Consider the following 72089-nt stretch of genomic DNA (forward strand, 5'->3'; position numbering starts at 1 on the left):
AGTAAAGGGAACAGAGGACAAGTCACTCTCTAATGTTCATAATGGGAGGATTTTCTTTTCTACTTCTAGCCAAGTGCATGTTACAGCTGAGATTCTCCAAAGTGCCCTTGGCTGACTGAAAAATCACAGAAGGGTTGAAGTTGGAAGGCAGGTGATCTGGCCCAACTCCCCTGCTGAAGGAGGAGACACCTAAAGCCTCTTGCCCAGGACCATGTCCACATGGTTTTTGATTATCTTCAAGCACAGAGACCTCACAATCTCTGGGACAATCTGTGCTAGTGTTTAGTCACCCTTACAGTAAAAAAAGGTGTTTCCTGATGTTGAGGGACGCTTATACATTTCCATTTGTGCCCAATGTCTCTGGTCCTGTCTCTGGGCACCGCTGTGAAGGGCCTGAACCAATCTTCTGCACTCTCCCTTCAGACACTTGGTCCATGATGATCCATGATCTCAATGGTCCATGCTGATAACATGGCGCTGGCTGCTCTTTATAGCTGGGTACAATAATGCTTTGAAGGGCAGATAAAACACATTATTAAATGTCAATATGTGCTTCTCCATGAAGGCTATTGCTTAGAACTGGCACAATAAAATAATTCAGAAGGAAATGGGATGTTTGACCATGAGCAGGAATGGAGGTGGTAACCACTGTGAGCCTTGTAATAAGAAAATAGGAGCAAGACTTTTTTCAGAAAATGGAGATGCATATCCTAGGGTGTTTCAGAATGGGAAACATTTCAGGGAAATAAAATTAATGATGTGCTAACCAAATAAATACATAAAATAGCTCCTTTGGCTGTGCTAAATGAGAATTCACAAATTATTTGTACAATTCAGCTGCAGGAATCCCTCAGTATGAACTCTACTCTGCTTGAATGTGGGGGTGGACAAGACAGGAAAAAAATGGTTCCATATCAGACACCATCTTGGTATCTTCTGAAACATTATTAAAAACAGTGACAATGCCAATTGTAACAAAACTTCCACTTCGTGGCTCCTGACAAAACTAGGTTATAATTTCCTTAATTAGTTTTAACAAGCAAAGTGAAGATCTGTGTGGAAGAAAAAAGAAAAAAAAAGGGAAGCTGTTTTACAAAGGAAGCTGAAGGAGGGGAGCTTTTCAAGGTGGTCTGCTGACAGTACAGGAATGTCTAAGGACCAAAACACTTGAGGTCTGTCTCTCATGAAAGTTAGTAGGGGTTTTAGTACGGTAATTTTAGAGCCTTATAGGCTCTAAACTACTATTAAATCACACACCAACCATGCAAACCCTTAGGCAACACAGGAACAAGTTTGAGCAGGGGGGTCACAGACTTCAAACCTGGCGTAACTACATCAGAGGGTCTTCCACTGAGACAGAGAGTACCTGCTCAAGCAAAGGAAGCATTTCTTTTATGACCCCCCTCCCACAGCAGCAGCCCCAGGTATATCTCCTGCTGCCACCCAGCAGTGCTGCACTCGGCCAGTCCAGCACCAGCTCTCGTGCCAGCCTGAGACAGGGGCCAAGAGCACGTACATTTGTTTAAAGAAGGGGGAATATTCAGCATCACTACAGCTCCAACTGCCTCTGCAAACATACCCTAAACAACATCAGGACATCTTCATTTTAAATACTGTTCATTACACATAAACTGCAGCAACAGTCTACATGATCAATCTTCTAACTACCATTTTCTTCCAGAACAAAGCTGCATTGAAATTTTTAAGTATTTGTCCCACATATTCACAGGTAAAGAACTTATATAGCAAATAATTTTTTTTTCTATGTATTTGCAAAAAGGTTTCAGAATGCCAGACTTGATCTGTGTGTGGCCAGACACAAAGATTTTGCTTCAACCCAGGAATTTAGTAAGACTTACATGAAAATATTCCATCTTAACATAATACACATCGGTAGCATTTGAACATATTTACAGATTTATTTGAACTTTTTTTAACTGCAATTCTACAACTGAGCAACATATCCATAAGTGTTTCATAAACTTTCAAACACTTACATATTTATACATATAGTTTTTGCATATATATATATATATAAAAAAATATTTTTGAGACTCAAGGACTGAGAATAGTCAAAAGGACATTATTGCTACATTTCCATATTTACAAAAACAATGCATAAACCCATTCAAAACACCAAGCCATTGCAAAAGAAGTTTCAAACCCCCCCAAATTATAAAAATATAAATTTCAAGAACAAAAAAACCCAAACCTCTTTCAGCTAAGTGTCTGTATAGTACCGAGACATCTATAACAACTAGTTTGTCTACAGTTGCTCCAAAAGCCAACACGTTACAAAAGAGCTCTTATAGCATTAAACTGAAAATGCTCAACAACTAGTATGCATAAGAGTGCATCCAAACAAATGGCTAACTTTGGAAAGGTGCAACAGCCTAAGTAAGTTCAGTGCAAATGGCTAATTTTATATTTAACTCTGAAAGATTCCTGTAACAATAAACCAAATGCACAGTCATAGAAGGAGCGCGGTATTCAATGTAACCCAAAATATATTACCAGCGTGTGTACTTACAATTACCTTGTATTTGGGCAGTTAGTTACACATTTCAATTGCATGTAAACTCAAGCAAAATCCTGGTAAAGTAAAAGTTACAGAGTGCTTAAGTGCATTGTAAATAAAGAGGTACTCAAGTAGGACTCTGCCTCTGAGAAATGCTTCTCTCAATGCCTTTACTTATTTTTAGGGGTCAGAAACAAAGGAAGAAAAGAACCAGTGCTCCTGGTGGGAAGAAAAGGGGTTAGAAAACACTTTTAAGCACCACCTTAGGCTCAACAAATGCTGACCCCAAAGCTTCACGTCTGTCAAAGAAGAATGAAAGGATTCTTTCTTTTATGCCATTTATAAATTTGGCACTTCCCAGTTAGATTCTTCCTCATTATCATCTCTGGACTACCACAGAAACAACTTGGGGTGGAGAAAAATAGCCCTTTCCAGTTAGCACTATCCAAGACTGCCTGTGGGAAAGATTCACCTGGGTAGGACAAGATAAAGAAAGGGCCCCCAGGAGAGCATTATTTTTCTCTGCTCTCCCTTAGATAAGATGACTCGTTAAACAGCCCCTTCTCCAGACACACAGTTTACTGGAATCAGCCTTCCTCCTCTTTTTTGACCAGTCTGGCAGGGCCCACCTATCTTTGGTGAACACCTTTAGATGCAACTATTAGCAAAACAAAGGTCAAAGTCTTTGGGCACCCCAGGCAGAGGGCCACAGGAGCAGTTCAGGATCCATGGTGGCATGAGACCCAGCAATGGGCAGTTTCATCCTGGCAGGGAATGCACCAGTGGGAAGCAGTGCATATATCCATGGAAACCGTGCAACTGCTCTGTAAGGGTGACAGCGCAGGTGGGAAATCAAAATGAAAATCCATGCTCTTCCTCCCATCACCTCTGCTTTAAGCCCCAGAGCTTTTTACCAGGTAAATACAGCACCCTCACTGGCCTCCAACCTATGATACCTGCCTGGGAAAGCCTCTCAGGCTTGGCTGGATGTGGAAAGGGGTTTACAAAACCATTAACTTAGTACTTGTTTATTTTGTAAATTCAGAAAAAGAAGATTAACTAGAAAATGACTGAATTCCAGGCACAGATCCAGAGAAGAATCACTGCAGATTTGGTTTGATCTACAGTCATCTAATTCCACACTCTGGCTTAGGATTTCTTTTGTTAGTTGTTTTTTTTTTTTCCTTCACGTCTGGCTCTCTACTGCAAATACACACAATACAGCGAAATATATACAGCTTCAATTAACACTGAAATGATGCCTGTAACCGTGCTCAGCGGATTAAGTTTATGTATAACAGTGCATGGTAAAGGACAGTATTACAACAACGTTTCAGTTACACAGTAGTAGTAGTGAGTAAAAGAAAGAGAAATTATTGAAGTCATCCCTCTCTCAGCCCCTGCACAATACAAACAGCTAACACATCTGATCTCCTCCTCTTCACATGCCACTCAAGCATCTTCGCGTACCAGGAGAGGCTGAGTCGATGAAGCACTGCTGCCCACCGAGTTAATCCTCACCGAGTGATCTGGAGCATTTCCTTGACTGGAAGGTGGGGTTGAGAAGTTGGCATAAACCTGCAGGAGCCAAAGATTGGTGTCAACACTCTGCAGACTGCTCCCTTCACACATTCTTGGAGAGCATTCCTTTCTTAGCCTTTTCCCACTGTGTACTACACACTGCTGTGGAAAGGTTCCAGCTCAGGAGCTTCTTTGCAAATCAAAACAGTTTCAAAAGGTCTTTGTCTTAGCTGCTATTTTAAAGAATCATGAAGCTCAATCTCAGTTACTAAAAACACTGTAGCTTCCAACTGCATGCCAAATTTCAGCTGAGCACAAAAAAAATTAAAGTCGCTCAGGTTATTATTAAGCTCTCCAATAAACCTCACTAATAATTCCTTCTGATTCTTGCTTTTGTTTTAGTAATGCCTGCACCTGCCAAAAATATGTTACAGGATGCAATCGAACACCAGCAGCTTTCAGTTTCCTCTTTTCTCAAATTGTCAGGAAGCCATGTACTCTCTGCCCAAACGAGGCATCCAGAAGGTAAAAGGAAGCTTTATTTTTAAATAAGGTTTAAACGCAGTTTTGTAAACCCTAGTAACACACAAAGTAATGGAAAGAGAAAAATCCAAGTTTAGGATGTGCCTCCAGTTTTCCTTTGGACTGTTTTGTCCAGTTGCCTGCTCAGAATAAGCTTTCACTGTGGAATGGTTGAAAAAGCAGCACATACCATTTGTCACAACATACCTCCAAGGTTATGTAAATGGTATTAGGGGAGGCAAGTGAGAAGATACACAAGAGCACCAAAGCCTCCACCCCTTCATCCAGCAGCTTTCCTAATAAAAACTAATTATACTTTCTTTTTGAGTTATTTCCCAGATTAACAGAATTTTTCATAGTTTAGGATAAAATGAATTTATGCAGTACCATTGCACTTTGTAACATCAAACTTGTGGCAGGTCTTACTGTGAGTGAGAAACATCCGTAATGCAAACCATGTTCTGTAGATAGTAAATTTTGGGTATGGGCTTAGATTGCTACGGTCTAATGGAAAAGCCCAAACATGATTCCTACTACCCAGACTGATGCTGCAAAGCTACAGAAGTAAAAGCAGAAATGCAGTGCCTGGGCTCTTTGCTTCTCACAGCTCTAGTATAACGTGCTTGAAACTGCTCAATCCGTAACTTACCCGGGGGGCATTATCTGAAAGCTGCTGCTCTATCATTTGTACAATTTGTTTAAATGTGGGTCTCTGTAAAGGATCAGCATCCCAGCAACTCTTCATTATGTCATACCTGTAAAGATACCAAAATTAAGTGCTGCTCATGAAGAAATCCTTAGAGTTCTTATCTATCCTGCATCATTATTTGAAACAAAGTTGTCGCATCTTCTTTAAGTGACTTTACGAACAGGAATTGTGCTGCCAACACCTGTGTTTGTGACAACAGAGCACTCACTACTAATGGAAGGCTCTGGACACAGTGTTCTTTGACAGCTTGTTAAATACCAGTCCATTTACAAAACAGTGAATTAGGAATGTCTCATAAAGAAGATCAGTAGCCAGTCCTCTTGTTGTCAGGAAGTACAGCACAAATGCAGATGCTGTGCAGTCTGGTGATACATCTCACTGGCTTCTTTATCTGAAGTAAAAATGTTTAATTATGTTCTGTGATCTGTCAATAATTTATTGACAAGAGAGCAGGTGCCATGACAAGGTGATCAGATGGCAAGAAGGCATAAGCGCATTTCATTGCGTGTAACAACACAGGCATGTATTCTGCTAGTTAGAGTATGTGAATTATTTAAAACATGACAAGAACTTTAAAAAAATTATAATGGGGCAGTGCAATGAGCCTTAGTGCAAGAAGCTTCTGCTTCCCTTCTTTTACATCTTGACTGATGTTCGGATGATTGGAGGTGCTGGTTGCTCACTTACATTTCAGGCGGTGCACACTCAGGACTGAACATCCTATATCCCTCTTTGATCATTTTATAGAACTTGGAGTCCACAGGTATCCCTGGGTAGGGGCTGCTTCCTGTTGAGAGAGCAGGTGAGCAACATGATTTCTGCATCTACAGTAAACCCCAAAACTCAACAGATATGAAGTACAGTCCTCGAAGGAGCTTACCTAAAGAAAAGAGCTCCCAAAGCAATATCCCATAAGACCAGACATCACTCTCAAATGTGTAGACACAATTGAAAATACTTTCAGGTGCCATCCACTTCACAGGAAGACGAGCCTTTCCAGGGAAGAGGGAATAAATTAAGACAATGCACATAAGGCATACAGAAACGACAAGGTAAAATAACTTGTTCTGCTTTTTATGTGTATTAAATACTTCTAAAATCAAGAAGTATCTAACCAAAAATTAAACTTTTAGCATTACAGAGTCTCCAAGTGCTGCACTGCTAGTGATCCATCTTTCTGTGGGTCTACCAAGCTTACACAGTTCCTTGCACTCTGATTTTCTGAATACTGTTTGACTCCTGTCTAGTTAATAAAGGATATCAGAAAGTCAGTGGACAATAATAAAAGTGATCATGGCACGGTTCCTTAAGCATGTAAGCAAGTCTGCTTTGGTGGACTGGCTGACACAGGCACATAGTCAAGATGTCTCAAGGCTTTAATCAATAAGCATTAGCTTCTCAGTCTATCAGCAGAAAAATTTAAACCCAAATAAAAGTAATATACACTAATATATATACTCTGGGCAGAAGTGTTGATCTGCTGGAGGGCAGGAAGGCTCTGCAGAGGTATCTGGACAAACTGGATTGATGAGCCAAGCCAGTTGTATGAGGTTCAATAAGGCCAAGTATTGGAACCTGCCCTTAGGTCCCAACAATCCCCTGCAGTGCTACAGCCTGGGGTAAGAGTGGCTGGAAAGCTGCCCAGCAGAGAAGGACCTGGGGGTGCTGGTGACAGCAGCTGAACATGAGCCAGCAGTGCCCAGGTGGCCAAGAAGGCCAATGGCATCCTGGCCTGTGTCAGCAATAGTGTGGCCAGCAGGAGCAGGGCAGGGATTGTCCCCCTGTACTCGGAACTGGGGAGGCTGCACCTCAAATCCTGTGTCCAGTTCTGGGCCCCTCACTACAACACTGACATTCAGGTGGTGCTGGAGTGTTTCCAAGAAGGGCAAGGAAGGAAATGAAGAATCTGGAACATAAGTTGCTACAGGGAGCAACTGAGGGAGCTGAGGTTGTTTATCCCAAAGAAAAGGAGGCTGGGAGGGACCTTGGTGCTCTCTGCAACTACCCAAAAGGAGGCTGTAGCAAGGTGGGCATCTGTCTCTTCTACACAAGTGACAGGACCACAGAAAACGGCCTTGAATTGTGTCAGAGAAGGTTTGGATTGGATATTAGGAAAAATTCTTCACCAAAAGGGCTGTCAAACATTGGAACAGGCTGCCTGGGGAAGCGATGGAGTCACCATCCATCTACATATTTAAAAGACATAGATGTGGGGCTTAGATAAATGGTTTAGGGAACTTGGTAGTGCTGGGTTAGCAATTGGAGTGAATGATCGCAAAGGTCTTTTACCACCTGAACAATTCTATGATTCTGTGATTTTTCATAAGTTTGTGTGGGAATAGAAACATCCCTTATGAATGCAACCTGCATCAGAAGAAAGTACACAGGAAGCCTTTGCATTTGCTTCCACCTTCCTGTCCCTGGTTTGTTCCTTCCTTGTCTGATTGTAGAAGCCAAACAGGCCTCTGTCCTAAACATTTGTCCTGCTTTGGAAGAAACCAGACCTCCTTCTTCCAATGATCAGAGGGCTTGAACACATCTCATGTGAAGAAAGTTTGAGAGAGCTGGGGTTATTCAATCTGAAGAAGAGAAGGGAGACCTCACTGCAGCCTTTTAATATATATAGAGATGGAGAGAGGCCTTTTACTGGGGCCTGTGATGACTGAACAAGGAGCAGTGGTTTTAAACTGAAAGGGCGCAGATTTAGATTGGAAACAAGGAAAAAAAATATGATGAGGATGGTGAGACATTGGAACAGGTAGTCCGGAGAGGTTGTGGATACTTCATCTGGGCAACATTTCCAATGCTGGAGACTTTCAAGGTCAGGTTGGATGGTGCTCTAAGCAACCTGATCTAGTGAAAGATGTCCTTGCCCACGGCAGGGGGGTTGGACTAGATGATCTTTTAAGACCCCTTCCAACCCAAACCATTCTATGATTCTGTGATTCTATGAACTCAAGAAATTTAAAGGATAACGTAGACAAATAAAACTCAACTACACACTTCCCTCCTAAGCTGCTGGTCTAAACCTCCTACTCCCAGGACCCTTTATGATCAGGCAGCTCTTGACCTGACCCTGAAAGGTGACACTACACACTACTCAGTATTTTGTCACAGCAGCTAGTCATTAATTATTTCAGCTCCTATTGCTCCCTAACCTCAAATTCTAGGCAGCCAGTGGCTGGTAGTGACATCGTTTTGAAGAAAACCAACAAACCTGTCCTTCCCACAGCCTAAAATAAGGATGCTGTAGGTACCTGAGACATCAAGGTCTGCTGGGAGACAGCACAGCAGCAGTTATGTCAGATACCTGAGGTACCATGGATAGACTGAAGTTAACTGAGTGGCTGTGGAAGTTCAGCATTTAGGACAAAAACCACCACAGTAGCAAACCCCTTTGGTGAGAGATAATCAGGTTTTCTCTATCAGCCTGCAAAGCCAGGACAGGTAAACTTCAGTTCATGTGCTGTCAAGCCCCTAACTAGTGACCTCATCATTAAGATCATGGAGCCATCAGCTGAACTGGGAAGAAGGGCTACCTTACTGAACAGGGATCCTTTCCTTTGAAAAACAGTGCAAGTGAAAGCAAATGTACTCTGAAGGCAGCAGCTGGCTGCACCCGACACAGACTTGAAACACTAAGCCAGGCAGCATAAACCAGTTTGAGATGCAAAATACCTATACTTCATAAACACTTCTCCAGCTTAACCACAGAGAGCTCAATTTTCTTTTGTAGTAGGGCTCTTTTTACTGCACTGGCACTTTAAAGGGGACTTCAAGTGCTGCCAAGGTAATCTGCATCACTTCAAAGCACCTTTGTACCCCTCCAGAGGTTTAATAGGTACTCGTGAGATTGGTACTCTTCTATATGGGAGATTTTAAACTTTCCTCATCAAAACATAGTGTCTTGCTCCAACCCTGCTACAGGGTTTGAACTACAGCTGCAAGCTAAGGCTGTGTTTGTTTACGTTTGTTACACATAAGAGGTTAGGATGTTTGCAAGGAATCAGAGAAAACCAGGATGTTTTTGCCTCCCATGGATGCTCTAATCAGTAAATTCACACTTCAGTTTCATTGTCTAAGTGACCCCTTACAGAAAAAGATAAGCTGCAAACCCCTGATTATTTAGATATTTTTAAAATAAGCTATTTCAGTAATGGACAAATAGTGCAATGCCCAGGGACAAAGTTTCCAAATTCCAAAATTTAGGACTGGGATACCAGAGTATTCCCACGAATAACCTAGTAATTACTTACAGAGAAGTAACTTTGAGTACATTCATGTAAAATAAGAAGACTGGACATTATATAGGTGCAGTAAAAACACCTCTTCCACTAAAACATGCATATGAGCACATATTTTCCAGTATATCAAGTACAAAACAAGGATTTTGTCAGCACACATGTTTATGTCAGAAATTTCCCCTCCTAGCCAACATGGATATACATATATCAGAACTGGAAAATCCAGATTTCCATCTAACTAAGAAAGACTTTTCTTTGCATGTCAAGACAATAGGAACTTGCTTAACTTAAAACAAGTGTATAGAGTATCATGTATACTTACATTTCCTTTGACCACATAATTTGAGTCATTCCTTATATCTCTTGCCAGGCCAAAGTCACAGATTTTTGTAATTCGACCATGAGTTAGAAGAATATTTCTTGCAGCCAGATCCCTATGAATGCACTAAATAATAGACAAACAAACAAAATTAGTTGATAATATCCCTAACAAGCTATTGCTTGGTTATGTGTTTACTTAGCTGTGTAACTTACTATATCATGCATTTTAAGGCAAGCTGTAAATCACAATGAAGCCATGTGCTAACAAGCTTACTCAGATGAGTAAACATTCTGATGTTTTATCTTTACAATAATTATATTAATAAGGTTGCCCATGCATTTATTTTAGAAAAAAACAGTTGCAGTCATTGAATTTTGCAGTGTTTCAAATTCTCAGCTAAAATTTGATATACTTTTTTCTGATTTATCAAAATCATCACCGGCTTGTTTCCTAATAGAAGACAAATAGAGGGAAATGTTGTTTGTATGCAAAATATTCCAAATATTCTATTAACTAACTATTGTCATTCATAAAAAACCACTGAAAATAGGGGAAATTATGGTAACAACTGCAAAGCACATGAACACAGAAACTGAACCCTATAACAGAAATGCTCCTCTGGAAAAGCTGAACTATTAAGTACCTACAAGAGCTTAAGCAGACTTAAATATTTTTAAATAGTGGAAATTCTCACATGCCAGTATCTTTCAGTGGATGGTCATGCATTCAGTGACTTAACCACCTTATATTCCAGTTTTTATTTTAGAAGTGGGCATGTGTTGGTAACTGCAGTTCCAGAAGTATGCCTGAGTTTTCCAGCAGTTGTGTTTCTTTGTATAAAACTGCGGAGCCCATGTGTGTTTGTTAGAGAATGGAGGTGATTCTCTACCAAAATTATTTCTGTTTTCATCTGAAGAGTATTAAGCTTCAGCTTTGCTGATGGGATTTAGCACACAGCTGTCTGAAAAATAACTGAAGACAGTTCAGTTTTTCTTTTTTCCTTGAAATACAGAACAAAAAATGACCTAAAATATCAGAAGTTATGAAAATCAAGCTAAGAAAGTAACTGCAGATTGCAAAAGTAACTTAATCTCTGTCCCTTTAGCATGCTTACACGAGGAACAATTTTTAATAGTTCCACTGTTTTGGTAGACTCTCATTCACCTCTGAATACAATGCGTTCTGCACTTTGCATATGTAAAGCTGTCATACAGCACTGAAGCAGCAGGGCAAAGGAATGGCCAAAAGCCAGCATGACTCTGCCTTGTTCCTCTAGAATCAGTGCAGTTTGCATTGAATAGAGACTTTGTCCAAGGGAGGAACCTCTGCCTTGTGACTCTGTGTGCTGTCTTCAAGGACCAGCCTCAAGGATGTGAGGAAATCTGAGGCACCTTATCCATCAGCCCACAACACCCTGCCTTAACTAATTTAACTGCTGAAGCCAAAAAAGTGTAAGTATACAACAGCTGAAGAGGACCAGTAACATAATAGTGCACTGCAATTGAATTCTGTGATACAGGTGTTAACATGGCACTGCCAGAACTATACTGAACATTACTTCCCATCCTCAAGGTGAGCTGATATTACATTCTTTACTGCCTTTGCTATTTAATGCCACTCTGTCTGTAAAAATGGAAAGACTATAAAGAAAAAGTCACCAGGAATAATACATAATGGATCTGGGGCTTCTGTAGGAAAACAGAAGAAATACAGAATGTGTGTGCTAAGCACTGGATGTCCTCAACAGTGAAGGATGCAGGAGTGTGGTGAATCTGTGTATCATCTGTAATATGATATGTCTGCGTGTCAGGCCTGTTTTGAATGTGTTGCTAGATGAAAAATAAACTAAAGGGAAGCTTATGGTTTGGTTTGGAAGAAGGAACTGTGGGAGAAAAAAAAAAAAACAAGCGCAAAAGCAAGTTCTAATGTGCACTTTCCTCAGAGCAGAGTTTGAGACACATTTCCCAATAGTAACACAGGACTCCAGGATTTGGTTTTGCACTTTATTTAAGGTGCACCTGTAGAAGCTACATTAGATATAATGTTTGCATGTTAAATGGCATTTTTGCAATAAAAGGTAAGAATAACCATAGGAAGATACTAATTATGCTGTGCATAAGACATCTTTATAAATCCCCTCCTTCTATGCAGTATCCCTCCTATGAAACCCAGAGGAATGTCTATTATGTTCAGTGTAGTCGATGTAGACTTTTTGTGGGTCTCTCAGCTGATTTTATCTTTTGAGAAAATTAAAAATCAGTACATCCCCTGTGAATTAAGCCATGCTTCCAAAAAAGAACACAATGTGATATCTCCCCCATTTAAGGCAGTAGTCAGCATGAGAGAAGTAGCAAGTGGAGTGTTGTTTAGAACTCATGCAAATAGGTACCTTCACACCGATTATACTATCCTCAACAGTGGATATACAATAGCACTGCTTCGCACTGACTTCTGTTTTAGGGGACATAAAACATCACTTTTGTGATAAGCACAGTACACAACTCCAAAATCAGATAAAGCTTCAGGTACGAGAGGGAGCCTATCAGTTTGCAATGCTTGTTGAAAAGAACATAGAAATAGTCAGCATTTAAACACATGGATCACATTAAAACATTGAAAGTGACAAAAATCTACTGATTCTGTCCATCTCTGAAAAAACTTACGTTTTTGGAGGCAAGGAAGCTCATGCCCTTTGCCACCTGGTAAGAAAAGCTTAGCAGATCTTCTACATCTAAAGCAAGTTCATCATCTTCCGGCATTGAAAGGGTAACATCCTGATCAGCGTAGGATCCTACACAATATAAACAACAACAGCTTTCGAGTTAAGCAAATGTAATCATGTAGAAATCATGTAGAGTTGTTTTGACATTAAACAAAACAGTAATTTTAGTAAGTACCAGTCTAGAATCACATAAATAGCCCATCACCAAAAAGTAAAAAATAATCCTGATACTCCATTTAAGTGTGAAGAAATATAAGACAATGTAATTTAGCATATTTTTCTTTTTCAAAACCTTCTCACATCAATTACTGAGTTTTTAAGTGTCCCCATTCACAAAGACAAATATGCTAAAACTGAACAAATCCATGAAGCCTGTCTTCCTGCACTCCCATCAGCCAACAGAATTTCTTGTCACTGAACTCACCAGACTTCACAGGTCGTTTTTTGTCAGCCTTTGGTGGGACTGCATATGACACTCCGGGTTTCATGTCCATGTACTCATTGGCAACATCACTGTAGAGGCAGCAGAACAAAAGAAACATAGTTTAGTGAAAAAGGTCTCAAAGGCTATCCAAACAAAGAGCCAACATCAGGCCAACGTTCTGAATAATTGCTTTACAAATGATCTGGAAATTCATGTGTGTGTGAAAAAAATGAGGAAATGACATACAGAAAGAGAGGTTTGTTGGTACAGTTAATGGTACACCTCAAAGTTTGGAGTTTGGCTCAGGTGAGCAAACAAAACCATTCACATGAATACTGTTTATAGACTTCAGTCTCTATAAATTAACATCCAGATGTTTCACAGGATCTGCTAGTGCCTCCTTTTTCTGCTTAGGCCAACTTCTACCAGAATATTTCAGCAGCTCAACTGGCAATTGAAATGCAGAAGAGAAATGGTAAAAAATGTTAAATTCAGAAATTCCCAAGTTCCACAAGGGATTCATATGTATTTCAAAAAATCAGCCGAGGCTTGGGACAGCCATCTGCTACATTCTTTTAAGTTTAAATTTTCTTATTGCTATATATAATTTAAATGTACAGATTTTCATACTATATGGTTTATAAATACCCAGTTAGGCACCTTTAGAAATGATGGATGTACTTTGGCATTTTTCTCTTCATTGCCATTAAATTCATATACTTCCTTAGCCTGAAACATCTGCTTAGTTTAAGAACAATAAATGCAGCCACAGAGCTAACATGGGAAGGAGCAATGAGATCACCAATAGCTTTAGTTACCACCAGAAACACATCTGACACATTCAGGAGCAGTAAATACTAACATGAGAATTTTGTAAGTACTCTGCTGTTAGTAATTCAATTTACAATTTGCAAACTCAATTTACAATAACTTAATATGCTTAAACAGCAAGATCCCTTCACTGAACAGAGGGCACACCTCCAATGGCAAATCACAGCCTTATGCCCATCACCCCCGTGGTCCCAACCTCTCTGGGGCACCACCAGCTACCTATTTATTGCCATGGCACAAGCAGCTTCACCAGTACTATGCTGGGATGAAGAACTTTTCCAGCTCCTTAGGTCTGCCTGCTTCTTTTCTGACTGCCAGCACAAAGTAATAGGCCCACTGGGGTAATAAAAAGATTAAAATTTAGAATGGGCAGGTATCCTAACAGTAGATTTTGGTAAGCTGTCTCTCCCTTTACAAACGGAAGGAAATCTGCTTGGAAACGCCCTTGGAAAGAACTCTGGGATGGTATATAAACCACAGCAGTTAAAAATATACAGATGAACTAAGTACAAGAGCAATCTCAGAGTCATGACACAGGTTGTTTCACCACAAAATGCAGTGAGCTGACAGTAGCAGCCTGCTGCTGACATTTTAAGACACTGGTTAGATTTTGTAAAAAGTCATTTCTGAAGGCAAGAATCTGGGAGAACTCACAGCCTGACACTGAGAAAATTGTCATTCAAGCTGTTAAAGAAGCACTACCAAAGTTTAATAACAATAAACACAAACATGTACAAAGACTGGAGGCAAAGAGATGCATGAAATAACTGCAGAAAATTTGATAAAGAAGTAAAGCAAAGAGTGCATACAATCCACTCTGTATATAATGACACTGTTAGAACAAATCACCCCTTGAATAAATACCCTCTTAATTAAATTGTTTTCTTGTGCAGCAGAGAATCTTCAAAGCCTGCTGCATTAAATGTTTCTCCACACCTCTTATCCCTAATAAACTTTGATTTCTCCTCCTTCCCAATCTTCTAAAAACACAAATACATTTCAGCAGGTCATACTTACGCTGCAGGCTCCGACTGATGCAAAAGGTTCTCATAAACAGCGGCATCTGCGTGTTCTTCATGTTTTGGACAAATAAATGAATCTCGTTTCCGTCTCAGAAAATTTAAAAGATCACCATAACAGCAATATTCTGTAATGACCAGAGTGGGACCTGCAGATGCATGTAAGGTTTAGAAAGCTGGTGAGTATTGTTTAAAGCAGAAAACCTTAAATAAAGCTAGCATTCAGTGAAGCACACACAGGCTGGACTATTAAAAAATCACACTGCCTAGCACTGTCTAGACTTGAAAAGTTATAGAAAAGTAACCCAGCATCTTCCCTTTCACAGATGAACAACTATGGTCCAGCTAAAGCTGTGTCCCAATTAATGTTCTGCCCCTCAATAGCATTGCATTGTACAAAAATTAGACAAATAAGTCTTTTTCTCTTTCTTCATGCGATAATGTTTCTGGCCAGACACATCTGTTTGATTTTGCTCACTTCCTGAAGGAAGTTATTTGTTCCAAACGTTACAAGTAATTCAAGCTTCAAACATTAATCCTTTTGATTCACTTCTGTTTACAGTAGAGCTTCACACTCCTTCAGTAATGTTTTGGAAATGATGTAGAGTGTTATATTCTGCAGTATAATAGGAAAAATCGTTCAAACAGAACAGTCTGCTGCGACAGAAAACTACACTGCACAAGGTCTTAGAATATTAAAATGAAATCAGAAAAGGGAATCAAGTCATCTTCAGCATGGATGTTTATAGATCAAATATATATCTTTTGAGTGAATGACTCCAGCTACCGACCTTGAATATGTAATTACACTGTGTGTTATTTAATCTCTAAGTTTACTCTGTGCCATTGTTTGTTAACCTCACTGGTTTATTTCCATTTTTCTGCAGTTAAAAATTACAGCTTTCACAATAGCAAAAGAAGTGTTTGTGGTATGATTTTCTTACAGGCACCACATTTTTTCCACTGAGACATGCACTCAGGCCAGCGAGTCAACTTAGTTGGCTGTTTGAACAAAATTGTTTCATCCTATTTTTAAATCATTAATTGTGAGAAATGTTTTGCCTTTGTCTAAAACTATGAATTTGTACAAGCTCCTTTGTAGAACACGTAACAAGCAATACCATCTTTCATATTAAAATGCATGCAAATAAAAATACAGGTTTCTATCACTCTCTATTAACACTTCAGGAGGTTTTATAGCTTTTATTATGTAAGAAAACAAACTTATTAAGTTCATACTAAATGTGAAACATTAGGGTTGCACAATAGTTTATTTAGAAAATTACTTTTCTCAACTTTCTGCTGCTTAGAATTTGTACCTTTAGTGGTTCCTTAACAGATACATTTGCAGTTTAACCAGAATGCTGGAAGACTGTACAAGACAAGCCTGTTGACTTCACCTTGGATACCAACAAGGAACCCAGTTCTCCTTAATGAGGAACAGTGTGGTGGAGGTAAAAATTTATATTGTACATTCTGACATCTCTCAAGAAGATAGCACCCAATGGTTCACATGAAAGAGAATAAAAGCAACCTTCCTGTTTAGCTGCAGCTACTGTGGTCTTACTACTGTTTTTACGATGAGCCTAAAATCTAGATTCAGTAAATCACAGGTGATAATCGTGATGATCTGCAACCAGTCTAAGCATGAAATGTAACACTTTAAGATTTCTATTTATGATTTCTATACTTAGAGCTGCATCTTGGATGATTCTTCACAAAGTTCATCCTCCTGGCAATATAAAAAGAACAGAAATAATCAATAATCTGCAGATAAGCCCACCTCCAATAGTGCAAGCTCCAAGCAGATTCACAATATTAATGTGGTTTCCAAGGTAACTCAGCACTTTAAGCTCTGACATCAAGGCTTCTCTCTCTGTTAAATGGGCACTTGCTGCAAGGCAAAGCACAGTGTTCAGTACATAGCACACCAACCAGATGGAAGAGAGAAAACACGGTATAGTATACCACAGCAACTTACTTTTCAGCATCTTTACTGCTACTGTCATAGCAGCATCAGACTTAAATAAACCATAAGCAGTGGCTTCAACAACTTTCCCAAAAGCTCCAGCGCCAAGGGTTTTACCTAATAAAGCAAACAAAATACTCTGTAACAACTTTGAGTACTTCCTCCTGTAGGGCTCAACATTTTATTTTATTATATCAAGGAAGCTATTGCAGACACGCCTGCTTGCCTTTTGTCTCAAAGCAAGAATGAGCAATTATCACTATCTGCATTATTGCACAACATCTTTGTGACAAAACTCTGCTGTGTTTGACCAAAGTCTCATATGAGACCTGAAGGTTCCACCTTGCAGATGAAATCAAATGAATCTAAACTAACCAAAACTCAAACGGTTTCTAGGAAATTCCCATTTGTTATCGTAAGGAAGTTGCATTGGATCTATGTAAACATAGTTGTTTCCATTTATTTCTTCAACAACTTTCCACTGAACTTCATACTTGGGTTTCTGGAAAAGAAAGAGAATGGCTGTTACAACCAAAGGCTCCACAAGTAGCTCACGCGCTTTTTAAATTCAGGCAAAGGGGCCTCTGATTTTACCTGCAAATATATGTACACCAGGATCATGACTACAATGCACATCAGTCCTGCAGCAACTCCAAATGCAGTTAGTAACGGGGTGAAAAGGGTATGTGTACGGATTTGCTCTGGAAAGAAACAAGAAAATTCTCCTAGAAGTACTGAACAAGAAAAACGAAATTAAAAAGATCCAGGTGAAAACTTTTCCTTGGTTCTTCTTCGTGAAATACAGTTTGGGGTTTTGACTTTCCCAGATGTGCTCCAGGTGTATCAGAATGCCTTTCCTGAATGAGCTGTAGGAAATGGAGCTGGCACAGAAACCATGTAGTTCGATGCCTTTGGATTCTCAGCTTCATTAATTCAGGAGGTTTGGCACCAAGATCACTTAATGCAAAGGTTTACATGATTTCAGTCAAGTTAGATTAAAGAAAGAGGCTTTTATCTGAAGTCCCAGTTTCTTCTCTTCCCCTTTGCCCCCCACCTAAGTATGATCACCACAGCACAGTCTTTACAAGGAGAGGTTGTGCCAAATAGTGAAGAAATGCCACTATTCTACTACAACCCATCTGCCCCAAATCTGGTGTATTTGTTTGTATGTTATATCTGGGTGTAACAGGAAAAAAAAAAGAAGAAGAACATTTGGTTTTGTAAAGAAGAGCACAGCTTTACAAACACATTTCAAATCCTCTATGTTCTAGTGGGTTTTTCTTCTCCCCCACAAACCTACAAATACCACTACAAAACTCATAAGCCCTTTTGCAGTATGTTGTTGTTGCTACTTCTTTTATAGCAGCAGGACACTTAGGCTCCAGGCAAGTTGGGGACTACATTTTTTCCTGAGACATTGTAAAAACCCAAAATAAAATGCAATCTTTCTTTGGAAAAACAAGTGATGGCCTAAATAGTCAAAACAGACAGTGACAGGAAAACAAAAGGGACAGAGAGGGGGAAAGCCAGGGTGATGCTGTAGGTGGTTTTCCTCTGTGCTGTACAGACAGAAGAAACCCACCTACCTACTGCAGCGCAGAACAGATGCCACAAAAAGACAGCAGCACAACAGTCAATTGAAAAATTAAAGCAAGACTTTGACAGGCAGAACATGCAACGTAATATTCTAACATGTGCTCAGCCACAGTACTGTAAACTTTCTTACAGCAAAACCACTTAAAATCCTTTTCCAGAGAGAGCCAAACACCACCCATGTTTTGTGGAAGTTACCTTTAACAGAAAAGTTGAAGAAAGCAGAGCTCCTGTCCCCATTGCTGGAGGCCTCACAACACACGGTGCCGGTGCTCCTGAACATGCTGGCGTTAATGGTGCTTTCAACCAGGATTCGCTCAAATGATGGAGCTGATGAATTTGTGTAACCGATTTTGACATCCATGGGGGATATTGTTGGTGAATCAAAGCACCTGGAGAAACAATATTGACAGTTACCTGAAATGCCACACCAACAGAGAACTGAACAACTTTGGTCTACAAAGGTATTCAGCTGAAGATCTTAACCCTGAAACAGCCTACTCATGGTGTCTCATGGTCTTTGTACGTAATGGGAGAAATGGATACATACACCTGGCCTGGCCCAAATGGAGACCACGATGTCTTTGCATTTGCTTCTGGTTAGACATACCTACAGGTCTGTAACTATTCTATGGATTCTGTACCGTTCAACATGCATTTTCAATTCCGTTGTCAAGCTGCTGTGGTCTATTAATGTTCCCCAAGCATCATCTTATTACAGCACAAAAGTCCACGATATGCATAAACACCATTAAGCTTATATGCAGTCAGAAAATAGCCAGTTCTTTGCTCTCAAGATGTTGCTTCTCCTTCATATATCACATATTTACTGCATGAGCACACATTTAAGATTTTTAAAAGCTACTATTTGAAACCATTAAGGAAATAACAATTATTTTAGACATAAAACAAATTACACAAGTGGGAAGGAGACCCATTGCTTGCTAATATATCTATAACCATGGGGGAAGTCAAGCAAAACCTTAAAACTTGTTTCACTTGCTCACTCACTTCACAGTGAAACTCTACAATCTTCTTATAAACACCTGGTTTTAAAAACATCCGGCTTTATTCATAAAACACTGGACTTGTTTACTTGTCATATGTTTCATGTGAACAGAAATCTAATTACATTATGTCTGGAAAAATTACTTCATTACACAATAAAACAAACTGTAACAGCCATATTCGCAAGCAATTCTGTGATTGCCATTCTGTGAAATTGTGTATAGAACATGTGTCATTTGGGGCCAGGTTGATATAGTCCATAGTTAGCTTGCAGCAGAAACTTTGCCTTTTACTTTTACACAGCAGGAAGTGCTGGTTATTCCCCTTTCAAGGACAGAATAGAGAGGAGAACAATTAAAAGTATTTCTGCCTTCTCACAAACTACTGCCAATAATGCAATGCCAGAAAGGATGAAAACCACGATGTAACATTTGAATGCAACTATTACCAAGTCATTTCATGCTCTTAATTTGTAATTAGCAATTGGATGTGTTGCACCTAAAATAACCTTTGGAGACTCTTGTTTACTTAACTTACCTCTGCTCAGTTCCTGGGCAAAAATACCAGTATATGGTAGGGGCTGGGAATCCAGCTGCTATGCACTGGAGAACACCATTGCTAAGCATATCCAGTGTGAGAATCTCAGGTTTTGCTGCAATAAAGAAAAGCAATAGTCATCCATTAGGGGAACACAGAATTTACGCTGCTATTTGCTCTTCACACCAGCAACCTGTGCACCTCATAATCCATGGAATCACTCAGGTGAACAAGACCTTCTCATGCTCAAGGATGTCTGGGTCTGAACTGGTGTCCTTCAAAAATCAAACATCTGTGAAAATACTAGTTCTTACACTGAGTGCTCAGGCTGGACGTTAGAAGAATACCCCATTTCCCCTGAGTATTTGATTTGATGAAAGATCCTAAACCAGCAAAGCTAAGAGCTTAAACAACACAAAGAAGTGTGTGCTTGGAACAACAGTAAAGTTTCCATTCCTGCACAGCACAACTTTACCCATCTGTAAAAAGGACAGTTTCTTCCCAGTTAAAAGTGTACTACATCTGTCAAACCACATCCCTCTTACATCTGCCTGTGTATTCAGTATTACCACTGCAGCCAGGAAAGGAACTACAATGCAAGGCAACCAGTGCAGACCTCTGGACAGAGGACATACATCCCTCTAGGGTACTGAACCACCCAACTGCCTAATTCTCTAAACCACTGCAGGCAGAGGAAGCCAAAACTGGCTGAACATACTAGCTTTCCAAATGAGAATCTGTGATTGCACGGATAGTTTAGAAAGCAATTCATCCAGCCAATGCCTTCTGTCACATCCTGCAAAGGAGTTAGTCCTGCAGTTGGTTTAGGTGTTTCAAGTATGGCTGGAAACCAGTGCAGACAGGTGGACTTCAGAGTCATTAATCCAATGTCATAGGCTTCAGCCAAGAGTACCACCAACACAGCAAGGTGTTTTTTCCCAATGAAACTGGAATTAGTGACCTTACTTCCCTTAACAGCCTTAGCTTCCTTGCAAAAATCACCTAAACAGAAGTAATGGAAGAAACTATGAAAGGCTATTGCAATGATGCTGCTCACCTGATAGATACAAGAGCCCATTATCAGTTAATACAGCTTTACAGAAATGTAAGATGAACTCCTAATTCTAAAAAGTAGTGAAGCTGTATAGACTGCAGTGGGAAATATAGATATATTTCAGAAAAAACCCATGTATGAAGACTGCACAGCGTTAGTTTTTAATGAATATTCTACTCGCTGATTAAATTAGAGTCAACAAAGCACACGTATACTCTCAATCACATACCACCTCCTCGTGACTCATGTTACAGGAACCGAATGTTCTTTCATTTCTAAATCCGCATGTTGTGTTTTATGCAAAACACCAAGAACCAAACATTGTTGCAAAATGTTGAGACTGATTTTCAGCATTACTCATTTGGTGAGGAACTTTCTGAGAGCACACAGCATCTCACCCAGCCTCAATGTTCACGGAATACATGTAATTCACATTTCTGAAATTCCAATCAAAATGGCTGGATTGTGAAATTGTAATTAGCTACACTACAACCCATGTGCTATTTGTTTAGGTATATGCTGCATTTTAGGCAACATTACAGCACAATGTACCTCAAGAAATGAGAGAACTGAGAAGTCAAATATAAGAGGCATCTGTGCATTAAGCCCTGGAAAAAATACTGTGTCAGAGTTGGTCTGCATGTGACATCTGAAGCTGAGTGAGGGAAACAAAAATGCCCATATTAGTTAGGCTCTTTCCACTGCAAAAGTCTGGTGCAATAAAAGCCTGTCTGTGTGGCCACGAGCCCACATGGACTCATTCTGCAAGACTGGAAGGAGATGACAGGCTATGCAGACCAGGCAGGGTGGTCCAGCCTTGGTGCCACGGGAAGCTGAGCTGCAGCAGCCTCTGAGAAGTGCTGACCTAAGAGCAGCTCTGCCTGTCATGTGGCTGGTGAAGCACTCTGATGTGGCAATTAGCACCATCAGCCTTCCCACACCAGCACTGAGGGCTCCCAAGCCTCCGGGTTGGGATGGTATCAAGGGATGCATTTCACTTGAGGCAGCAAAGAGTCCCCCACGCCACTACCCAAGGGGACTGAGATGGCTGCTACTGCAATCCCCAGTGGCTGCTCCTCTGCCAGCTCAGGCCACAAACATGTCCCAGCACCTGCACCCCTCTCTGGCAACCAGAGCACCTTCCTTAGCCACCAGTGTAGGTACTTCAGGGGATGCAAAGATGGACTGGCTTTTGCAAACAGATGCTAAGGTGTTTGTAAAAGGGATTGTATTGCACTAGATTTTATGACTTGCACTGCCTAATTACCCCTCCTGTTATCACACAGACTCCTAAGGACTAGATGTTGCTAATTGTTCTGACTTTAACCCCTTAAATATTTCACATTTTGATACATTGCTCAGCATATATACGTACTGCCTTCTGTAATCAGTCATTAAATGTCTTAAACTTCTAATTTCACTAAGTTTATTAATTGCTTTTCAGCTTTTATTAATGTTGATTCTGAATATATCAAAGACGACTTAGTAAGAGGTCACTCCTATTTTAATTCAATGTTCTGTATAATGAAATTCTGTGTTTAATTGCTTTCTATTGCCAGTTTCCCTTTCTTCATTGTTAACAAAGTAAATGTCTAAAAAGTAACACTTAATAAGTATTGTCAGTCATCCCAGACAAAGAGAGAGTTTTTTTCTGCTGGGGCTACATTTTCTGGATTGGAACAAATCTTTTTACAATATCATGATGATTCCTTATTGTTCACTGCATAGTCCAATGACAGGAAAACAGCTGAGCATGGCTTCATGGGATCTGCAATACCATTGTTATAAATACACTCGAGAGAGTGTTAAAGTTTAATCAAAGGAAAGTTTTATTAATTATAGCAAGCTAGCAATAAGCAAAAGTTTACAGCGCTGGACGGCCAGGAAGCGATCCCGCTTCTCCGTTGCCGTGCTTCTGTTTTCCGTGAGTCCTCCTTTAATCGGTCCGGCTCTCCGATGATGTGTCCTTTCTCGGGTATTTCTGCGCCTGCGTCTCTAGCTGTTAGGGATCTTCTTCTACTTTATCTTCCTTAACCTTTCTTCACTGTTCTCTTTAAAGGCTTAGCTCAGTAACTTTCTGGAATTCAAGGAATCTTAGCAAGGCCATAATAATTATACAAGCGTCAGTAAGAACCTTCAATATAATCTTGATTTTACAGAACATAGCATTACAGAGTATCGTATCTGCATGTTTAGTCGAACAAAAGGGCCTCTGTTTATCACAACTCTCCCCTTTTTCTATTCCCTACTTTTGTTCGCTAAATCTTTACAATTTTTTTATTTAGTTCTAAATAATCTTCCGTTTCTTCCTTATTTAAGGCTTCATATTTGGTTTGTATTAACATAAGGTGAGCTGCTTTTAACCTGCTTTTTACAATGTTAATAACTTTGTTAAGAATGCAAGGGCCAAATGTAAGTGTATTTATAACAACCATGACGAGTTTTCTCTTTTCAACAGGAGCCCCAACTGCATAGATAATGTTTTGTTGACTATAGTGAAGCTGAGATATTATTTTAATAAATTCAGTTACTAGTTGGAATATTCCTCTGCTAATTGCTGGATACACTGTACCTTCCCACTCTGGAGATTTCTACAGTTTCTTAATTGTAACTGCGTACAGAATGCTGCTTGTCAAGCTGCAATTTTCTTTTTGGCTTCTAATTTTAGAGCTGCTTACCTCTATACATTTATTATGAATTACTACACTATTTTAAAAGCAATTTAGTATTGTTTCAGATTAGCATATGCAATTGCTAAATATGTTTAAATCCAAAGCATGTACTTCTGCACTGGGTTTTTCATGTCTTTCAGCAAATGCTTCAGAATTTATATTTGTTTACGTGAAGTCATTCATTCTCCTGATTATGAATCCTGTTTTACCTGTTTGGTTATTTTCTGCTGATTACATGCCCAAGCCAGACATGTAAACATCACGAGCTACATCCAAGCAATTTATGCAAAATCCCTGACAATGTCAGGTGAGGACATGCCATTAGATCAGGATCTGACCCACCCAGACATGACTCACCTTTGGCAGTTACTCTGCTATGTCAAGTAATATGGTATTGTTGTCATGCAGTTTGTGTTTCACAGCTAAATGAGCATTTTACAAGCCAGTAAAAACCCCTTTTCTAGGGGTTGTTTTTGTTAAAAACAACCCCTAGAGACACCAATCTATTAGCCTCTTTTTTTCAAAATGAAAAAATGCTTATAGGAGCTTAGTCAAAATGCCAAAAGAAACTTTTTTAGCCAAGTGCATCAAATCAAATTGCTTCAGGAATTGCTGCAATCCACAGTACAAGATAATGTGGGCTCTATGAGACTGCTGAAGTGTCCTCACAGCATCCCAAGACTGATTTGCTACTTACAAGACCAGTATTTGAAGAAAGAAGGAAACAGACTTGAATACTGCTGGTCCTATGGACAAGCCATTCAGAAGAAAAAAGTGTCTATGCTTCATCTTGCCTTTTCCTTTTTTGCTTCTCTATTCTCTTTCTGGTCTGGTTTCCTAACCATGATCAACAAGGATTTTTCATCTTTTATTAAGCAGCACATGCCCCAAAAGCAGCAACATGGAGATCTGCACTGAGAACTGACACCTGATGATACCAAAACTGTGAGACAGTGTTTTTTTTAGTTCTTGTGCCCAGACTATAGGCAGCCTGCAATTTCTCCCATTCCTTCAGAGAAATTAAACTTCTGGCTCAACATTTTGCTCCATTAAACACTAGCATTATCCCTCATGACTGTGACCCATGCTCACTCACTGAGACAAAGGACATCTGATATCACCAATGCCATTAGAAATCACAGCTAGAAGACACAGAAGGCACAATGCAAGTGTCAACATTCTCTGATGAAGGAAGAAATACCATGTTCTGAAAAGAGCCCAAGTGACGTTTGTATATTCAAGCTATGTCATTGCTAATAGAGATCCTACAAACGTTGATCTTCAATGCTAAATGAGAAGAATTCAGAAATTAACAGCAAGGACTTCATGCATTTGTGGAAGTCTTGACAGTCCTCTGCATAAAGCTATGTCTGAAAAAGGACACATTGCTGCTAAAGCATAGCAGCAGCATGAAACTGCATTTGCAGCACATTCACTTACTGTCGATACAGCTCCTCTTGCTGGGCTCATCGGCCCTCTTGGTTTAATTTTCCTTAAGCTTTCCCTTAGCAGCAGCCAATATTTGTCTGCTGAGCACATGAAATGCTCTAAGATGGTTCCACTATGGACAGGGTTTTCTGAAGGTTTCATTGAATTCATTTTGAAGTTTAGCTTTTGTCTTGAAGAATGCTATTTGGAACTGAGGCCAGTGCTCTTTCTTAACAAGCATGTCCCAAAGACAACAACACACGCGTTTGTGAAGCTATGCAGATTTCTCTAAAACAATGGTGATTTATACCATTATACAGAAGAATTTAGATGCCAAGAGGCATCTAAATGCGAGTAATTCTCCTGACAAGCTTTCAAACTCTGCATCCAATTCAAACAATTTAAGGACAATTAAAAGCTTGACTTGGTTGCCAAAAATGCAAATTATAATCCCTGTGTATCCTGCTCCACCTCAAATTATAAAAGGTTTGTGATACATACTTATTTTTGAGATCACGTTTCCAGGTGCTACAGGTTTTTTTCTGTATAAGCAACCTAGCTGCTTTCTGGTAATCTCTGGAATACATTCGCTGGAATATAAGGTCATGTTGGATAGTAGGTGGATTTGTGTGAGTACTCTGCACTTTTATATCTTGACATTTAGTTTTCCAGCATGTGCTTCACTTCAGAAAGCCTCTCATATGCTGAACCACACTGTGACATCTTGTGCATACATTATGTTGTATAAAATACAATGACTGTGATAATGAAATATTTCAGACTGTTCACTTTACTTACTTTTCACATAGACATTAAATGTTACAGAGGAGCTGGCATCAGAGTTGGACACAAAAAATGTGTAAATGCCTCCTTCTGTTCCTTTTAGTCGTGTAAGGTGAAGTTCACTTGTGTAACTGTAAAGAAAAAAATTAAGCATTACTAAGACACACAACTTGCTCTGAACAGACAATTGCTACATGGAAAATAAGGAGGGAATTTTCTGCAGACATCATCCATGCACTCTTATCTTACATTATGATTGCCACTGCACTTCCAACATCCAGAAGTTTTGTCATTTCTAACATCCAGATGTGTGCCTGGGTAGCAGCTGAGCATCAGGCTCAGACCATGCATGCATCACCACCTGCCCCTCTTCCCACTGAGGAGGGAACCCAGACTCACAACCGAGGCCACAGGTTCTGGGTGCTTCACTGGATTTTTGGAAGACAAGCAATCAGGAGAGAACAGTAGCCAGCAGAAAAAAAAAGTATAAGCTTTAATCCAGAGCACTGGGGTCTGCTGTGGCAGTGAAGGGAGTTTCTGCACACAACCAACCTTAATTATCTTTTTTGCTTATTGGACAAGAATTTAGGTGAGTCATGAGTAAGCTGGTCTCAGATGGTGTGGTTAGCTCGACACTATTCCAAATGTAGGTCAGCAGACTCTGCACCAGCTACTATGGCAAGCCACATGTACTACATCTTCTAGTCACAATTTTCTCACCATTCCCACTTTCCTCTTTCCAGAGGAGACTCTAGTCTGCTGTTCCAAAGTGAAATCAACACCTACAGCCATGCATATTACCTGTTATTGCCCACAGTCTTGAACTTGACATCATGGTCTGAGGAATTCTGTAATGTTTCATTCATGTACATCCAGACTTCTTCCTTTGGTTTTGGATATGCCTCATATTCAACTGTTAAGTTTCCATTTTGTCCTGCATTTATATCTATTGTGGTATTCATTGTTGCAAGCAAACGGACAAATCCTTTAGCTGATGGTCATAAGAGGAGAAGAAAAACAATTTCAGGGCCATTTAGAAGATTGTGAGTACTCTAACCACACTTAGACAACATCAAGATCAGTGATCAAACATCCAACTGTGAAACAGGAAACCTTATCTGCAAAGCAGAACTTAAACCTTCACCTGCCAAAACCAAGGCTACTAGCTACATATAGCATGAGGCACTGGACTGAAAGCAGCCTTGAGTGCCTCAGCATAAATAATTCCATCTTCTGGTGACAGATATCTTCTATATGCTTTTGGAAAAATGCAAGTGTGTGTTTGATTCTACTCAAGTATTTCTATTTTTCCAAAAATTTGACTCGCTGTCTGGTGTGAAAGAAACATTACAAAAAAAAGCAAACTAAAATAATTTATTACAGTATTCTAGAGTATTAAAGGTTTCTTTGTCGAGTGTAATTAAGAACAACATTACAAATGAAGCTATTAAAAGCTGTAATTAAAGAAAAATGTGCTAAGTCCACAGGCCTGGATACCAATCATCTTAAACTAAGGCATTTCTGTACATCTGCTGCTGCTGGGTCTTAATCTTTCATTTGGCAGATACCATTTATCACTGCGCAGTTCCGTTCCAAAGTATCATGTCTAACAACATCCTTGCTGTAGTGGTTTTAATTTCATTAATAAACTCATCAGATTGAGGATTCACTTTAAAAAGACAAGTTTTTCAGTCCAATTACAGAAATTCATAAGGGAATTATCAGTTTGACAGGCAGATTGCAATTACAAGGAAACGCATTTACTGAGAGCTTGAATTTAGACCTAAAGTCAATCTCAGATCCCTTCTTCTTCCCACTTTCTACTAATCAAACTGCTGTGGCCAGCTGGGCACACGAGCTTGGGAAAACCAGAGCCAGTGGGGCTTGGTGAAAGCATATGGATCTGCCAGAGCGCTTGACAGATGCTTTGAAGAAGAAAGGATGAAGTAAATACACAGCAGGCAGGTATGCTCTAAAATGGTCTCCATCATTAGAAATGAGGAAAAGATTTTAAATCTAGAAACTTAAGGTTTGCAGTTTCTTTGCAGTGCTTTTTTCAGTTTTCTGTATAAACACAGGATTCCCTATACAAGCTATATTCAAAATCAGACCAAACTCCCTTCAAATAAAATTTTATTAAAATGTTATCAGTCCCTGTAATGCAGTTCTAGTACCTTCTATTGTTAGATAAATCAACTGATAGAAAAAGGAATCGGGAATTTTACAAAAAATACACATTTTTTGTAAAACTTTTGGCTAATGTTAAAGCCAAGTGACTGTAATCCCAGATCTCTATGTACACACCATGCACCACTTCCCAGGACCCTGGGAGCTGGTACAGTTCAGGTAAATATAGTCAGTTTGACAATAAATGCTGAAACACATCCAAAAGTTGGAGCTTATTTAAGTCAAATTTGAGAGGATGGAGAGAGAAAACTATCTCAGTAAGGAAAGATTTTTATTAAATTCAATTTTTTATTAATTTTTTTTATTAAATTTTTTATTAAATTCAAACTTCGTATTTTACTAAAAAAAAAAATTTATTTCCTACTTTTTATAATGCCATACTTTATTTTAAACTCCAGACTTTCCAAAGTCAATCCTTTTTAAAGCTACATTTGCATATGTAGTAGTACTAAGAATTTCTGTGGTGAAGAACTTCCCTCATCTTATAATAAAAGCTTTCACATTGATCCCCTTGGGGAGAAGATTTTCTTTCATACTTCACACTGTTTCACTCTTTTACATATGAATGTAGTCTCTCCTGTAAAAAAATGAGGAGAACATCCCTGTCATTTTGAGCCCTACCCCCTCAACCAGCACAGCAAGGTTAAGGGCACTCAAACCTCTGCCTGTTTGCTGAAGATCTGACCCACACAGGTCAAACACTTCTGTTTTCTTTACGTTACCAGGGAAAGCAAAACAAGCAGTGCAGCTGGAGCGCGTGTCTGTGCAACAGAAAAACGGATTTGAAAAGGAAAAAAAGAATCCAGGGCTACACTTCCCTCAGTTACTACACCCTTAAATGGAACTGAAATGATTGTAGCAACTACACAGGCCAGAATGATCTTATTAACTATACCAACATGTCCTTAATTGTTCTCAATTTATCAAATGAGCAGGTTTCAGCAGCTTTAAAATGCAAAAGGCACTGTGTGTCACCCAAGTTAATATACAGCAGACTCGAAACACGTCTGTTATTAAACAAGAGGAGGAAGGGAGTTTGCTCACTGTTTAGGGACATGATCTAAAACATGTAGAAGTGATGCACAGTGCGTTTAACAAGGGGGTGACCTCCGGAACAATTTCATGCTGTCTATGGGCACCACAATGCTGCTCACAGCATTATTTTAAACAGAGGTACAAATACAGCTTCTGTGTAAGAAACACTGACACACTGTCAGTGAAATTCCCCATGCTTGGAAGGCAGCTATTGAAGATGTGCTTTGCACTTGTGCTGCCAAGTCACTTAAGCATAGGGACAGTACCAGGAGAAGGTAAATTAGTTGCTTTGTTAAAACCTGCTTAAATTTTAGATTAAACCAGGAAGGATGAGACAAACTAGAGGGACAGAAACACTGTTGGGTGGTTGTACTGGTATCACTTTCCAATAACAAGCAAAGGGTTATTATAGAAATTAAAGCAGTCATACACATCACAACTTCCTGAGCCATCCCATATGGTAGCAGTCAGCAATAACCTTTACAGAAAACCAACTTTACTTGCTGAGGTTTGGGAAAAAGGAGAGAGAAGGAAGGGAAGACTCCCCAGTGTTCTCACTTTTCATCTCCTGCTCTTAGAAATGTTAAGAATTCTACAAGAAGTATTTACCTAGAGCTTTCAAGGTTACTGTGGCATTGGTTCTTCCGAAAGGGTTTTCTGCTTGGCATGTGAATTCTCCAGAATCATTAACTCCCACTGAACGGATGTTCAATGTTAATTTCCTTTCGTATCCATAATCACCCAAATTTCTGCTTTTGCTTGTAACAATCTGTCGGTAAAAAACAATTAACATCTAAAACACTGTGTATGCATCATCTTTCCTAGATAAATTAAAAATAGAAGTAATTATAACTTTGCTATATTAATATTCATAACTTTAAACCGGAATAGTAAGCCAGCACGACAAACCTGTCACTAGAATCTCTCCATGCAAAACAAGTGTGTGATCAGCTGCCTTTGGGAGATAATGTCCTCTCCTAAGTCCTATCCCCTCCCCTTCTTCTTTTCTTTTTACTCCTCAAGATCTCTTCTAAGGCAAGAATGTGTAAGGATGTGGGGTGGGGGTGGGGTGAATTTGGGGCTGTGCTCACCTGCCCCAAGAGAGCCAAATGGAGGAGACCAGCCCAGGCCACAGAACTAAACCCCTAGCTTCTTCAAATGTTCCCACTACCTGATGGCAAGGCTGTTGTGGTCAAGGTCAGACCTAGCTCATTCAGTCTAGATTTCCAGTACTAAGGCGAGTATTGGTGAAAGGGTGAGTAACCACCTGAAGGTTTTATTTCCACAAACAGCACTTCTAACTGTAGGGTTTGATGCAAAATGACCACTGGGTCCTGACTTTGCTAATGCTCAGAAGCTGAAGCTCTGGCATGAAGTCATTGCATCTCAGAAGTGTGGTTCACCCCTCAAATGGTGCCTGAAGTTCACCAGCTCTCTAATGGTTGCAATGCTTCCCAGCAAATGACTAGAGAGACTTTAAGGTCCTGGGGCTTAATTTTAAAAGTGTTGCTCTATGTTCCAAGGCCAGTGCATCTCCTGATGGCAGGCATGCTGCAGAGAGCCCTGCTGGCACCAGGCTATACACAGCATCCTCCCTCTGGTACCCACTCTGATTCTTGGTCCATAGCAATCCAAATTTATTAAAGGAAACTGAAAACTTCATTCTCTTAAATATGTCATGATTCCATACATATGCATAGAAAAAATAAATGCTTTGAGATGTTGATTTAGTCTCTGTGAGAACGTTCGGTATGGTTGGAAAGAATGACAAAATTTGCACTGATTAAACCAAAGGCAGACCTGGACTTGTTATGATTTTATAACTGAATTATTGCAATTCTTGGGTGTTCCAAGAGCTTCTAGGCAAATTAAAGCTTCTCAATGCAATTTTGATTCCTTCTGACTTACAATAATCACAAGAGAAGTATATTTACTATGGATGTGCTTGCTAACAGCCAGTCTCCTAATTTTCCTAAGTGGTAACTTCAGTCATACATGGAAAAAGCATTTTGGTTTTTTTTCCTCTCATCTATTCAGGACAAAATGTAATTCTGCATCTACTTATATATGAAATTTATGTGTTCTGTTTCAATACAAAATTTAATTTGATAGTCATTATTTCAAAGACATCAGCTCCTACTATTTACCAGAAAGGACAGAAAAGTCAACCTTATTGGGAAAATACTTTCTTTGTGGCTTTTACACATTAAATAAAAAGTTATAAAGCAAAGCACAAAAAAAATGAAGGGAAGGCCTCAATTTCATCAGTCTGTAGCACAGGAAAGGAAGGGGAATGAGACAAGAAATTAAATTCTCAGATGAAGGTCCTACACAGGAACAAAAGCAGCTCTGGATGTCCCAAGCCACCTTCAAGTCACTTGGACCTTCTACACATTTAGAGCTGCAGGGTGGGGTTTCTGGAGCAGTGAGCACTTAGCAAGAACAGCTTTGCCAGAGCTGGTTGATCAGCTAAGCACAGCATGCCCAGCCCCAGGGAACAGGACTCCTGTTTGTTAGGTGCCTGAGGAGATGTGATTTATCCAAATGTCACAGGAGTCTTTTCTTCCATGTACATGGGCTGAGAATTATGTATTCTGGTCACTACCATTAGCTGTAAAAGATCAGACAATTAGCATGGGAGAGTATATGGTAGAGTTACTAAAAAGTCTTCACAAGAGCTTTTAATTAATTTAAATTTCAGGGTATACTTAGAAGATCAAGAAACATTCTCAAAAACAGCCCAATGTCTGCTACTCCTTTCAAAAACAGAGCTGGCAGCACACTGGCTCACCAGGGAAGGGGATATCTCTGCCCCTTTTTCTGCAGAATATCTGTTCTGCCTGTATCAAACTCCTGGAGCACTGAGCCTCTCGATAATTTAATTTGGTGATGCCAGTCACTAACTTCATCTATCACTGGCAGACAACAGCCAGTTCACTGGTTCATTTTTCAGAGCTTTTCCAGTTAGTGAGGCACACCATGCAATTTAAATGAATTAATCATTCCTGTGAATGCTTACTACTATTCCTGTCACACACAACCCCATGCTAATTAGAAGGTATTTTACTGTTAATGATAACAACTAGAATATGTAATTTGCAGTCCATGTGTTGATATTTGCAGCTCCCATTGATTGCAATGTGATGTGTAGGCACTCCACGCTTCCATATTTAGGAAGCCCAACAGAGGTCACCTAAACTTCACATTGAAAAGCTGAACTTTAACTTCTTTTTGGGAAGAGAAGCCCATGCAGATGCTTTTCCTCCTAGCCATCCTCATGGGCACAGGACAGTTGTTGCTCTCTCACCAGTCTGTGGGATACTGAATCTTTGTAAATGCAACAAATCCAAATCAACACAGCATCAGGTACCCAAGACAAGCATGAGAATGTCTACAGAGAGTCTGTGTACTGTGCTGATACACATGATACAATTAAAGGAACTTACCCCACTCTTGTGAGAAGTCCAACTAGCTTTTACACTGCTATCCACATCCGTGATTATGCATGTAACTTCAAATTCTTCTCCTTCTTTGAGAAGTTCATAGCTTTTTGATAAGGTGATGACAGGAAGAGTTTTGTGAACTGGAAAACAATTTAGAAGTTTATTACTTTTCATTAGTCTCAGCTCTTCCGGGGGGGATAAAAATCAACAGTCATTAATTAACTTTCCAATAAAATCAAGGCTCTAAGATGTATTCAAATTTTTTAACATATTACACGGTTGTTCCCTTACAACAAGCACATTTCTGCTTCAACCTCACTTCAAATTACACTTGATAATAGTTGTTAGAGCACAGCAACTTGCATAAAGAAACCCAAATGGCGTTGAACCATCAATGAGATTATTCATTTTGTAACAGTGATTAAAAAGTAGCACTCTGGAACTGAAAACATGGTGAGGATCAGTCATTGCAGAACAGAAGCCCAGCAATAACTACAGATTTTAATTACAAAACATTACAGCCAACAGAAAGTACTGTCTGGCAGGTCCCTGAAAAGCTCCTGATGGACTGCCCAGGAAGGAGAGGTATAGCTCAAGGACTTCTGCATGCCTGTGCCTGAAAGCACCATGACCTCTGCTTGCAGTGATGGCTCAGTTTGTCACCCAAGAAGCAGGTGGTGACATGCAGACATGGGGTAGCTGTACCCTGCTCTGCTTCAAGATGTCTTTTGTCAACAGCCAGGTGTATCTGAGGACTGTGTGTCTCCTGCCTCTGCAAAGCTGCTCAGCTCTTCCTCTGTTCCCTTTGTGGTTTGCTTTTCTTCTTTCTTCATCCTTTCTTCAGATTTTCCTCTTTTATTATACTCCAGTTAACTTCCCACTAGGGCTTTTACACAGGAAGACAAACTCTGAATGCAGCATGCATCAGATAAGGTCTTCCAGATTCTCTTTCTGCTTCTGACACAACTTTTGTAGTTTTCTTAGGTATATTGTACAAAACTTAGGAAAGCCCCATGCTTCTCAGACATTTGTACATTAACAATGTTTTCCTCATGTAAGGAAATACAGAAGAGAACAAAGAAAAATGTTTGCTCTCTTCAGACATAAAGGCTCACACAAAAATCCCCCTCAGCATTCAGCAGTACCCAAGTGACAGGAGGATGCCAGTGCAGAACGCATTCTGTGTTCTCATCTGCCAGAAACATCTCTGGACATCCAAAAAAGAGCCCTAAGTTGATAAAGCCCCTCATTGTTTTGAGAAGGGCTGTACATAAACAGCCTGAATACTCCTGCACAGCTCCCGGATATAACTACAAAAACATCACCCACCAAAAGGTCTCCAACCCATTTAAACGTTGAGCCAAGGAAAAAGTGGGAGTTTTACCTGATGAACTCAGTAAGGACTGAACACTACAGCACAGTAATCACAATACTAAGAGTGACAATCCCGAATTTCCAGATCATCAGGAAAAAAGTCTTAAACTTGCCACAGCAAACTCCACACTTGAGATAGTCCTCACTCCTCAACCTCTTGCCCGACCTCCAAGGAGAATGGGCAGGTTCCACAGACCCTGCCATGGAGCAAACACCAGTGTGTGCCCTCATCACGCCCAGGGCAGCCCTCCTTCACCAGCACAAGGCCACGTGCTGCTGTGGCCTGGCCCCAGCTCCCAAGCCCTAGCACGATGCAGAGGCAGCAGGGATGAGCACACCAGCCTGCTGGCCCGAGCTCTGCTCCCCCTCTTTCGGCAGCAGCCTCAGCTGCAGCAAGAGGTGGCTTCATTCCAAGTGTCCAGAGCTAGACGGAGAAACAACTCATTTACTTGCTCCTCTGAAAATTGCCAAGCCAGCCTGGCTTGCTGAACTGCTCCCTCCACTTCCCTCCTGGGTATTTACCCAACTCAATAATGACACATGGGCTAAAAGTGTAGGCTCCAAAGCGCCCAGACAAAACCGGCCTGCGAAGTCATGTAGACAGCCATCAGGCTTCCCCTCCTTCCCAAAGCCAAGCACCCAACCCTAGGGCGCAGGGGTGTGGGAAGGTCAAGTGTAGGGGATCACCAGCAGGTTTGCCAAGCATAGTGCTGCATGTAGCAGTTCAGCCACAATGCAGTCCTCATCATCGTCTGTGCACACAGCTGCTGTTGTGACCATCTTCACTCAATAATATGAAAGCAAAGACCTTCTCCTTCCACAAGTTCTGCCTCTCCACCAAATCCCTCTTCTTCAACACCATCCATCAGCTCCTTCTACTGTCACTTGTGGGCAACAGACATTGGAGTCAGGCACCAAAATCATTTTACCTGCACAAACCTGTACAAACCTCAGGGTGCTGGTTTGTCCTCAGAATTTAACAGCATAACCAACATTTCTTATAATGATGAAAAAGTGCTTGGAAATCACCAGGAATAGAAAATAAAACTCATCATGGCCAAACCTTCTGAGCACAGCCACAAGCTAAGTGCCACAAGATCAGTCTGTGCCCTGACACGACTTGCCCAAAACAAGCTTTCTAAGCTGACCACTTTCCTTTGGACAGCAATGAGGTTTCACAGCCCTTCTCTACACCTCCTAGGAATGAGGTTCTCTAGAAGAAGGCAAAAATCCAGTGTTACCTGGTCTCACATTCAGGAAAATCTTCTCTGATATCTTCTCGACTCCATTGTGCTTGGCCAAGCACTGGTAGCAGCCCTTGAACGACCTCTGTACGTTCTTTATAACAATGCCTTTCTGGGGATTGGGAATGAACGTCATATTTCTGGGGAGACGTTTCCCATCACATCTTTTCAGTGTGAAATTCGTAACATTTGGATCTGTTAGTGGGCACACCAGCAGGATGTCACTGTCTTCTTTTCCATAGATCAGAGAATCAACAAGGAAGAGCACATTTGGATCTGTGAAGAAACACAAAGATCTGTCAGACAAACTGGCATGGGAACTTCGGATTACCCTAAATCTACAATTGGGCACTTCTCAAAGAAAGTGTTACTTTCAGCCAGTGAAATTGAATGTTGCCCAATTCACATTCACCAAGAGACATTAAATTTTGTCCTAAAAGAGCAGCACAACCGAAGTCGTGCTGTAGCATTCAATGTCAAATACACTGAAGAATCATGTGCACTAAAAATAAACTTAACTGCTTTTTTATTTGGAGATAGAGGGCATTTTTTGCCTTGTTTAGGTCCAAAATATCCCCACAACAGTAAACAGATTTCCACAGACCACTAGAAGTAATTTGCTTTTAGCTAGTGGCAGGGCTGTAAGGTTCCATGCCCACAGGAGGATTTGCAAGAAATTTATGAGCAAATGGAAGTTGAAAAGCACCTAAATTATGGTTTTCACTTCTGTAAAATACATAATCTAAATGAACACACATTGCTACCAGAGGAAGCAGCAAACAACTTCTCTCTTTCTCTCCGCTCCCTGAAAGCAGAGATTATTTTTAGCCTCCTTAGAAGAAAAACTGGGCATACAAACAGCATATCTGATTGAAAAATCATCATGCAATCTTTCCTAAGGTAACTTTCCTATAGCATTTCATCTCAGCCAACCACAGCACACATACTTATAGTACTTTAAACACTTCTACAAGCAAAGTTGAAACCCATGATATGTCATGACCTTGAAATGCTAAGAAGCTGGCAAACACAAAAATAAAGGAATGTGTGATGACAAACACTCTGTAAAAGTTTATTTCAGATTCCATCTGCCCTCTCTACAGAGTAGAATGAATAAGAAAAACAAAAACTGAGAGAAAAGTTTTCTTTCTTTTTTGCAAACATGCTTACAACTTGAATGATTAGAAATCAACAAACCATGGCTTACCAAGGAAGACTGAGAGAATTTCTTTAAGATGATGGACAATGTGCATTTGGTTTAAGACAAGAAGTACCAGGCTGAAAATGAAGCCTTGGATGTTTATGTAAGCAATTTGCTACATCAGGGGTTCTTCATCACTGAACAGAGAAGTTACTGGCTGGTTTCTAGCTTAGAGTGAGGGTGTAGCTTTAGCTGAATTGGATATTACCACCCAAGAAGCCCCCACAAACTACAGGTTTTGAAGCTTCAGTCTAGAATTAGAGGACAGAGACTACTAAGAAACAAAAAAAAAGTAAATAATTTCTGAACAGAAACTAAATGTGACCTTTTGCACATAGAGATCTTAAAAGAAATGCTATGACTAGCTGTCACTTTGAGCAGGAAGAGAATGGATTACAAGTGCTCATCTAAATGTCCCTGCTAACAGATATAACCGATTGCTTTCTATTCAGTCCCTCTTGCTCCAGTATGGACAGAACCAAGATATCTTCATTAGGCAGAAAGCATGGCTTCCCTCAACTACAAAAAAAAAAATTTTGAAAATAGCAGCAACAAAGACCTGTTTCACTAACAGCTGAAATTGCACAGAAGGCCTTGACTGGAGCAAGCAGAATTGCTGAGGTGCTCCCCTTGCATCTTCAATCCCCATCTGAAACAGAACAGCACAGTGAAAAGATATGAAAGGACTTCCTACAGAGAATCCAGACACAAACAAGGCTGCTCATGGTCATGTTCTTCCCTTCATGGCCTTCTACCCCATGGACATCTTGGGTCGCACTTGCCTTCTGGGCATACCACAGGTTTTCAACACAAGATATGGTAGTGCTTATCAGTGTTTCCTTCTGAAAAGACTTGAGATTAAAATCAAGAGATTTTTCTCTCTTCTGCAGGAGTCTGAACTCGACTTGCTTGGATCAGGAAAAAAATGCTTTTGTAGATACAACACAAATACTTTCTGCCGAAACAGAAGGGTGAAGCAGGTACACATCCTCTATCAGTCAACACTGTGTCATTCTTGGTCACAGAAACAGAAGAAATTTGGATTTACTAGGTTCAGAAGAACATAAGATATTAACAGATGCCACTATTTTAGGTGGTACTATACAGGATCGAGGTTCTTGGTCCTGCTGTCTCTTCACTCCCACCTTTACAAGCAAAAAAGTATCATGGGGTGTTTGTGCCAACCCACAAGCAGCAGAGCATATGGCAGCATCTTACAGGTGATGTAAGACGTCATTAAACCACACCTGACGCAAAATGATGGTCAACTTCACAACCATACTTATTTCACTGCCAAGAACTTGTCAAAGTTAAGGTGGCACGTTTTTAACAACTGAGACAACAAAAGATAATAATGAGTTGTGTGAGGGCCATAGAACTTCCCTGATGCTTTGGTAAGGATGCTTAGGAGAGCTGCCTGCTATCCTGAGGTGAAGGAGCCACTCACGTAATGGAAGGCAAAAACATCTCTATGATCATAGCTGTCTGCGATAATTACTGTGACCTTCAGGAAAAAAATCATGGTAGGTAAAGTCAAGATTGTTTCCCACATATAGGTAAAATACATGTCAGATTTCCCTTAGTCATAGTCTCAGAGGAAAACAGAAAGTCAAGAAAACTTAACCACAGTAGCTGCATGGCTATTTGGAGAACTCAGGAGCAGTAAAAGGAGCACTCTAAATTGTGTGGCTGCTATGCCAGACATCTTCCTTGAAGAAAATAAGCTTCATTGTGCTGTTATTCTCTGTGCTTGTATCCCTGTCTTGGAGAACAACCTTGCAGTAATTCTCAAAGGACTAGCAGGGTTCCGGGGGTGGTCTTTGAGACAACCCCTGTTGGTCAAGGAATGCTGTCTTCAAGAAAGTGGATGCCGTAGGACCTTTTTCCATCAGTAGGTTAGGAAGACCACCAGACCTATGTGAAGGACAAGCAAAATAACTGTTTCCCTCAGAAAGTAAATGGAATGCCAGGCGTGGTAAACTGTGAGCTTAGGGGCAGCTGATATAGACATACATCAGCAGAGAAGAAATGTGAAGAAAACACTGCACAAACAAGAGTAATAAAGGATTAGAAATGTGTCAGAGCAGAAGCACTTTTTCCCTGTCTGAGACATTTCTGATCAGTCACAAGGTACATCAGAAGCTGAAGGCGGAGGAATCATTGCTGTTTGCTGGCTTAGGCCTGGAAGCACAGTCTCAAAAGACCAAATCCTTTAGGCTGACCGCCTCAGTAAATTAAAAGCTCAGGACCAAACTTTATATGACTCCATACTGAAGGATGGCATAGAATTAAAAAGACATTTCTACATATTTCTTGCTTCTTCACTGCATAACTGACTCATACAACAGAATAAGGTCACTTAGGTAGCATCTAGAAAGGGAGCTTGGATAAACTTCACCACAAAATTAATGTGGATGTAAAGAGGAACTCATCCAGAACTTTGCACTGCTGACAAAGGCCATTGCAAGCAAAGTAAAGAATGAAGTTTCTTCCTACTGGACAGGGAAGAAGATTTCTTCTATCAGGTTATGTTCTCCCACTGTACTTCATATTCATTCTGTTCTCTGACAATTATTATCCTTTTATTTTAGGAGTGGAGATGGCGGGGGGGAAGCAAAAATAATGCCTTCATTGATATTTACCTTTAACGAAAACATAGTAAGAGGAGACAATACTCCCTTCGCTTCTGCATGTGTATCTGCCTATGTCTCTGACTGTTGCATTTTTGGTGTGCCACTCTTTCTCATTGGAACTCTTCGCTTTTGCCAACGGGTCCGAATTCTGGAAACTCCAAGTCACAGGTCCTTTCTCATTGCACGTCAGCCTTAATTCATCCCCTTTATTCACAACCCGTAAGGACTCTACATGGGACAGTGCACCACCTGGAAAAACAAAAGCACAAAATAGAATGTCTGTCAATACAACACTCTCTTTTTTTTCTGCAGCAAAATTGTTATTTATAGCTGTAGATGTGCAACTAATATTTTAAATTATTAATTATTTCTTTAAAATATTAAGCTGCAATAGCACTGTGCAATTCTACAGACACCTTTTTGCCTGTAAGACCTTTGGCACACAGAGAAAATAACCAGTGCAGGTGGAAACTGGCCTCTAAAAAACCTTTTGAAACTGAGGTTTCAGATGCACCACTTTCTGCAATGTTTTGGCTTTTGAATGGGAACAGACCCAAGCTATTTAAAAATTAAATTCAAGAACATATGAGTCTGATCCTACATGGCAGCACTTTTAATCATTCTTTGTCATTTACTCAGTACGTTGCCAAGAACTAAAGTTTCCTTGCTCAACAGTTATCTTTTTATAACTGCTCTCTCATGTATTCAGATGCTCCACTCATACTCTTGAATTAGAAGTGTCCAGTTTAATGAAGGCACCAGTATATGCTTTCCACACTTGCTTGTTTCTTTACCTGAAATGCCAATTCAACATTTCATACATTAAAAAAAGAAAAATCATGCACAATACTCTTCAAGTTTCCATCTCAATGCTATCAAATTAGTTTTGCTGCGGCACCAACCTTGCAGTCACCAAAGCTGCTCTAATTGACCATTTAGCTTCTTTTTCACTGAGCATGCCCTAACACAACATTTTAAATGTTTTTACAAAATAAACCTCTTTAAAATTAGCAGCTCCAGTTCACAGTTCCCAACCACTTCCCAACACAGAGAAAGGAGCACTTTCCTTGGCTCTACTGTTAGGGCAAGCCAATCAGGGGGTTGCTGAGTTAGCATACCCATGATTTTAAAGTCTTAGTGAACCTACAAAAATGGAGCTCAAAGTCCAAAATACAGAGAAATTCTCACTTGTTTCGGACCTACTTGAACGTAAGAAGAACATATGCAAATATTGAGGTGATCTTGCAGTAACAAACTCTTCCCCTTTCAGAGTAGCTCTCCAGTGCTACAAGTAATCCTTAGCTTACAATAACTGTGCTGTTCACTCATGTCACAGAGTTGCACAAGAGTGTACGAACGACATCCGACATCCGTGTGTAGTAGCAAAGTCATGCCAGTGAAAATACTACTTGTATGCAAAAACACACTCTGCAGCTCCATTCAGAGGCTGAATATCCCTACCCACACAGATAACAACAGACGTTCAGGAAAAACAATCGGATAATTAGTTGGGATGAGGTTATACACTCCAGACTTAATTCACTCATCTCACAGCTTTAGTCGTTCTTAAAGTATACACTGGATTAAGACCAGGTCAGGTAACTGCTCCTCTTCCTGACAGATCCACCACAGAGTAGGAAGCAAAGGATGGTTAGACCACCTGCAGAGGCTAATTACTTTGTTTGTTCGTAGTCTGAGAGGAGCCCTCCTTGGAATTAGAATTGTCAGTGTTAAACTCAACTGGCATTCATTCTTCCAGTGTCACCAAGCAATTTTCCACATGAGGTCCACTAATCCTGCATATATGCTTCCACAAATGAATGCATAAACAATCATCCTAGAAATAAAAATTGCCAGAAAAAAGCAGAAAAAAACAACTTTTAATTTCAAATCTGCTACCACAAAGTGCAGGTTTGTGTCTGAGCTGTGGTACATAGTTCAAACAAGAAGGGTGAAAGTCCAAGGTCTCAGAAGAACAAGTCCCAGCCAGCATGGTAAACAGGAAAGCTGGAAAAATCCTTTGCTCTGGGCAAAGAGGTGCCTGACAGCAGGGTTGAGGCATGAAGACCTCTGATATTCAAACCCATCAGATCAGAGCCAGGAACTTCAGGCATGTGAGAAGATAGAGGGCAAAAACCTCTGAGAAGGGCTCCTGAACAACCATGCAGGTCCTTCATGGGGACCTCTTTGGAAGACTACTCTGCTTGCTTCCCACAGACCACAGGGCAGTTCAAGTGACAAATTACATGATCAGCATGAAACAGCAGAAGTGTGGTGTGGTATAGCTATCCTAGCACTAGCTTAACAAATGAGTCAGGGAGGATTGAGAAAGCAGAAGATGTGGACAACCTTTACTGGCATCACTCCATGCCTGCAGCCAGCATGGTCTCAGCTTGGGCCCTGCCAGGGAGGTGCACACACAGCTGGACAGGGACGGCCCCCACTGCTCACTGTTCCAAGGAGTCCTGGGCAGGTCCCACAGACCCTGCCATGGAGTAAACACCAGTGTGTGCCCTCATCACGCCCAGGGCAGCCCTCCTTCACCAGCGCAAGGCCACGTGCTGCTGTGGCCTGGCCCCAGCTCCCAAGCCCTGGCACGATGCAGAGGCAGCAGGGATGAGCACACCAGCCTGCTGGCCCGAGCTCTGCTCCCCCTCTTTCGGCAGCAGCCTCAGCTGCAGCAAGAGGTGGCTTCATTCCAAGCGTCCAGAGCTAGACGGAGAAACAACTCATTTACTTGCCCCTCAGAAAATTGCCAAGCCAGCCTGGCTTGCTGAACTGCTCCCTCCACTTCCCTCCTGGGTATTTACCCAACTCAATAATGACACATGGGCTAAGTGTAGGCTCCAAAGTGCCCAGACAAAACCGGCCTGCGAAGTCCTGCAGACAGCCATCAGGCTTCCCCTCCTTCCCAAAGCCAAGCACCCAACCCTAGGGCGCAGGGGTGTGGGAAGGTCAAGTGTAGGGGATCACCAGCAGGTTTACAGAGGAAAAGGGACCCATTAGAGGCAGTAGTGTCAAGATTCATGTCATAATGGACCTGCTATTTGTGGATTTGTCAAACCATACGTATGACTGTGTTGTGTGTAAATGCTGACAGGTTCTGCAGTAACAAACCCTTCCCCTTCTGAAGGCCAGCTCAGTAGTCCTACAAATACTGCCACGTCCCTCTGATGCACAGCACAGCTGGACTGGATGTGTAACTGTCATGCCTGAGCCGGGGGGAACATTTCTCAAAACCCAACACCACTTGCATGAGAAAACACACTCTGCAGCTCCATTCAGAGGCTGAATATCCCTACCCACACAGATAACAACAGACGTTCAGGAAAAACAATCGGATAATTAGTTGGGATGAGGTTATACACTCCAGACTTAATTCACTCATCTCACAGCTTTAGTTGTTCTTAAAGTATACACTGGATTAAGACCAGGTCAGGTAACTGCCCCTCTTCCTGACAAATCCACCACAGAGGAGGAAGCAAAGGATGGTTAGACCACCTGCAAACACTAATTACTTTGTTCATGGTCAGGGTTTTGGAGGAAGCCCTTCGTCTCTCCCCATCTCCCTCTTCATCCTCCATCTAAGGATGAAAACTAACCAGTGCTAAACCAAATAGACAAGTCCACCAGTGTCTGTTTTTCCAGCACTACCAGAAATTTTCCATGAGTTCCACAAATCAATCCCCTACATAAACTCACAAGACTGAACAGACAAGAAATCATCCCACAAAAAATAATTGTCAGAAAGATTAGAAAAACATGATTTTATATTTTTATGGAATGTTTATGACTCTTACCTACTCCTTCCCCTAGGTCTCGTCCTATCCATTCCGGTTAGGAGTTCAGATTTTTGCAACACTTACTACAGGACTACCTAGCAAGTTATTGGCAAGTTTTTAAAGGTCGTAAACAACACAACAAAGCCTTAGCTGCCCAGAGGCACAAGAAATACATTATGTAGCAGAGCTGGAAAATAAAATGAGGAAACTAGCACAATGTAGTGAAGAATCACTCTTATTTTGAGATTATTTTATTATGATTTTTTTTATGCAGCCTATGAATTCTCAGCAAAACAATTTACAAATTGAATAATACCTTGTGATAAGGATTCCCAAAGTGTAAAGGGTTTTTTTCTCTTGCTTTCTGAAAATTATGTCTCTTCAAAAAAACTATGATAGTGTAGGGACAACCGGTTGTAAGCACAATGACTATTAGATTTGCTTTGTATTATGCACCAAAACATCATCTGTCTTTAAAAAGAAAATTAAAATGGTTTTAGAAAGATGAGGATGACTTTGTATCTTCTTTTTGGAGGAATAATTAAGTGATAAATCTGAGCGTTTAACTAACAACTTGTAATCCGGTGCACTAATTCCCATAGCATGTGTCCATCTGCTCTCTCCTCATCTTTTCTCAGGCTCATGTCTGAGACTGCTCCATTTGTATGGCACCTGAGTGACAGGGCTCTTTCCAGGCCCACTATTACTCCTGGGGACTCCAGTAACATCAACCATGTAATCACAGCCATGACACCAAGACTCATAATTCAGGAATCAGCTGTGTTGGCAGTATATATGCTAGAGATAATAAGGGATCTCCAAGTGCCAACCCCATGGGACACAGTGTCTGCTGTCTCCTCCCCAAGCTCTGTGTGCAGTCCAGGTGGGATCATGGCTTTACCAGTCACTAGCAGGACTCTAAACTTTCTGAGCAACGGGATGGAGGAACCCACTGCTATGTCCCCACTGAAGTTTTCCAGGTGTGGGTATGCATCCTTACTTTGTTATCTATCCCACACCTGGGCATGCCTCTACCTTCTCTGCACCTCTTTACACCTTTGAAAAGGAGATGGAGTACTACTTCAATATTCAGCTGAGTGTCCCCATCTCAGTGAAGCCCACCTGACCACAGGAACAACTCAGGACAAGGAGAAGAGAGAAAACCTGTCTTCTGCCCACATGAGTCTGTGGTCTCAAGCGGGGCAGATGATCCCACTATTGATCACAGACGGTGGATCCCACCATGACGCATTCAACATTCCCCACACACTGCACAGCCAGAGTACCACACTAGGATTCTGGATGACCCTCTAGAGTTGTCCTCAAGGGTAACTAGAGGGGGTAGTTATAGGCTAACAAACATACACCGATAATGGCAAATAAGTTACAATTAAAAAAAAAAAACAAGAAAACAAAAAAAAAACCAAAAACTAAAACAAACTAGTAAGCTCAGAGTTGGACAGACCAAGTTCCATTTTGGATGTACTAAATTTGAGTCCTACAGCTGAAGAGCTTCACTTCCATGACCCTAACTTCTCCTCGTAATATAACAAACTTGAGTTACAAACTACAATGCTGGGATCACTTGAGAACAAGGCTGTGTAACTGAAAAAGAGAATATATTAAAAATGGAGGGAGAGGTAGGAAAGAGGAGGAGTACAGCAGTTGTGAATTCGGCGTGCAGAAGGAACATCTGGAAAGCCAGGCTGGAGGAATTAGAAAATCAAACAGCTCTAGATAATACCGATAGGAAATGCAGGTCAAATTGCAGGGATGTGATTAAGGACAGCAGAATGCTCCTGTAACAATTAAGGGATGTGCAAACAACAAAAGCTCTGGCTAAGGAGTGAACCATCCTGGGAAAAAAATACCATTTATGCTGGAGTTTTTCAGCCTCCGACAACACTGCTATAGCATAGAACAGCACATCAGGGGCCAGTCCACATCAAGCTTGCAAGCAACTGGAAACCATCTCCAGCTGCCAAGCAAATGAAGGATGTGGGACTGCCATGGAATAAGATGAAGAGTCAAGCACTGTGGACTTTATTCCCAGTTCTGCTGCAGATTTCCTGCACAACCTTAGGCCAACAGGTTAGTCTCTCTGTGGCCGCTTCCTCTTTGAACTCTTATCTAAACATTAAAAGGAACGAGAAGTTTGTGGCAGCTCTATAACACAACAGATTGCTTCCAAAGGAAAATAAAACAAAAAACTCTATGCCTTATCCCACGCCCTTCCACTTTCAAGTTGTGTCAAACGTCTCCCAGGGCAGAGGCACACTGCAGCTTCACAGCACAGTCACAACCTGCTGACACCCAGTACCAACCTCTCTGCCAGGCTCACGAGACTGGCAGCGCCCTGCCAACAGGTTCACTGCTGCTCAGCAAGGGCAAACCCCTCACCCTGCCTCCCCAAGGGCTGGAACACATTGAAAGGGAATGGCAAGCTCTTCTGAGCTTCTGCATTTTCCTCTTGCCATAACCTTCATAGTCATCATCATTTAAGCTGTACAAACACGGCACAACAAAAACAGTGACCTGACCACAACCTGATCCTGACCATGATTTCTAAAGCAGTTAACATTTTTCTATCATAAATGCACAGAGGAGCTAAACTTCAAGTGACAAAATGTCCACAACTTTTGTGTAAGATTGTGGGAATTGGATACAATTGAAGAGACTATTTTTTTTTTTCAGTGCCTATGCATTCTGGGCACTGGCTTCATTTCAAGGGCTATCACACAGACCTCACTCACCGTGGCTTTTCATCTACAACAACATAAGAGAGCAGAAACAAGAGATATGCTTTATCAGTTAAAGTAGTGGCACTGCTGCAGATGCAATGGTCCAGGGATATCAGCAAGACATGGCTTGCAGGGAAGTAATATCCTCTTTCAGCATACCCAGCACTGCTGGAAAAAGTGACCGTGTTTTCAGAGACACAAGTCCCCTGCAGGTCTGAAAGAAGAGCAGAAGCAAAACCATCTCTTTTATACAAGTGCAGAGGCCCTAGCCAGAAGCCTGCTCAATCTTCTCTAGAGTATTTACACACAGGTCTAATTGAGGAATATCACCTTTCCAACTCTGTCTTTTATTTGTTAAAGCCACTATGACAGTTGACATATGCTATGATGGACACAAATGTAAGATCCTTTCAATTACATTTTCTTTGTCCTGCCATTTCATGCCCCAAGGAAAAATATAAAGTGTCAAACTTGCAAGTTAATTGCACTGAAACAACTTGAATTTACTCTGATGCATAAAATCTCACAGATTTTTTCAAAGGAGAGATGCTATCATATGCTTACTTGTTTTGTTCTACTTCACTAAACAGACACTCTCCCTTATGCTAGATGAAAAGTTTAGCAATGGAAAATGTCAGTTTTAAATTATTTGATCTGAAAGCTACTTGAGATCCCATTTCAGCCAGGCTGTGGGACAAAAGGTGGCTAGCAAAAGAAACCATCCACACCAATACCCACACTAGTGTCTTCCTCAAAAACATAGACTAAATAATACCCAACACGCGATTGTCCCTGCGAGTGTCATGGACTCTCAGCATATCTGAAAGACAAATCCTTGCTGATTGTCTCCTCTGCCCCAACTTCTTTTCAGAGACTGAAAAATTATCTGTCAGTGGACATATACTTAAGTCGAGGCTGATTATTCTTCCCTGCAGAACTAAGCGGTTTGTTTCTAACCCATCTCCCAGGGTCAGTGCTATCTGCTGACCAACAGACTCTCCAATGCCGTGTTTACCAAGCAGAAATGAAGAGCTCACTAGCGTGTGCTCACTCTGAAGTTTTGGATTCTTGGAAGCTATGTATTACTAAGCAGAAGACCAGCGTAGACGATTAATAAGCGCTTTGACTTTCACCCAGCTGCATGAGGGCAACCCCCTGTCTTCCCACCCAGCCCTGCTCACCCCCTCACCCCAAAAGGGAAGGGGGCAGAGGAAGGGCACTGTGGAGAGCAGGAGGCGGGAGCTCACCAGCACAGCACTCAAAGGCACAGCCGAGCTGACTCCATCTGCAAACAGCATCAAGGAGAAAGGAAGATCTCCCACACAAAGAGCAAGTGTGGAACCAGCCAGCTGATTCCCTCCCATGGCAAACCCAAGAGAGGAAGTGGCAGGAGGTTAGAACAAAGGCTGTCTTTATCATCTGTGGAGGCATGAGCATGAGGAACTAGAGAGGCTGTGGCTGGGAGGCACCCCCCTTTGCAGTGAGGCCCCAGGGTAACCTTTCAGCTCCACAGTCTGGGGTTGCAGCAACATGGACCTGCCTCATGACACACCTCATGCCCTGGCAGGACACTTCACAGAACAAGCAAGAGGCACGTGCAGAGAAAAGAGCTCAGGAGACTGAGGGACACCCAGCTATACCTGGAGAGAGAGGTTATGCACCCCTCAGAACAAGATGTGGTGAATCAGGAAGAGCCAGTATCAGAGACAGGTAGCAAGAAGACAAATCCAGCCAGCTCTATAGACCCTGTCCATCCGACTCTCCAAGAGAAACATGCACAGAATCTTCAGGCACGATAAGCATGAGCACCTGGGACAATCCCTGGCTTGTGGGTGGAAGCCAGCAGGGGGTCTTGTCACACTAATTAGCGATATAGCGAGTAGCACTTTGCTTCAGTACTTCAGGAGCAGATTTAGCAGAGCAGGCTCCTCACAAGACCTCCAAAACCATGTGAGAGCTGCCCTATGCATGCAAGTGCAACACTCCCTCAAGGCCAGGGGCTGAGGGAAGTAACTACACCTGCCAGAGACATGCCTTCCTCTTCCCCACTGGCTTTAATTCCCTTGCTGGGGGTGAGGAAAATCCAGCCATGCAAACAGGCTACTGTTCCTGCCTGCTGAACAGCTTGCCCTTTCTGACAGGCATCCCTCACTCTGCAAATAGAGCCATTTGTCAAAGACAGACATGTAGCTGAATATAATTCTGGTTTAGCACATATACTAAATGGCTGCAGCAGGATCAAACACTATGTTTCTTTCCAAGGCTGAGTACAGCACCTCCCTAAATCCTCCTTTTTTGAGAAGTCACAACTTTGGGGCTTTTTCTGTTGTTTTGGGGTTTGTTTTTTGAAGGAGTATCATGTGCACTACAGTAGCCCAGTCAGTTGTCTTCAAGCACTAGGTGTGACAACCTATACTAGGTGATTAATTAATTTCATTATATGACATTGATGCGCTATGGTCTCTTATACCTAAACTTCCCACCATGGAAGGAATCTACAGGCAATGTATTAACAAATAAAACCAAACCCAATGCATGACTGACCTGCCAGGTTGTTTTGGTTTTTTTAAAAACTAGAATGGTCTGTGCTTACAACTACCTGATACTTCTTATTCAAAGAGAAATACAGAGTACAGCTAAATATGTATATATGTACACAGACAAGTAGATTTAAAAAAAAAAAAAAAAAAAAAAAGAGCAACTATATGCCACAGCACTTGTCAGTATCGAGATTTATACATTTAGACTGACTCTTACTCTTACTGAATTATTTCCTTCTTCCCTCTAATTTCCAAAATTACTTATTAACCAGCTGTTCCCACAGTTAGTTTTGTCAGCTGTTAGACACATAAATAAACAAATTATGAAATAAGTATGGAGAATGATTAGAAGGAATGAAAAAGCACACTAATGCATAGTGTATTCATATTCAGCTGTCATGCTCCCCATCTATTCTTTTAATGGCTCTTTCTTCTCACTTCTCTTTGCTGACATTTACATTAAAAGGTGCAGTGTCTTTCAACTTCCATTTTGAATGAACATTCCTTGTAATGAGCAACATAGGCTTGAAAGCATGTTTTCTGAAATGCAGTGAAAAGGTAATTTTAATGAAGAGAAATGAGAAAACTGGAGAACAGTAAATCATTTTGCAATCTGAATTAATGCCTATTTGGAAAAGGCTCAACTGAGGAAGAAGATATAAGACTTTTGGCAATGCGAATTCTAATTATTTCAAGTCTTGGCAGTAATTTTATCAAATAGTAGCAATTTCATTAAAAGGTGCACTGGTAATCATCTACATAAGGCCTCCAGAGGGGAAATATACCAATAATTGCATAATTATGTTATCGCTGCTTGTATGATGGACCACATTAAATACCACAAAGAGGAACACTGCTTTTTACTTTCTCTCGATATTTAGTTCAGTACATTTTCCTAGAAGATTACAGCAATAAGCAAGACTTTCAGATTAACATGTTCACCAAATTTTGCAGAAAAGAGACCACTGTCTTTTATGTCCAAAATACTCTGTATTCTCTTTTCCTTCACTGAAAGAACTGACAGATTAATGAGAAAAATTCCAGGTTTAGTAATGAGATTGAGTGTTTATAGAGCTGTGTTACCAAAATACAAGTCCTTGCATCATGTCATGCAGGCACATGGCACAGGATCCATTTAACAGACAGGTTTTAAGCTATTTCCACATTTGTCTGTATAAATTAAGTGTATCTATTCAGAGATTTTTGATAAGCCTGCAAGCCCTTGTCTAAATAACACTTAAACTTTTCTATTAAGATGTAGGTAACAAATTATTGTAAAAGCATTGTTTTACAGACAATACCAAACTAGAAAGTTGTTTTCTAGTGAGGTACCCTGTATTATTAGATAAGTATCTTTGCATATACCTTCTCAGACTATGACTAGGACAGCTTCAGGGGCAGTCATTGGCACATTTTTCAGAACACCCTCAGGTGAAAAATTTCACCTCAGACAATCATACCAACACCCAGCAACATCTGTCACTGATGTTGTCTTAGAAGTGCTTTCAATGCAGAGACTTGGATGCACTTCTGACAACTCAGCTTCATTTTCCCAGTCTTCTGGCAGTGCGATAAATAACTCAGCTGTTGAGCTTTGTCTCCAGGATCACAGAATTCTGACTTCTGGTTTTTGCTCTTCAGTTGTACTTTATTTTCTAGTTTACTTACAAGCCTTATCAGAAATTGCATATACATTGCATATATGTATATATGTGTGTACATATAGGTAACTGCTTAGTGAAAAGCAGTCCTCCTTCCTGCTCCAGGAGAGATACACAGAGGACTACTTAACGTGAGTATAGCCTGAGTGCCTGCTTAAACAGAGAATCCCATTTCAGCATCTCTTCTGAATATATCTAGGTTATAGGAAGAGACCAGAAGCACAGGGCTTACTTTTGCTCCTTCCATTTGACCTCTTTTATTGTGCTGCATACCTCAAATCCTAGGTGTGATAACATTAATACTACTGCAAAGTCAGCAATTTTATGTATAATACCTGGAAGTCAGACATGCTATGGAATAGGAAACTTTAACAACTTGTATTAAAACCAACACTACTGGGAGGAAGCTTTTATTTTGTGGAAGATAACATAATTTCTTTCCAAAGTACAAAAGTTATGCTCATCCAGGCATAGAAAGCATTCCATGACATAGACAATAGCAAACAAGCATCAAAAGTGAAGAAGAGAATCAGGCAGCCACTGAGCAGCAGAAAATGAATGCCTCAGGATGGGGTCCTAGCACAGACTTGTATATAAGGCATACAAACAACCATTTCAGGTAAAAATACCCTATTAAGCTGCATAATGAAATATTACGTGACAAGTAAAACCACAGATTTTAAAAATGCACATTTTCCTTTTAAAAGGTAAAAATACTCAGCAGTGATTTTGAAAATACAACAATGTAAATTTAAACTTACAGCTCCTCTAATCATTACAAAAATAAAAGCAAAAGATTATTCAAGCTGTACATTTGCTGTCAACATTTTAAAGATAACTACTGGACTAATCAAAGTCAGTCCTTGAGCACCTTTAGGCAGGCTGTGTGGCAGCAATAAACCAGCCTTTGGCATCTGGAGTTCCCTACCAGGTGCAGAGAAAATATTTTCTTTATTTCAGTTCATTCAGTGCAACTCAATTAAGCAACTAGTCCATTCAAAGAGGAGCTACTGATTTGGAGCTAAAAAAAAAAAAAAAATTAATGTTTCTTTCCATTGCTACTCTAAGAATAAGGAGAGAATGACATGGACTAGTTCTAAAATTTTTGTACCACAGTGATTAGAAGCCACCAGTTTTGACTACAGATAGGCCTTTCAGGCATTAATTCTTTATTTCAAAACATTTCTCAATGAGTTTTTTCTTCTGAATTGGCTGGCTTCTATGTGGTGCTATTTTTTATCTAACGGAAGAACATTTCAGAATTCTTGTTTTCTTCATTGTAATCAATGCAAACCATCAGTAAAAATCAATTATCTAATACAAGAAATGCCAACATTTTCTATTTTCATACTAAAACATACACACGAAGAATCAGGATCAGTGTATATATAACAAGCCACATAATTGCTTAAATACAGGCACAGTGATTAATCAAAGTAAGTATAACATTAACTGCAAAGGCTATATTTAATTAAAACTATCTCAATGGTAATAAAGGAGGTTAAACCTTTCTTTGCAAAATGATTAAGTACAAATGCAAAACAGTTAAAATGAGGCTTACTGTTGGCTGATTTAAATCATGATTAAAATCAGATTTACAATGCTTTGAATCAAATTGAAGCACATAGTACAGGGGGAGGTAACTATTTTATTGAACCTGGAAACACTGCATTTCTCATCTGCAGTCAGATGTCAATTTTACACGTCATATCTGGAGGAAATGCAAACAAGTCTGAGAGGGCTGAGAAGAGCAGGAGGACAAGGAGTTACAGAAGACACTCCAGAAGAAAATGTTGGAAAAGGTGCATCATAAAAAAGTGAAGCTGAAGGGTTTATATTGTTGTGCAAAATATTACTATAAAAAGGATGGTGATGAGTAGTTAGTTATATCCAAAGGACCAAGAGAATAAAACGATGGAATTAAGTAACCAGCAAGGGAGATTAGGTATCAGAAGCAGCTTTTGACCTTTAATAACTATTTACAAGAAAGAACAGGTGGGAAGAGTCTGCAACACAAATCTGCCTTAGAGCAGGTTAGAACAAAAGTCTGAGTGGGGGGATCTGCTCCATCTGACTACAAAGAAAAGCTGGGGACAGACCAGACCTCTGCAGGTCTCCTCCAGCCTTACTCACAGAGTTCTATGGGAGCTCCCTAAGGCTTGCCGTGTCTCTTAGAAACCCAGCTGCAGGAAGAAGATGAATGCATGAGAAAGTCAGATTTCATTCAGGAAAGAATGAAGTTTCCAGTCCTGAGGCCCACAGACAAAACCTTCAATGTATGACAGCTAGCGCAGCCATTAACTCCTGAACAAAAAACAGATTAAGTAAAAGAGCCAAGTGCAAGTTTTAAATCTCACCATACCCATCAGCAGGAATCTGGTTAGTTCTGAACAGCCTAGGCATGTGAACACCCAAAACATTTCTATTGCACAGTTCACTGGGATTTTCCACCCCTTCAAAGCATGCAGGCTCTGAATGACACTTTATAACCAACAAGCTTGATTTATTTTTGCTGCGTGGCTTTTGCACAATGCCTTTCTGTAAAACAAATCCACTCTGGCCCTCTCCAGACTGAGCCCCAGCTCTCTCAGCCTGTCTTCACAGGAGACATGCTCCAGCCTTCTGGTCCCTCACGAGGAGCATGGTGTGACACCAGTATGAGCAGAGGAGCACTGCCTAGCTTAACACAATGACTGATAGGAAAAGATAGGAAATGTAAGAGTAACCTGGCATTTGCCATGCTTCCAAAGAACCTGTAAGAGATGCATCCCTCTGATTTTCACATTTGCCTGCCACAGTTTTCATCTCTTAACGTAAATCAGCTCATGCATCCTCTTCATCATTTAGATTTGTAACTGCCTGTGCCTAGTTGACCAGAGAATTCTTCTCCATGTCAGATATTTGGAGAATTCGTCTCCAAATCAGATATTTGATTGTGTTACATGATCACAGATTCAATTGCCGAGATGACATTTAAAATTATAGACCATTTAATGCAGTCAGCCCTCCCGGTGACAAAAAACACTTGTAGCTCCTAATGTTACTCAGTAATGTTTCATTTTAGTTCAGTTTCCAGAAATGATCCCTATGGAGCAGCCCAGAAGTTGCATAGCATGGTAGCAACATTAGAAACATTTCTGTTATTTACATGCCTCTTTATTGTTAAAGTGAAGAGCCTTACATGCTGTAAAAAAAAAAAAATAAATATTTTGCAACATGAAAAATATCATTAAAAATCCATTAAATCTAAAAACCTGTGTTTTCAGAATAAATCAATATAATCCCCAAGAGGAAATCCACTGAGAGAATAACATTTACTGAGCTTTCTAATTGGTATCCCCTAGAAAACAGGAGTCACATTCTCCCCCCAAACACAGATGTTTACACTCTCCTTACGCTTTTATCACTAACGGCAGCAATCTTGGCCAGTGGACAAACAATACACTTCAGTTGTCATTAGGTTTGGCAGCCAGCCAAGGAGACTGCTCACACACGTAAAATTACGTTCATTTATGACTGTTTGCAGGATTCATTGCCAAACAGGGTCCTATTGGAAAAAATTGGAAAAAAATATCTTCTAGTTTCCTAAAAGTCACTGAAAAACCAAGCATGATACTAAGGAATACAGTAATATAGAAGAATAACAGTAATTTTAAAATTGCTTTTATGTCAAGGTCTCAATTTCTACATGCATTCTCTTCAGATTTTTTTAAATAAATGACCAAAAGATGTAACACACTTTCCTTAGACGCCACACTATCAGCTCTTCCTTTCTGCCTAAAGTTACAATGAACACCTTAAGCTCTGCTACAGCTGAGAAGCCCCGACTAGGGAAGCTGAGTTTCTACGGGACAGAAACATCTGCAAGTTGTTTCTTGTGCATGGGAACAGTCAGAAAGACATTCAGAAAATTTAAAAAGGTAAAACTTTGTACTTAAAGTGAGAGGGTACTTACAATAAATGCAATGCATTAGGATATCAGACCTCATTTCCTCTAGCCATTCTCTGAACAGCTGAAAGAGACTTAAGGAAATGAGTCAAAATCCTGGAAGATGTTTGTACTAGATGAAAAAGAAAACAACATCTGTAAAATCATGTGTCACATCCATAGAGCAAGACAATGTGTAACACTTGATCTCTGCAATGGCATTCATCTTCGTGGACAGAGAAAAAAAAAGCTGAAAAGTGGCTTAACCTTGAGCAATTGCTGCCTCTCTTCTACAAGACTGATTCGTGATTATATCAGTCAGTGTGTATTGTAGATAAACATATATGTTGTTTAAACTCTTTGATGCTGTGTGGTTCTTGTTTTATCCAGAATTTGTTGTTCCTTACCTTCAGATTCCATCAGGTTGTTTACTGTTCAGACTAGAAAGCAGCTGTCCTTCAAACTACAAATGCCTAGTATTTGGTATTCAGTTTGGCAGCTCCAGATATGCCTTAAAAATCTAATAGCTTGCAGTAACAACAAATTGTAGTTCAGACAGAAATCCAAATACTATAAAGATACCAGAAGTCTCTCAGAACAGACCAGAGAGTGAAAAGGACAAGCTTCACTAGGAGAACCTCCTACTGAATGGAATATGACTCAGATGTTTCTCCCAAGATCTGTCCTAGCTCATGTTTACATGTGTTAAAGACATATCCCTTCCATTTCCACCTGTATCCTGGTGCAGCACGTCCCTTCTGGAGGTGACTCAGAATCCTTCACTTAATTCAGACACCTGCAAGGCAGAGTTACTGTTTGGACAATCACTGGGAGAGCTGAAGGGAGATGGAAAACCCACAGAGAGCCAATTCAACCCAACAGCACTACAGCTGCAGTCATCTGTTGACAAGAGGCTCTCTCTGGCAAAATAAGCACATGGAAATGCCTTCAGTCTCTGTGAATGGTATTTCAACAGGATGTAAATGGGAGCCTCACTTCTTGCCAAATTTGTCACATTCTTTATTATAAAGCCCGAACAAAAATCACTTACGCACTTGCAGGGAGAGTAAGGAAAAAGAGTTGAATATTGAGCAATCTTTGACATTTTCATTCTGCTCCTGGCAATGGCCTTAGGCCACATTTCTGCACAGGAGACTCTGCACTGCCACAGGGGAGGGAAGAAAAGGAGGAGAGAGCAGAGATGGAAACAGGAGTAGGGAGGACAGAATACTCAGATGGCTTGAGGGGGGTCAAGGCAGTGATTGAATGACAGCAATCAGAATCCTCATCAAATTCAATCTTCCTCCTTCAAGCTTCCTCCCTCATGGCTGACAGGTAGCAGGGAGCATCATGAAAACAGACATTCTTCCCTCTGGGCACAGGGAGTGTCTCCTATTACTCTGCAGCTGATTGGAAAAAAAAAATAAAATTGATGGATGGAGGCTGAAAGGAACCATGTCCAGTCTTCCATGACCACAGGATGGAAATGCAAGAGACTCTGCCAGAGTACTGGATGGTGGGGGACAAAGTGAGCCTTGAGGGAGGACAGGAGAAGCAGAGAGAAATGATCAGAATATTGCATCAAAATGAGGACAAGGCAAGTCCCAAGTGGAAAGAAGGATGGAAGCACATTAGTTTGCAAGAAAAACAAAAAGTATGAAGGGACTATGTACAGAAAAGATGAATGGTTTACCCCTTGAGAAGCAACATTAAGCTGTTTTCTACATCCTCCTTCCTGGTTTGCAACCAAAGGAAGAAGCTCTTGATCAACAGCCAAAAAAAGATACTTATTATAAATCTGTATAGTGATAAACAGGATAGGTCTCAACGTGGACTGTGGGAGATCATCCCAGCCAAGTGTCTACACTGAGGCAAAACCAAAAGTAGCTCAGGGTTAAACTAGCTCTGGAGCAATCCAGAACAGCACATCAGCTCTGTCCTGTCACTTCTGATGTTCCTATGCTGCTGCCAGGACTCAAACCATCACACTGATACCTCCCCCAGCACCACAAAACTAGCCCAGAATACTCCTACATCTGTGTGATACACAGATGATGCACATGCATACCCAAGGACAGCTGTCTTTTGCAGCAGCAAGTTATTTCTTACAACATGGTGTGGTTTTGTTCACACAAGTTTTTGCCTGATGTGTCCCTGAAGTCTCCCACAAGTAAGTGTATAAGCCCAGATCGAGAATAAGGATCATGAGAAAGGTTCCCTCCTTGCTTCTCCAAAACTCTGGAACTGCACCTTTGTCTTCCAGGACATGCTGCCAGGGTGACCTGTTTCCCAAGCTTTCCTTAAGGACAGTCTAACTATATGATAAAGGATAACCTTAAATTGCAGACAATAAATACATTAAGTAAAGAAAGTTAGCAGGTATTAATCATTTCAACATTTTAAAAATTTCTTTCTAGGAATGACTCATTGGTAGGAGACTTTCCCACTCCTGTGGCCACGGCATTTTGCAGCCTTATGTGGGTACTCCTAAATAGAGAAGCCCAAATTACCAGATACCACACTCAAATTACCAATAAACAAAAGGCAGCAAACACAAAAAGTTACCCAAACTAACCATTAACGCATCCTAAAGTAAAGTGTTTTACAACGAGGACGTGTAAATTGTCACTATTGTTGGTTTCTGGTGTTTCAGTGATATTTGCCCCCATGGGCAGAGGCTGGTAGAACCCTCTGCAGCCTGTGTCACGCAGGGTGCTCTGCAAGGCTCCTCTCTGGTGGTGGCAGCAGACGTTAAACACCTATCGCTGTGCATCGCTTCCCTGGATCCTCAGCTCCTTCTTAGATAAGCAGCGAAACAACCTTTCACATTATCTCCTTTCAGACTTCAGCGCCCAGGGCCAAATTCGTCCCTAAGTCTATCAGCGAGCTCCTTCCAGCACCTTCCCCTGGACATCGCCAAACGCCTCCTAAACCTACAAACCGTGCAAGGAGGTGCACTGAAAGCCACGTGCGAAGTTGCCCAGCTCTGCAGCCAGATGCAGTATTTAAAACCATTACACCTATGCTCCAGGGCTGTGAGGTCAAGCAAGTAAACCCCCTTTTCAAAAACCAGTGGAGGGAAACCTACAACACACCAAAGTTTTCGCACCAGGTGACCCCCACCCCCGAAGGCCTGAAAGGCACCTATCGCCCCTCTTCTTCACGGCGAAGGTCCGTCAGTGGCGGAGCAGACCGGCCCCGATGCCCTGTCCCGCGGCGAGCCCCGCAGCCGGGCTGGCTGCCCCACCTGCCCGCCCGGGGCGGCTGCACCCCGCCGCGCAGCGCTGGACACCTGACGCCGGCCGCTCGTTCCTGCCCATTGTTCAACGAGCACTTAACGGCGAGGACATTTTGTACTGATCCCCGGATAGTTTATTGTCAAAACAGCCCTGCCGGGGAGGTGGAGGGGGGTGGAGGGGTTCCCTGCCGGCCCTTCTCCCGGCCCCGGATAGCCGCGCACGGGAAACAAAGGACTTTATTTCCCCCGGCGGGGCGTCCCGCAAGGGCAGCGCGGGGCGATGCCGGGCGCGATGCTGCCGCCCGAGCCCCGGCGCGGCGCTGCCCCGTGCAAGGGGCCGCCAGCTCCGAAGTTTTCCCCGCCGCCGCCCGCGCCGACCCCGGCCCCGCGGGGCCCCGCGCCCGCCCGCGCCCGCGGCTCCCACCTGCGGGAAAGAGGCTCAGCAGCAGCAGCAGGAGCACGGTGTGCGCCGGCTCCCGGGCGAGGATCGCGCCCTCCATCCCGGCGCGGCTGCCGCTCGCAGCGCCCGGCGCGCAGATGCCCGAGCCCCCGCGGGAGCGAGCGGAGTAGAGGCGGCCCCGCCCCGAGCCCCCGCCCCGCCGCCGCGGGGATGGGCGCAGGTGAGCGGCTCCCCCGCCCCCGGGGGAGGGCAGCGCTCCGGGGCGCCTCGTCCGGGCTCGTAGTAAAGCCCTTCAAGAGAATGATCTAATTAAAAAAGGACAGAGCCCAGTGACTGAATGTGCGAGCGATGGTGTCTTGCGGGAGAGCTCGCCTTCCTCACGGGCAGCATTCTGCCATGCCGAGCACCCCAGGGATCGGGGCTGCGTTGCACAAGTGGAATGTGGACCGGGGAAAGGTGGGGGGGAGCGGCTGGGCTGGGCACGGGAGCTGGAAACGGAGAGAGCATCCCCTAAAGGGCAGGGACAAAGCCATTTGCCTAGCTTTGAAATCCTCACTGATCGCTCCTGGAGGTGTTACGGTAGATTCTGGAGGCACCAAAGGTACCGCCTCCGCCCTGGCTTGCACGGCTGAGATCGACTGAGCCCACTGTGGGCCACCACCTATTAAGGGCCGGAGCACCTCTAGTGAGAGTTAAAAGTGTATGCTGTGGCACAAAACGAAGACTTGAAAGGAGTGGCTGGCTTGGTATGGAAAAGAGAAAACTGACAGGGAGCTTAAACATGGAAAGGGTCCGTAAGAAAAGGATTGTGAGCGATTGTTTTTCATGTCCCTCAAGGGCAAGATAAAAAGTTATCCATTTAGTTCTCAGGAAAAAAAAATAAATCGCTTAAATGTAAGAAAGGCAATTGCAAAGAGCAAGGAGGATTTAGACTAGAAATGCATTGCGAAAAGGGGTTGTGGAATCCCGCACAGGGAGGGAGTTTTTTGAGCACCGATGAGACCACTGACGAGGATCTGGGAGCACTCACTTCTGTAGCTGCAGAACTGGAGTGGAGCTGCTCTGCAGGCAGAAATTACACAAATTACACGAATGTCTAGCTTTAACACTGCCTTGGCAGTCAGTGGCACACGCTGCTGAGGTGAAAGAAAGCTGTACAGGTGACCCAGGCAAAGGGGTCATTCATGCATTCACCAGCCATGCTCTGCCCAAGGTGTCCACAGGCAGCGCCTGAACAGGGTGAAGAACACACAGACTGTCATAAACCCCATAACAACTGTACAGAAAGATGTAGAGGACATACAGCAAAAGTTTCACCCCTGGAAAAGCATAAGTGTAGACTTCTTGAAATGTGTCAGTACAGATCAGAAAAATTATTGAAAGTAACATATTCCTTCTTTTTTTTCTTCATCTTCCTTTCTTTTTCACTCCTGTCAGATTTTTTCTCAAGGTTAATAGTGCTGTCCCACATGGTCCAGCATGAGATGAAAGTCTTGTCTTATATGTTTAAAATGGCTCTCTCCATTTCTTTACTCTCTTTCATCTCTGACAGCCAGTCTCTTTTGATAGGTGAATCCTTCCTCTGCTGCAAAATGGAATACTTTTTTGTTAGCACACCAACAATTTCAAAATAAAATTACGCTTTAAAATCATATTTTTTACTAGGTGCTAGCCTCATCAAATTAATCCTAGGGAGGAAAAATAACTGAAATGCTTAATTTATTAGTGTCCCCCTCCCCATTTTCCAGATGTCTCTAGATTTTATTTCTGCAGGAGAAAAAAAGTGAGCTGGAATTTTTTTATGTAAACACTTGGAGTGTTTAATTTCTTAGATGCAAAGGCAGGACACAGTATACTAGAAGAGGTTTTTACTAAAGCATTATCAGGGAACATGTGATGTTGTTATTGTGGCAGGTTTTTCCCTGTTCTCCTTGATTAGTGCTCTTTCAGTTAGTGGCCTGCCTTTAGGTCCTGCACATCCCGGATCACATGAAGCCGAACTCCGCGTGGCTCTGATCATATGCCTCTTTTTCACGAGCATTAGCTCAATGTTAGACTTCAAAATCAAAGTGGCAACAGTATTCTCCACGTGTTTTTACTGACTATAAATAGCAACAGCAAGTGGGAAACAAAGGTGAATTGCTTTTAACCTTGCCCCTTCATTTATTTTTAATAATTATTATGATAAATGCAGTTGCCCTTTCCAGTGTATTGCACTGAATGCTATAAATTCTCTTGTCTGTATCTTGTTTGCATTATAGAAGCAAAAGAAAGCTTCTTAAGCAGTGGAGGTTTCTCTGAGGTCTTTTTCCTACCTTTGTCCAAAATATGTGAGCATAAACCAGAAAATTCTTCTTTGGCTTTGCATCCAGCCTGACGTGTTCCTCTCTTCAGTTGTCACTGTGGTACTGTAGCAGTACGTTAGGACAGGTAATGCCATGTCTCCTCATCATCTGCTGGAGACAACGTGCAGAAGGTCCACATTTGGGGGAGTGTGGAATGAAGAAAGAGACAAGAGAGATCTACAGACTTTGGACACGGTACAAATTTGGATATAAAAATGATAAGCTTGGAGAAATACATTAAATTATATTTGAAAAGTTCACTTCAGCTTGAAAGCCTGAAAGCTTAACATTTGTGGATGAGCTCCTTTGCATAGTCAATTCAAAAGATTGCTTTTAGGCATCCATGTGACTGCTTGCTGAAGTAAACATTGAATAGATCAATAATATTGGTAAGATTAACCTAATGTCACCAAAAAATTGGTGCTCTAGTGAAGGACTTATCATTTCTGTATCTAAATGGAAATGCATTTGGAAGTTAGCGAGTTTGATGGTTTCAAACAATTTATTTGTCAGAGCTATGAAAACCTTTTTTACAGCATAAATAATCTTAGAATCTATTTTATCTGTGACAAAATGTAGCTATTGAGAAGAGAAGAAAATACTCTTCTGATACAGCCAATCAATGCTGGCTAGAATTCTTCCTGATAACCCATGATAACAACTTTTTCTATAAGGTTGTACTTTCCTTTTTCTAAATTGCACATTGACAGACTTTAGGCTGGAGCATGGCTCTTTCCTATAAACTGGCAGCCCCAGCAAGCCAGACAGCACCAGAATTAACTCCTCTGTGATTCCTGAAGGCTTTGAGAAATTATGAGAGTTTGAAACACATATTGATTTACCAATGTTATTGTAAAACCTATCTAATCAGGGGCACAAAAGTTTGTTAAGCTTTTTAAAAGTAAAAAGTGGTTAAATCTCCACCTTGTGCATTCATCTAAAGCAGCATTTCTGAAGAGTGGCTGCTAGGAATATCATATGACCACTGTGCAAAAATATATACTCAGCACTCTGCTGTATCTTGATCCTAATCAACAAAACTGTAGCTGTGAATTTTCTCAGCCTATTGTTTTATTAATATAAATAAATAAATAAATAAATAGGGTGGGAAGTTTGCTGGTCAAAACTCTTGGTACAGGAAAGTACAGTCCAGCTGGACCTGTTTTCTAGAAGCCTCGGGATTTTGGGACCTCCCATTGCATTTTTTTAATTAATCTCTAGTCTTCTGCTCTTCATGCTGATGTGTTAGGATGGGTAAGTGGAGAAAACTGGTAGCATTTGATAGGCATATGTCTTAAGACTTCATCTGTAGATAGCAGGATTATAATGTCTTCATTCAGTTTAACTGACAAAACGTCTGCTATTTTTAGGGGGATGACACAAAAATAAATTCAGATGAAGTGGACACACCTTTATCTCATTCTCCCTGGAATATGAATCTTCAAACTGAACCCATTCAGTATTACTAAAGTGAGAGGTGTGTTTTATTCCCTTTTAATCCAATTGTGTAGAATACTCACTAAATCCCATTGTGCCTGTGATCTTAGACCAGCATTGCCATCCTAGTTAATTAAAGATTTTTCCAGCACTGAATGTCAAGAGCCTAGATATAGTCATCATGGGAGCTTGAAATACACGCTGTTTTTGAAGACATCTTCTATTATCACATGCATAGCACACTATTGTAAAAACTGTTTTATCAGTCTAAGCTTAAGTGGAAAATAAAGACTCTAATCTTCTTGATAGCATTTTTTTGTTAGTTGATAGCCTGCAATCTTACTAAGAAAAGGGATTTTTCTTTATGAACTGCCAAGTGTAGTTCTTGCCTTTATCGCTTGCAGCTTTATTTGCACAGGCCACTGCTGAGAATTGACTCCGTGCAGCAACCTAGGTCTTTTCAAGTGTTGTTTTGTCTTACTTAATTTTGTTGCTGGGTTGTTGCTGGGTTTTCTTTTCATGAGTTGAGCATATCAAAATAATTGTGGAGAAACAGCTGATGTGGCTTCCTCAAATGCATTCTCCTTTCCCAGCTTCCTGCCCTAACCCATTCTTCCCTGGCCGTCACATATACGGCAGCTTTGGGCTGCAGACCCAGAGAGCCTCGTCCTTGCCCTCTCTGCATGCTCCCCACAGGATATTAATGCCTTGGTTGCTGAAAACATATCCAGGCTCTGAATCTCGTGACAAGAACTAACTTTGCTTTGCAGTTTATAAAGAGTTCTTCTGTTTTTTCTTACAGTACTTTGCCATATCTGCAATCCAAATAACTGGCTAGAGAGGGACTTGTCAGGCATTTTTCTCTGAGGTGATTAAAGCCACATGAGATCCAGTTGACTCCTTTGACATATTTGCTAAATTGCACTATTTTGCTTATAAATCTGAGGATTAAATAAGAAGAAAACTAAAACAAAAGCAAGGGAACTGCCTTGATTGAGATAATATATGTCAAAAGTATGATGTGGAAAAAAGGGTGTTTCTCTTGCCTGTGTTCCCTGAGTAGATGAACTAAAAAGCTTGGATTTTTTTATCGTGTCTTGTCACCTTGCCTCTCAAAGTATCTTTCTTTAACCTATTTTAATTTAGCATTCTTTAGGTGTATCATAAATTACTTGTCTCCTTTTTAGCTTTGCAAGGTATCTTCAAAGCTCTTTTGGTACCATTTTGTTTATAGCTTTGTGTAGTTTGAAGAAATATTTCAGTTCCCCCATATTCAGCTTTAAAATTTGTTATTAACTTGGTTTGTACTTTATGGGCAAGCAGCCTCCCCCTGTTAATGCTGCTCTCACATGCCTGTTGTGGAGCCTTCAGCCTTTGTCAGAAGAGCATCATATGAGCCTCCTGCTCTATCCTGGTCCCATCTGCAGTGCCCACTCAGCCTGTCTCCTTGTACAAAGCAAGGTAGATTTGTCACAATGCTACCATCTTGTCTGGAACAAGGATATCAGTGTTTGGCCTTAAAAGCAGAATTTTTTACCTTAAAAGCAGGTATTTATTTGAGATCAGACAGTTCTTAGAATAGTCAACAGACTGCACATGTGACCCATTTACTATTTTTCATAGAAAGACCCAGAAGCTTGGTCTTCTTGGCTGCCTCTCCACAAAGCTTGTCTCAGTTTCTGCTCAGTTTTGTTCAATTCTCAGGATGACCATGGGCAGCTGAACTAATTAGAGAGCAAGACACTTATCAGTATCTCCATCTTTAAGAGGGTAACTCCCATCACTGGGAAAGCTGGACTTGAGCTTGCTACAGATGAATGAAGCATCCACAGAGCTAACTTTGCCTCTCACTTCTGCTCCTGCGACCTTTTTGAGTAATGCCTATTAAATTTAAATGCTTTAAATGCTGTTGCCCCTCTCTCTGGAGTAGGTGCTCCTTATCAAGGCAGTGCTGTGGTGTCTTAGGGAACCACACAGCATGTATGTATGTCTTTAGGCTTTCATTACTATCTGGCTTCACAGTTCTTGGTAAGCAAAAGTCTCTGAGAGATTATTTTCCTATCAGTCTTATTTAATTTTCCTACAGCTATTTTGTACTGTCAGAGGCTTTGAGGTTTTGTTGGTTTTTTTTTTTTTTCCTCAGCTCTGTGTATTTGGGAATGCACTATGTATTATAAACCCCATAATCCACAGTGTTGGTAGACATACAAGAGAAGAGTTAAGGGTTGTCAAAAATGCCTCCTCGTTAAGAAGGTCATGCCCATCCCATTTATCACCCTGTCCTCTCTTTTTTCACCTGTAGAAGGTTTTTCAGTCCTTTTGATAAGAGTTTTCAAAATGGGATGGTGCAATGAGATGGCAATTACAGTCAGCAGCCCGTTGTGTAGCATAAGTGAGCTTTGGTAGACCCTTTCCTCCACAATGAATGCTTGCTGCCCAACACCTGGAAAGGCCAGCACTAAGAGATTGCACCTTGATAAATTTCCATTTTGATGACTTAACTTGTCTGGATAACCAGAAGGAAAAAAACAGTTGGTGAAAATGCTGGGCAGTAAAAATGGTATATTTGTCCCTGTGAGACAGGCATTGTAAAGCTTGCAGGTACTAATGAAATAATCTCCATTTAGAAGACTTGTGAGTTTGGATATTCTGTTAAAAAGGATGGCTACTCACCATTTTTTCTCCTCCTCTTCTGAGTTTAATTTTATTTACTGAATCAGTTCAGTATGCTCAAATTCAGACAAATAATTTTCAGGATATGTTTTCTGTGATCCTTTTCCTATTTTATCTTGGTTCTTTTATGGAGTTGGTATTAAAAAGATGATTACTTAGGTGTGCAATTTACCTGGATGTTTCTAAACATTTTTCCGTACAAATCTGTCTGATATGCAATATAAACAACTGCATTAGTGCAAATAAAAATTCTAAGGACCATATCTGTTTTTGTCATGGTATGTTAATGGTCATTGTGTGTTATTTCTGCTTCTGAATTCAAGAGCGTTGCTGGAAAACCCCTGACCCCAGTTGTGGACACCATGCCAGGCTACAAATTGTGTACAGGTTCCCATGCTCACCTATTAGGAAGTGACCTCCAGCATCTGTACTAAGTTTCATTTTCAGAACTGCAGCTTTTTGTGGCTGCAGTGGAAAAGCTGTGATTTTGCTTTTGCCTGTTATAAATCTTACAGTCATTTATATCTGAAAGTCAGGGTTCCTAATTAACTGCCTGTACAGCCATCCCCTGCTGAAAGGCAGCTGCCTTTGAGGAGGGAGCTGTTGTCACCTGGCAGCACACAGCACTGATTTAAGACCTGAAAGTGCCCAACTAAAATGGAGATTATGGATTCTTTAGGGTTCAGATGGAAATTATAGAGCATCCCTTTGCCATCTGCTCCTTGTTGGAAATAATGCAAATGTAAATGTCAACTTTGCATCCTTTGAGCCCATTACCCCTCTAGGCCTTTCTTGTGAGGGAAGGTGCATCTGCTGGGACTGGGTTTTCACAGCTGATAGCATGGTTTCTGTGTCTGTGTCCATCCCAAACTACTCCTGTGTCACCCAGGCCTGTGTTTGTTACGTTGGTTTGTGAGAAACTGGCTTTGAAATGGGCTTAGGAAGTTCCTGACCCTTCTTGCCCTATTTCTGTCCCCTTTTGAGGCACTTTAACTTGCTAGCTCTTTGTTTTGCTGGTACAGATATTTTGAGGAACCACAGAAAAGGCTACTTTTCACCCTAATCTAGTTTGTGATCTGTTTTACTGTGTGGCTGTGTGAACAGGTCTACTGCCAAACTCAGGGGGGAGAAGCAGTGAGAAGAAGCAATGAGAAGGAAATTACACTGGCTTGCTGCTAAAGGTAGCATCTCATACAAGCAAACACTTTTTTTCTACGGGAGCCAAAATACCAAAGTAAATGCCCTAATGTCTCTATCTGAAGCCAGGTGTGAAGGTACTTACAGGTGATTTCCCCATTGTAGGTGCATACCTATATAGCCAGGGTCTTGAAACAATGGAAGGCAGCAGTCAGCTCCTGGGAGTGGTTATTTTGGTTATCTCAGAGCTGTTTCCCTTGCCTCAGGTTGGCTGGTTGGTTGTTTTGTGCCCAGTCCGAGTGGCTGCTGGCTCTATTTATCCTTGTATTAAATGTTATACAAGGTGTCAGTAATCGGTACAATCTGTGAAATGCATGATCTCGGGTGTGTTACCAGCTCTCTCTGTACAGCCTGCATATGGCCCATTGTTAACACAGATGTCAGCCCAGGAGCAGCTTGCTTTTCTTGCTACACCTCAGAGAGCAGGCAGCAATTGCCTCCCAGATTTTGCTTGAGTTCCTGTGTCAGGAGCGGATCATTTGGTTTGGAGCTTTGGAGATGAAATTAGTATAGCAATTAGGATGTGGCTGTGGCCAGTGCCCACTCAACAGTCTATGACAACATGCACTGGATTTATGACAGTGACAAGAAATCAAAATACCACGGTAGGGTAGCTCCTTTCAAAGGCAAATTTAAGAGGTGCTGTTAGCTGAATCTGAGTCAGAGTCTCAACCTGTGGTTAAGTCTTGGGGCATTTTTATCTGTAGAACTTTGATGCCGTGTTAATAATCATCACTGCACAGCCTCTGTTCAGCTGATAAGCAGAAACATGCACAATATGTAAACGATATTTAAAAGTTTTCTTTCATCTTCTTTAGCAGATGATTTCTCAGTTTCTCTAACATAATCATATGATCAAGGATGTGTCATCTTGACCCTTTAAAGCCTGGAAGAACATTAATATGTCAAGTTCCCTTCCAATCACTTCAGAAATCCTGCAAACAAACACTGGGTATATCCACATACCAACACATCACAGCCCTGGGGTTAGTTTGGCTAACTAACCAAAGTTATACTATCAGTCGCTGAAACAAGAGAAAACTGCAGCCTATGTTCAAAGCAATAACAGGGTCCTGGATCAGCAAATCAACTGTCCATCTGATGTCTTTTTGCTGGTCTACAAAAATCCTGAGCCAGACAGGTGATAAAAAGGCGTTACCTTTATAAGGATCCTTAGGTACACAATTCACTGGATGGAAAATGCCAAAGATTCACCTGTAGTATAAAGCATATACAATTTTTATGTGTTTAGCACTTTAGTATAACTGACAAAAATCCCCAATTAGAGACATAAGTGGTGAGGTAATTCCCCCCAATTCATCCCTCTTTGGATTCCCCCTCTTTTAGACAGGAACTAATCTTTGTTTATGAAAATGTGTCTCAGAGAGTTAGCTTCAACCTTGGCTACCCTGAGAATTGAACACTGGACCCACAGCTGGGAGCCACTGGGAAATTTATATTGTCATTCTGTCTAATAGATTAGGTAAAATGCTAGCTATGAATACTATGATAGGCTACAGAGCGACAAATACATGCATAAAGAATATTGAAAATATATAAAAGAAAAAAAGGAAAAAATCAATTCAGCATCACATTCTTTTTGTATTCATGTCATATTGCTCTGTGGTCAGCTACAGTGGATAAAATGTCATTGATTAAAAGCTCATTGAGTTTTGCTTCTCTTATTTACTTAATGAAGACAGGATCTCTATTGAAACAAGGCAGCTGAGGCTAAGATTCACCTGTGTCTAAGCTAGACAACTAGTTGCTGTCTGTATCTAGTGCAGAAATGCAGGCACCTCTGGGGTGGCAGTCACCCAACCTGTTGCAGGTGAGATGAACTGTCCTCTGAAGGTGTCTTTCTCCTCCTCAAAGGGAATGTGGACAGCTGGTTTAGGTAGTGGACAGCAGGTATCTCATTTTCAGGTAGCTGAAATTATGTGGAAGTTGCATATGCTGTTTAGTCTCAAAGGTTAACAGGCATTTCCTTTAAATGTCTAAAAAACAATAGGTGAGAAAATATAACCAATGAGTTTTACCTGTAAATAAATCCAAAGCAAAACTAATAAAATATTTGGACATGGAGGCTCAGTTGCAAGCACAGATCTGACCAGATCTTTATCACTACCAGCTACCTTTCATACCCCTTTGTTCTTTTCAGCTGTGACCAGCACAGTCTTAAACAGGTCCGCAAGTCTCCTTGCTCAGGGGGAAAAAAAGGAACCTGCAACAGCCATATGGCAGTGTGATTTCCAACCCCATTTGCCCTGCCTCACTGGAGAAATTTGGTGAAGTTTCTGGCGTGCCACGCTGTGTCCATCTATGAAATGTGCTGACCTTCTTTGTGTTCTGTAGCTGGTGAGGACAATGTAGAGCTAGGCATTAGCCTCCCAGAACAGTTTTTGAGCATCTCCAGTGTGCTACATTCATTTCCAGTATACCCTATGGCATTTCCAGAGGGCTTCCTCAGCTGGGTGATACATACTCCTCTCTGAAGCTGCTCTGCTTTCTATGCATCAAAACCAACATAGCACAAAGACTGTTGGTTGCAGATGCCCTCTCCCACTGAAACATCCCACTGTCCTTTCCAAAGTACCTTTCCTGAACAGTTGTCCTTCCATTAACAGTGATGTGGATTGAATAGAATGTCCTGATTGAGGCAGCAAGCCTAGCAACTCTATTTGTAGATAAATTCCTCCTCTGGTGCACACTGTCACAATTCTCTAGGAGTGCTGGTAACCCAGTGAGACAGGATGTAGCTGGGTGTCAGTAAGCTGCTTGTCTGTGACTTACTTGGCTATGTCCCCTCCACTGTGCTAGGCAGAGCTCTGTGGGGCCACATTGTGGATTTAGGCAGGGAACTAGCTGAGCTGAAGTATTACTGTGACACAAAAACGGAGGTAGAGAACAAGGTTGATTAAATTTACATCACTGTCAATGAGGAGCATTGCAGACTGCAGCCCCAGCAGTTGTATTCTAGGTCCTTGTTGTTTCCTAGTGCTGGCAAATTCTGGCCACTGCCTCTGTTCTCAGTTCCTTTAGCTAGGCTGTGGTTTCATATAGATTTAATTTCCTTCTACAGAAGATGTTTGAGATAAATTGCATCTCCTTTTTCACAGACAAACTAAAGGACAGACAGGGAATGCTCTGAGTTCATCTGCACTGAACCCACTGCAGAGTTGTGGAGCATCATCAGGCAGTATGCACTTTGGGGCAAGAGGAGGTGAGGGGGTGGAGATGGCTCCCCAAGCAGTCGGAGAAAGTATGGGATTACCTTTCCTGCAGTGGCAGCAAGGGTCTGAACTCAGGAAACTCTGCACTCTCGTGTTTCAAAAAGGGATTTCCTCCTGGCACTAGCTCTTGAGCGTGCTCCAATTTACACCCAAAGCTCTCTCACCTGTGTCAGCTCTCTGGCAGGCTGGGAGCGGTGGATTAGGGCTACTTGTCCCTTGTCCACGTGACAAAGTGGAGACATATACACTATATATAACACCCTTTGCAAGGGGTACTACCCCTTGCTGATGCCCCCAGTTTGTAACATAAATGCTACATCACTGATGTCACTACATTAAAAAGCATTGGCAGTGTTGAAAGGACCGTGGAAACAAACTATTTGTGCACAAGTTGCTGGTAGACCTCAGGTATAGGTTTCTGAAAATGCTCAACTAACATGTTACATTTCCCATAAACAACTTTAATTCATATTCATTCATAGCCTGCTTGCACTATTTGATTGACTGCAGCTGGATAAAAAGGAAAATGTTTGCTAACTCCTTTTTAGACAAGTATACAACAGTATCTCAGTTTTAACAGCAAGCATATCTTTAGAGGGCATCTTTTTGTTACGCAAATTATAGATTTTGCCCAATCTATAAAAGAGCACTTTCAGTTTTCTTCTGATCCTCTTTTACTTTTATGATAATCTGAACGTTTATAAGACCAGACATCGTTTAGATGTTCAAAATAGAATAGTATTTTTGGACCGTGACATCAGTTTTTATGCCATTTCACTCTATTTTGAGCTACAATTAAAAGTTCTTTTTTAAACAAACTGTATCTAATTTCTGCGCTAAATCAAACCAGGCAACAAGAAATGTTTTTACTTTTAACTAGAATGTCATTAGAGTCAAGACATGCAAATACAACGTGGAATTGTAAGACATCTCTGCCAAAAAAGAAAAAAAATCAACTGCAAAGTCTTTGTCTGCTCTAGAAGAGGGCTTTTATTTCTAAAGAAATCCTGGCAAACCCTCATGAAGAATTGCTGCTTGCACCAAAATAAAGTGATTTCCCACTAGAGCTTGTTCCAGTATTCTGAACAGAAGCAGCAATACCAAAAACAATTTTGCTATCCCAGCAGCATTTGCAAGCATGACCATGTTTCTGAGAGCTGTGTATTATCGACTCCTCCTTGACATCATTATTTCAGCAAAAAATTTGGACCCAGCTGATGCTGTGATTAGGAGCATAAACCAAGAGAACTAGCACAGAAGTGACATTCAGTTTTACACATGGAAACAATATGCAGAAAATACACAACAAGTAATTTTTCCTTCTAGAATATTAGGTTTGTAAATAGACCAATGCTCAAACTACATCCTGGGCCTATATTCCATTACAGCGTACCTTTACAGAGACACACACTGCATATATATATATACACATATGCTATATATACCTTTGCCATTTCTTCAAACATATCTTTGTTCTCTGAGAATAAAGCCCATGGCAAAATATGAAGTTTTTGAAAGCAACTTTTTAAAAAAATTTCCTAGACACAGAAATAGTGTTTGACCAGTGGCTCTTGCTGCAACCAGCACTGCAGTTTTTACACCCAGCTGGCACAGAAAGGTTAAACTGCATTTAACTGAAGTCCTCAAGAAATAATGCAGATTTCTTAGCCACTGATGGCTCAGGACAGAATTGCAGCCCCTGGAGATGCATTATCTTCAGAATGATTCTTAGTCCTTGATGTCCACGAAGACTAAGTATAAGACTCTTCTCCCAGAGGGTAATAAAGAACTGGAGCATTACCTGTGACCCAGGGGAAGGCTGTGCTATCTGGAACTTTGATGCCAGTGTTGATTAAAGTCCTGCTTTAAGCTAAATGAGAGGCATATGAGTGTGCTTGGTTAGCTGCAGAAAGCGTCAGCTATTCAAAGCCTAAAACTACGGTCTTAGATCTCTACCTTTAATACTCACAAGGTCATTCAGCTCCCTCTTGCATTGCACTGGGTCTCCACAGCTCCTGCTGCAGGAAGATGTCTTTTCCCACATCTGCCATGGAGAGCCATGCTCCACAGTGGGGCATGACCCGAGCTCAGACTTTCATGTCACTGATGATTAGGAGCTATGAATTTCTCTCTTCCACCCACTGTCTCATGTTATTGTGATTGGGTTTTTTTCTTGTTGTTTCCAGCCTATCCTTTCTCATTCCTACCCTTCCATCCACCTCTCCAGCCCCTTCTCCTGTCACACTGCCTCACTGGCAATAAAAACTTTTGAAAGCTCAAAGTGGTGAGAATTTATTTCAACTTTTGATAATTAGGAACATCCCTGCAGGTGTTCAGGGTGGGATGCTACACTGAGCTGAAGGTGGGAGACTGCTCCCCATCCAGACTGTGAACCTCCAAGTAGAAGAAAGTAAATCCCGCTTTTTCTAATATGCCAAGGAAATCTGCATCTCTGCTAACCCTAGGAAATCTCTCCCAGACACACACAAATTGCCTTCTTTGTTTGACCTGTTTCCTATCTATTAAGCAGACTTACTGGGACTTCCCCCAGTTTCCTTTTGGTCTCTTTCATCTTTTCTTTATGTTTTTTTTTCCTTTGGCTTCTATACCCCATTATAAATAAAAATTTCCTAATTATTTCTGATCTAACCCTTTAAGACTTTCACATGATGATGACACAGTAAGGAAATGAAAGAAGAAAGATGTATTTGTGAATTGATCTGGTCACCCTCAGGCTTTGAAGTGGGAAAAATTTAGGTCTAGGCAATCCATTTCTGATGTAAATGTTTCAGTCATATATCTGGAGCCCCCATTAGTGAAGGGGCAATCTGTCATAGGCTCTCCCTATATGAGATGCTTTGTGCCCTTGTTCTGTGAAGAAAGAAAGAGTTGTCAACACAGGAGGTGACTATAAAATTGGGAAACTGAAAACATCACTAATAATGTTCATTAATGGAAAGAGAATTACTTTTTTTTTTTATTAACCTAGAAGAGAAACAGAGAGATATGGTTTCATTGATATCTGCAAGATAAAAAGAAATAAAAAACCAGTCTCCAGATAATCGCATTTCTGTGCAACATGAAATGTGTTATTCCATGGAAACAAATACACAGATATAAACTAAAAATGCTTGAGGGCATCTTTAACTTATCAGCATAGGAAAAAAGGAAAGTAAATATAAATGTCACAGAAGATATAACCAAACTTAAGAGAGCATGCATTGTGTTTAAATCTTATGGATAATGTGCTAAAGATTAAGTTGCATATTAATAACATACATTTTAAAGTGATAACACACAAATTGGATTAAAAGAACCAAAACCAATTTATTGACATAATATAAATTACAATCATATTTATATAGACCTGTATCTGGTGCAATTTTGCTCATGTGTTTAGGAGGCTGTTAATAAGAAAAATATTACTTTGGTCCCACTTTTTTTAATTGCAAGCAAAACCCAAGGCTGCAGTTTTCTGTGAGAAGGTTTTGACCTCTATAAAATCCCACTGGTCACATTAGGCAGACCAAGTTTACTAAAACTGATGTCAGATTATTAAAATCACTCTCGTAGCAGCTGCTATTCTTGCTGATGCACTACAGCAGCTTTTGTTTCATTGTTACTATCATATGACAGAGCTGAGGGAGCTTCCCCATGGGGATCCTACTGCAACCCCAAATATTAGCATAAACAGCTGAGTTTCTGCCAGGTTCGGTGACCCTGCAAAGAGCTGCTGCAAGCTCACTCAAGCTTGGAAAGCAGTGCTGTCCTGTAGACGACTTGCTGATCATTTGTCCTGGCCTTTGATACCCCTGGTGAAAGGTTGGAATAAAGGAAGCTAATAATTGCATCTTTTTCTCCAGATGTAATAGTGGGGCCTGTGGGCAGGCACCTTTCTTGTATCTCAGTTGCTCAAATTGA

General features: G+C 41.1%; 1 protein-coding gene across 1 annotated transcript; it reads right to left on the minus strand.

The window, feature by feature from the left end:
* Positions 1 to 1921: 1921 nt before the first annotated feature.
* KIT (KIT proto-oncogene, receptor tyrosine kinase) lies at positions 1922 to 57441 on the minus strand. The gene is made up of 21 exons (XM_058838945.1): positions 57308 to 57441; positions 39003 to 39242; positions 35157 to 35435; positions 32545 to 32681; positions 29708 to 29867; positions 26678 to 26867; positions 25892 to 26007; positions 19940 to 20054; positions 18593 to 18786; positions 17396 to 17502; positions 17177 to 17303; positions 16814 to 16918; positions 16616 to 16726; positions 14831 to 14981; positions 12983 to 13071; positions 12500 to 12627; positions 9837 to 9959; positions 6151 to 6262; positions 5958 to 6057; positions 5211 to 5316; positions 1922 to 4096 (listed from the first exon to the last, which is right to left on the minus strand). The coding sequence occupies exons 1-21, from the start codon at positions 57381 to 57383 to the stop codon at positions 3971 to 3973; spliced, it is 2892 nt and encodes a 963-aa protein (XP_058694928.1). The 5' UTR covers positions 57384 to 57441; the 3' UTR covers positions 1922 to 3970.
* Between the last annotated feature and the right edge of the window lie 14648 nt (positions 57442 to 72089).

The sequence above is a fragment of the Poecile atricapillus genome, chromosome 4, assembly GCF_030490865.1.
Source record: "Poecile atricapillus isolate bPoeAtr1 chromosome 4, bPoeAtr1.hap1, whole genome shotgun sequence".
NCBI classification, from domain to species: domain Eukaryota; kingdom Metazoa; phylum Chordata; class Aves; order Passeriformes; family Paridae; genus Poecile; species Poecile atricapillus.

What these genes read in the sequence shown, in the direction of transcription:
- KIT (XM_058838945.1), bottom strand. Translation starts at nt 57,383, where the DNA reads ATGGAGGGCGCGATCCTCGCCCGGGAGCCGGCGCACACCGTGCTCCTG. An exon ending in TGCCCAGGAACTGAGCAGAG is followed by an intron (nt 18,787 to 19,939) that starts GTAAGTTAAGTA and finishes TTGTTTCTCCAG; the next exon opens with GTGCTTTGATTCACCAACAA. An exon ending in GAGTGTGCACCGCCTGAAAT is followed by an intron (nt 5,317 to 5,957) that starts GTAAGTGAGCAA and finishes GTATCTTTACAG; the next exon opens with GTATGACATAATGAAGAGTT.